Raw genomic sequence first — 72089 nt, 5'->3', positions numbered from 1 at the left:
AAAACTTCTGATCTGTCTCTCCCTGGTGGAAGGGGGAATCAAATCAGGACTGGTGAAGAGCAGCGTCAGGAAGAAGACTCAGACCTCTCAACAATCAAGAGTATGCCTGAGGTTAGGGATAGCATAGGGCCCCCTAGCTTGAGAGGCTGCCTAGGAGCCCAGGTCTCATACTATCCCATAGTCATCATGACAGTCTGACAGAGTTCATTAATTTTTCCTTCTTTACAAACCCAAGTGTTTTGTCTTGTGCTTCGTTTTTGTGTGCTCCCATCCTCCCAGTCATTTGGTACTGGAATTCATGCCTGTATGTTTGGATAAACAGGAGAGGGGCCTAGGGATACTTGTGGAGCATTAGGCGCTAGTGTTGGAGAATAATTCCTACCCCTCTCTTTTCTTTTGTACTCGTCAAGATCTCCTTCCTCCTCCTCCTGCATTTCATGAGCCACTTCTTCCCAGGCTTCTACATCAGATTCAAAAAATCTTTCTTATTTATTTTAAGGCAACATTACCCATTTTACCATCCACTATACCTATCACTGTCCTCGACTCATTCTTACTATTCAAAGTCCCCATGGGTAGTCCCCTGTCTGATCGTTTCAGATACATTGGAATTCCACAAGCTCTCAGTATCCAGACCTCTCCTATGAAACTAATTACAAAATATTATAAAACAATTCATCAGTCTGTAGTAAAACTGATTCTTAATTACCCCAAAATAATTTTCAGTGTCACTCACCTAACTCTATAAAATGTATTTAATTTTCTAGATTCATGAACTTTAAATATCAAGGTGTGAGTACATTGTACATTCCATCTGTCCTTTGTCTAAAACTTCCATTCCCTTCTTAACCCATAACTAGAAGCAGACCATAAATCACAGGAAGAAGGAGGGGGGGGGGAGTAATACCCATGGCCAGATTTCCAAATAATCACTTACCTGTCTGGAAGAAAGAGACCAGATTTTATAAAAAAAAAAAAAGAAAATTACAGTCAGCTACTTTCTACTAGTCAAGTCAATTATTAAACTCTATGTGTAATATTGTAAGATACTGATTTAAAAGATTTTCTACAGCTGCAAATATATCACCTTACTTAATATATTACAGTAGACTTACATTTAACACTGCCCTGTGCCACTTCTCACTTTAGATTCAGACAACAATCAGCAACCTAAAATCTCTGAGAGACAGTGATGCCTGAGGAATTACAGCAAGACACTAGTGTTCTCATCAAGTTGGTCTCCACTCACAGTATCAAAATGGACAATATAATTGTTCTAATTTCAGCCTATCTCAAATCACTCTCTCAATCATATGCCTAAATAGAGTTGAAGCACATATAACATATAATATGCAATATGCAATAGCTGAAGAAAAAGACATGATAGCGGACATCCAAAAATCTTTTCTGCTCTCAGTTCACATATTGGGAGCTTGTGGAAGGTGAGTTATCCAAAACCTTTCACAGAGTGCTGGTGCTTTGTGGCAGCCATTGCTGAGGTGGTTTTCTGGCAGTGGGGCCTGGAACCATGGGGGCTGTGCCTTGCACAATGGTGTTGTAAGGTATCAGGTTACCCGCCCTGCTGGTGCACTTTCGCTCATGGCAGTGATTGGTTGGCACAAAGCACCACAACTTTAGGGCTTTTGTGATGCCCTGGCCTATCAGGTCGTCACAGGGTATTGTGAAATCTGCCCTTATGCACAGTAGCCGCATCCTCCTTGGTTACGGATCCCTGGTGTTGCTAAGATCAGAGCCAGTCAAAACCCTAGGAACACTTTGCACCACACCCACCAGACACACCATTGGGGGGGCCTGAAGGGAATAGGGCCACCCACTTGGAGGGTTGGAAAGGGGAAGTGAGAAGTGTCAGTAGTGAAGAGTGGAGAGAAGTGTGAAGAGTGGAGAGAAGTATGAGGTGAGAAGAGAGGAGGTCAGGAGCAGGGCTCCTTGTAGAATACTAGGTGGCAGATGATGGTCTGGGCCTGGTAGGAGCTGGAACCCCGGTGCAGGGGATCGTGTCAAGGGGCACGGATCTGCCAAGGAGGGCAGCCGGCGGCCTTGAGCCATCTCCAGGCAGGGGCCAGGGCACAACGGGTACGTGGACCCTAGGTTCGGGAAGTAGCTTCAAGCGTCCTGGTAATTTACCCGACGGGGGAGAAGTCTTCAAGATTCAAGCCTCACCCACTCCAAAATCAGGGTACTAGTGCACCGATGGGATAGGACTTTCCCAAAACACAGTCCAGAAAATCTCACACGTGAACCCTGAGAGCAAGCTCACTCCATTAGCCATAGGGAAGAAGGTGCCATGGAAAAGGTTACAGGCTAACAAGCAACACCAAGAGCATGGATCCAAGCATGCTCCCTCCTTGCTGCAGTGGTGCTTAGAATTCTGGTTTACAAGCTGTCGGTGTCAGTATTTTTGGACTGAGTGAGTATGCAGAGACCTTTCCCTCCCCAACGGCACCCTTTCACCACCATCCCCAGGCTCCCGGGGCAAAACCCCCTACCCACGGAGGGGTTAAACACCTTGCTGCCATACCACCGCCACCGGGTGCTCCCAACAGCAGCGGTGGTACTCCATATTACCACGCACCATGGGTGTCATCACAAACTTCCAATTCCCCCTGTACATATCTTCCCCCTTTTCAATTCGAGTGTCCGCGCGACCCCCCAACACCTGGGTCCGGAGACCCCCTCGAGCCACCGTGGTTCCAGATCCAAGTGTCTCGGCCGCTGACACGGGGGCGGTACACTGCCAAAAACCTGGCATCATGAACAGGATACGAGCAGAACCCACTTACCTGGGTGACGTGCTCCTTTAAAGCCGAAAACCTTGAGTCAAGAGTCCTTTTCCCGCCTATTCCGCCATTGTCTGCCATCTTTTCGTGCCAAAACCCTGTTTTCCCCGAGAAAGCGCGCAAAGTCTAAGCCCCGCCCTTCGTCTTGCATGTGAGGCTGGAACCGGAAGTTCCCAGAGGGCCACAGCGCACGAAAGAGTGTTGAGAAAAAACTGAGAGGGCGTGCCGGAATGTAATACCAGCAGAAGTGGAGCAGGGATGCCAGGATTCTGCCATAACGTTCCTGGATGACGCAGTGGCAAGATGGCGGAGCGAGACTGGTCCCCAGAACGTTCTGTCCCTGGGACCGTGACATGGATAGAGAATGAAACAGAGCAGCTGTGCAGGAGAATGCGGACGCAATTCCTGTTTTTCTGAACCACTGGAGGTAAGAGATGAGGAGCCTGACGATGGCGGTGCAAGCCTGTGAGATCGAAATCCCACGTGAAAAGAGGGTAAGCGGTTAGCCAGTCCCTACTGATTGCCCAAATCCGGCCACGGCAGCTGAGGGATCCGGACCGCCCCCGCTCATGGTGAGCAGTCCACCATCACCTACCCCGTCCTCGGCAGACGCCGAGCTGCCCACACCAACCCTGGCAGCGGAACCTTTGGTGCCTCTACAAGAAGCTCCAGCTGCGTAGATCCCGACTATGACCCTCACTCCAGTCACGGCAGCGGTCATCCAGACACCGGCCAGACCAGAACCGGCCACATCACCGGGCCCGTCCTCAGAGTCGGAGCACCCGGACCCTGCAACCCTGGCTGTGGAGCAGTCAGTCTTTCTACTTACAGCTACGGAAGTGGAGCCTGCAGAACCACCGATTCCACTACTACGCCGTATTCCGACGGCTGTTGGGGCTGAAAGAGTCCAGATAAAGCCAGAACCAGCTAGGGAGCTGAGGCCGGATGCTGATGCTCCCTACTGGGAATGACACCAGTATCAGCTACAAGCGGAGATCATAACCCAAGGCTGGCGATGACGGGAGCTCGCCGCCCGTGACAAAGCAGAAAAGGAGAAAGTGAGGAGCGCTGCTTCTCAAGTTAAAGGGCCATGGTGCCGTGGCCTTGTGGAGCAGTTTAACCCCAAGCAGGTTCATCCTTGAAGCAGGCCTCACAGCTGGGGTGTATGTGTCCCGACGGGACGTAGTGCAGCACCTACCTTGGGGCCATCCTGAGAGCAATTTTCAGCGTGAGGAGATGGTTGCCTACACCCGACATTGTGGGGAGAGGGGCTGGTATGCCCTAAAGGTAACCAAACATTTGATGTTTGAGGAAGGGTTTGTGTCGGCGTCAGTAGCACGTAGTTGCAAAGAAGCATGGCTATGGGACCCGACGATTTACTATTGAAAAATGTTATAATGACTGGTTTTACGATGTCATAGATTTTTTTTAGGTATTGGTGTTTTCTTTTATTGTTTTTCACAGTTTGTTGTTTTTCATATAGATATCAGCAAATGAAAGTTTGAGTAAATAATTGAAAATGAACGAAGAAGTTACCTAATTAACAACTAAATTCCTTTTCAGAGTGTACAGTACTACCGGTACATGGACTCCGTTATATTTTATAGGTATATATAAGTAAAAATGGACCACGGTCACAGGACTGGTGTGACCAACATAAACTTGTGTATTATAAATAGTTGCACCTCCTGTGCCAACCACAGTCGTCTAAAGACAACACCTGAGACCCTAACCTGGTCATGGACCCGCGGATAGGTTTCCAGGGGGTAAGGTTGTTTGGGTGGTGGGTTGTTGTGTTCGAGACGTTGGGACTGGACTTTCGCATTAACGGGAGGCAACGGAGTAGGTTGAGCCTCCGTTACCATTAAAACCGGTAGTGTCCCACTGTTGGACGATGGACTCTTAAAAGTTAGTAACGTTTAAGAAAAAGTACCTCCCCTGTGTGGGATGAACTTGTTAATAAATGTTTACAATTTTTACTTTTCCCTTTTTCTGCAGTTGAAACAAAATAAACCTCTGGTGTCCTGTAACTTGGGACGAGCTACGTTTAACCAAGGGGGAATGTGACGCCCTGACCTATCAGGTTGTCACAGAGTATTGTGCAATTTGCCCTTCTGCACAGTATCCGCATCCTCCTTGGTTATGGATCCCTGTCCTATGGTGTTGCTAAGATCAGAGCCAGTCAAAACCCTAGGAACACTTTGCACCACACCCACCAGACACACCATTGGGGAGCCTGAAGGGAATAGGGCCACCCACTTAGGGGGTTGGAAAGGGGAAGTGAGAAGTGTCAGTAGTGAAGAGTGGAGAGAAGTGTGGGGAGAGGAGAGAGGAGGTCAGGAACAGTGCTCCTTGTAGAATACTAGGTGGCAGGGCCTGGTAGCAGCTGGAACCCCGGTCAGAGGGAATCATGTCAAGGGGCACGGATCTGCCAAGGAGGGCAGCCGGCGGCCTTGAGCCATCTCCAGGCAGGGGCCAGGGCACGACGGGGTACGTGGACCCTAGGTTCAGGAAGTAGCTGCAAGCGTCCTGGTAATTTACCCGACGGGGGAGAAGTCCTCAAGATTCATCCCTCACCCGCTCCAAAATCAGGGTACTAGTGCACCGATGGGATAAGACTTTCCCAAAACACAGTCCAGAAAATCCCACACGTAAGCCCTGAGAGCAAGCTCACTCCGTTAGCCATACGGGTGAGAGGGACCCGACTAGTTCCACACTACAGGGTCCAAATAGTGAAGAAGATGCCATGGAAAAGGTCACAGGCTAACAAGCAACACCAAGGGCACGGATCCAAGCGTGCTCCCTCCTTGCTGCAGTGGTGCTCAGAATTCTGGTTTACAAACTGTCGGTGTCAGTATTCTTGGACTGAGTGAGTACGCAGAGACCCTTTCCTCCCCAACGGCACCCCTTCACCATCATCCCTGGGCTCCCGGGGCAAAACCCCCTACCCACGAAGCGGTTAAACACCTTGCTACCATACCACCGCCACCGGGTGCTCCCAACAGGAGCGGTGGTACTCCATCTTACCACGCACCGTGGGTGGCGTCACGAACTTCCAATTCCCCCTGTACATATCTTCCCCCTTTTTAATTAGAGTGTCCGTGCGACCCCCAACACCCAGGTCCGGAGACCCCTCGAGCCACCGCGGCTCTGGATCCAAGCAGCTCAGCCGCTGACATGGGGGCGGTACACTTACAAAATGTTAGGGACCCACTCAAGAAGTTTGCCATGACGTGGCAGTGGGCTTCATACTCTCTGATCAGAATGTTAAACCAAGAACCTCATGTTCAGGTATTTAAATTTTTGACTACCGGCATTAGATGAAAGTACTCGTATGACTTTTGAATTTGCGGTTTTATGTCTTTTTCTTCAGCTATTACATATACTATACATGCATAGCACAGAATCCTGAATGTTCTCTACGAAATACCATACTAATCTACCGAGTCTGAATGAGATAGATCTCTGAAGAAAAAGAAAGATTATATAAGCCAGAAAGCTTACTTACAATGATTGGTTTTGTCTTTCTTTGTCCAAAAATGCCTCTATTTTAGTTTCTGGAAGGTTTTGTGGCCTGATGACATTAACATCTTCCTTACCTTAACATGGCCATTCACAGAACAAATGCCACATGTACTTTACTCACTTGTTGAAGATACCTTATGCTTTTCCCTAATAGTATGATTGTGGTACATGTGCCACTCATATAATGGAAATAAGCTGTACATGCACCACTCATACATAATGCACAGAATGCTCACACATTAGGTGCAGCACAAGTGTATAAACCTCATACACACCATTTACCCACAGGACATATGAGAGAACTATCTCCTGTTGACATCAAACCATGCCAGCTTGCTGTTGTAGGCCACAACCACCTGGTGCTGGTAAACCATACCTCTTTCAAACCATAATCAAAGACCTCCTTGCTACCTGAAAAAATGGGCAACTTTAAAGTTGCCAGATCATAGACTACAGCAGTTTAAACATCATCGGCATTGCATAATGTATAAAGGGAGATTAACTTTTTAATTATCTGTAGAAGTATGTACATTTGACTTGGATCTGTAACGCCTGCCTGGATCCACAGACTCAGATGGGCTGTAACGGGGAGGCTAGAGGGAAGCCACTCACCAAGTAGGACCCCCAGAACCCTGAAACCCTTTAACCCCTATACAGGGATTTGGAATTACACAGGGAACTGGAGATCAGTACCTGTGGAAGGCTGCAGTCCGATGAGAGTAGTAGTCAGGCACGGTCAAACCAGGAATAGCGGAACAGGGACAGAATCGGCAGGCAGTGACGTAGTCAGCAAACGTAGCAGAGGTCAGATCCGGGTCGGGCAGCAAGGTACAAAAACAGTAGGCAGAAGAGTAGTCAAAACACGCAGAAGTCAACACCGGAATCACCAACAGAATAGGACGTACCAGGAGCCAGGAAAATCAGAACTATATCTGGCAGTAATCATGTGGCAGGAGGGGAAATAAGAAGGGTGTGGTGTCTTCCCATTGGCTGTAGCTGAACGCTGGCAACTTCAGCTGGAAGACACATGCCACCCACAGTCAGCCAGCGGTACTACAGATCCCAAGCTAACCCAGCCCAGTGGATGATGGCGTTGACTTCTCTCCCATCACCAGCACCATCCACGGCAGGAACACGGCGTCGCCTGGCGATCGGAGCAGAAGTCGCTGGAGCAGACTCCGGCGGTGACGTAACAGGATCTTTCTTATACTGTCTATCCAGCTTTTTATTCAACAGGTATATACCTCCCTTTCTTGAAATGCATTATTTTCTCTGGCTATATATTTCATAAAAAATTAAATTAATCAGTTCTATTGAACCTTATAGATCAAAGATTATATCCCGATATGTAGTAGGCATAATAATATTATTAAAAAATACCTCCAATTAGAAATTAAGTATGGTTTTCCTAATGAGCTATGTCATCTCATGTGCAAGGTATTACAGTAGCTTAGGTATCCATCGTTATGACCATGTATAACTAACTGTCACTATATGAGTGGTCATACTGTAACCTAAGCTGCAATGCCCTTCACATGAGGTAATTGATATAGCTAATTTGGAGAATAATACTACATTTCTTACACGGTTGAAAAAGCAGGTAAAAAGCAGGTAAAAAGCAACGTGGACACATAGCCTTACATAGTTATTTGGGTTAAAAAAGGCCTAGGTCCCTCTAGTTCAACCTTCCATCCCCAGTTCTACATTTGGTCACTAAGTCATTTATAACCAACAATGTTATGTGTATGTTTATGGAAATAATCCAGCCCTTTTTTAAAAGCCGTTATAGTATCTGCCATTACTACCTCTTGTGGTAGGGCATTCCACAGTCTGACTGCTCTAACTGTAAAGAACCCTTTCCTATTTAGCTGTCTGAATCGCTTTTCTTCCACTTGCAGTGTAAGCGCCCTGGTCCTTAGTATTGTCTTTGGAAGGAATAAGTCATGTCCCAGTCCTTTATATTGACCACACATGTATTTATACATATAAATGAGATCTCCTCTGAGACGTCTTTTTTCTAAGCTAAACATATCTAATTTTTTCAACCTTTCATCATATATGAGGTCTTCCATTCCTTGTAGTAGTCTAGTTGCCCGCCTTTGAACTGAATCTAACTTCTGAATGTCCTTTTTAAAATGTGAAGCCCAAAACTGAATCCCATATTCTAGATGTGGCCTAACAAGTGATTTATAGAAGGGTAACAATACGTTGGGATCACAGGATCTAATCTCTCTTTTTAACACCCTAGAATCTTGTTTGCTTTTGCAGCTGATGCCTGACATTGAGTGCTGCTGCTCAGCTTATTTGTAATGAAAATACCCAAGTCCTTCTCCTGTTCTGTAGTCCCGAGTTTACTTCCATTTCATGTATATGCAGTTATAGGATTACTCCGTCCTAGGTGCATTACTTTACATTTATCAACATTAAATCTCATTTGCCAAGTATCTGCCCATTCTGACATCTTATCCATATCTTTTTGTAATATTGTACTATCAAGGTCATTTTTTAATATCCTAAATAGTTTGGTGTCATCAGCAAAGACTGACACTTTACTATCAATCGCATCCACAAGGTCATTAATAAAGAGATTAAAAAGAATCGGTCCTAGCACAGATCCCTGTGGCACCCCACTGCTGACTATAGCCCATTTAGGGAATGTACCATTTATGACTACTCTTTGTTTCCTATCTTTTAGCCAATTCCTTACCCAGTTGCATATAGTTTCCCCTAGTCCTTGCTTCTGGAGCTTTAGTATAAGGCTATTATGCGGTACAGTATCAAATGCCTTTGAAAGTCCAAATAAATCAAATCAGCTGCATTACCAAGATCCAGGTTTGCACTTATCTCCTCATAGAACCCCAACAGGTTGGTTAGACACAACTTATCTTTCATGAATCCATGATGTCTGTCAGTTATTATATTATTTTCTGCAATATATTTTTGCATGTCATCTCTTACAATGCCCTCAAAAACATTGCATACTACTGATGTCAGGCTTACTGGACGGTAGTTGCCTGGATCCACCTTCTTACCTTTCTTAAATATTGGAACCACATAGCAATCTTCAAATCCTGAGGCACCAACCCTGTTACAAGCGAGTCTAAGAAGATCAGATACAGTGGGCTGTCGATTATGGAGCCCAATTCCCTCAATATTCGTGGATGAATGCCATCAGGCAGATATTTGCTACTATTATTATTATTACATCTGCTTTGGGTTTGGGATAGGATTTTGGAGTTGGGAATACCCTCTTTAGTTAACTGTTTATGCTTTAGCAATAACTGCAAGATTCATCCTGCACTTATTTCTCTGTAGTTGAGCAAATCAACTTTCCATGAATCAGAAAAGGAAGTTCCAATTTAAAGCCAAGTTTAGCCCACTCCTCATTTCTGTTACCATTATCAATATCTTCTTGCATCTTATCCTGCTGTTACCTAGTCATTGCTTATTCCACATTTGAGTTGGATTGTTTGAGATTATTTTGGCATACTTTTGTGCCTTAAGTAGATCACTGAACTTCTCTGTGTCCTGCCTTCATCTACACTACTTTTGCGCCTCATTGTTTATCTATTGTACTTCTCAATTGCAACCCATTGTGTTGTTTGTTTTTTTTTACTATGGTTTTGGTTGTTTTGCCTGACTTTTAGCTGTTAGCAGAAATCGATCAGTCTACTAGACCATACTACCCTAATTTCACCAGAATTACCTAGTCGCTCAGTTGCTGGAGAACTTCATCACCTTCACATTTTGGGAAAAGAAAAGTATTACAATCTCAAGGAAATCAAAGGGAAAGGTGAGGTGTATGGTTCAGTTTGGGAATAGTTACTTACGCCCCCTTCACACATCATTTTGTTGCTATCAGCCACAACCCGTTTTCTCGACAGATCGATAGATCTATCGCAGATTTTGGCAAAACTAATGCGACGGATCCGTTTTTCGTCAGATCCGACTAGCTGGGGGCTAAATAATACTTGGAGCATGCTCAGGTTAAAAAAACGGAATCCTTCGCAGGATTCCGTCATTTGAAGGACGACAACAGTTCCTGCGGCAATAGACTTCCATTCTTCCAAACAACGGACGGCGAAGCATCCGTCACTGTCCGTTTTTTCGACGTACACAAAAAAAGTTACCGTGGACGTCGTCTGCGTCCAACAGACAAACATTTTTTGATGGATCCATCGAACGATAGATGAAACGGGAGGCCATCCGTCGCTAATACAAGTCAATGAGAAAAAATGGATCCAGCAGTATCAGTTGCTGGATACTTTTTTTTAATCAAAATTCGATGGATTGAAACTGATGGCAAAAAACTAATGTGTGAAAGGGGCCTTAGCCTGTTACCCTAAAAGAATGTAACACTTTTATATTTCCCATTGAAAGGTGAGCAGGTATACAGGATCTCACCAACTAATAGGAAGGTATTGAGAACCAGCTGTAATGATTTTCCTCCCTCCAGGGATATCTGCCTTGTGTGTGACCTTTGTAGTATACTTTGATTGTATTTCATACATACTACAAAGTTAAAGTAATTTATTCGTCACAAGATTATAGAATCTAAATTCAACCTTTTATTCAAAATGCAAACAATCAAAAAAACTCCTTTCTAAATATCAATCACTGGAAACATGTAGTTCAACTACATAATTTATATCATGAAAGAAAATGCAATTGACCTTTAGCCTACTATAACTGTATTTTGAAGTCTATAGTTTTATTCTATGCATATTGCCCTCGATCGCTGTGCCCATAAACATATAAAGCGAACACATTTTTTTTTGCAAAAAAAATGAAAATTTAACTGCACGCATTCATTCAACCAGAAGGCTACATAATGCTGACTGCATATAAATTATGCCATCTCAGTTTACATGTCTGAATATGTTTATTAGTTGTCGAAAAGAATCAACAAGAATCACATAAATAAAACATTTATTCATATGCTCACAAGATAGATACTAGATAATCAAAACATTTGCATCCATAAGACACCTATTTTCCTCTTACATCTTTCATATGGATATATTTGCAGTTTGTGTTTACTGTGAAATTGCTGGGCTTAGTACCAAATCAGTGAAATTGCGGTAATGCAAATTTAATGGCTAAATAAAAGCCCCTTAAGTGAACAATCTGCATTTTTTATTTTTACATTGTGAGATGTCAAAGTTTTGTGCTAACTATATGCAGTATAACATATTTTTTTTTAACTCTCAAGAATATTGCAGCAGTTAAACTGGATACTTTACGCAAATACATTTTTGGATTGTTGTTTCTGAAAGTTTAGTTTTAAGCTGCTGTAGTAGAGACATTAGTATGATTATTTTTTAGTAATTGCTTTTATTTTTATATTTGATTACATTAGTTATGGGCTGTAGTGTAACATAATTAAGTGATATAGACCGATTTAAACAAATATCCACATGTAAAGGCCCTGTCACACACACAGATAGATCTGCGGCAGATCTGTGGTTGCAGTGAAATCAACCCTTTAATTTGATTACTTTCTGATCAGTGGTCATATCACTATTGTAACCCCAACTAATCTCAAGAACAGTAACATAAAATTCCCTTTTTGAATAGAGTACCACTGCTCAGGCCAATGTCTATAGGACTGAGCAAGACAATCAAAGGTCAGAAAAAAAATGGGTCTCAAAGTCTTGCTCTGCACGTCAAGAGTAAACCAGAAAAATACATAAAAAATAAGTTATTTATTAGAAGACTAGAAAACATATAACAGCACTACGAATTAGGGGCGGTCTGCCTCCTTCCTCAAATACACCTGAGTTAGGAGGCGGACCTGCATCTGAGGAAGACGATGGACCGCCCCTAATTCGTAGTGCTGTTATATGTTTTTTTAGTGTTCTAATAAATAACTTTTATTGTTTATGAGTTTTTCTGATTTACTCCTGATCTGCAACGCAAAACTTTGAGACCCATTTTTTTCTCTGACCTTTGTGTATTCATTCAGCATCCAGTGTTGGTTTGAGCGGATGGTCTCGCAGCAGCGATCAGGTGTGCCAGCTTTCTGGCAATTGCCAAGTAGAATGAGTGATTTTTCAGTGACTCGTAGGCAGCAAATGAGGAGCTGAGACCACTTCTTTGTGGAGGTGATATGATACTCAGTGAGACACTGGAGATGAGCGAGTACCTAACTATTCGTACTCGCTATACTCATAACGAACACTGTCTATTACTCGCATATTCATTCCGAATAGCATGTGCAATGCAAATCAATGGGGAAAAACTCACAATGTAACGAGTAACCCAAATTCTGTACTATTCCCTACTCGCACGAATAGTACGGCATTTGGGTTACTCGTTACATTTTGAGTTTTTCCCCATTAACTTTCATTGCACATGCTATCTGGAATGAATACGCAAGTATGAGACAGTAATTGTTATGAGTATAGTGAGTAGGAATAGTTAGGTACTCGCTCAACTCTATGACACACCTCTTATTCTATTATGCTCCTCTGTTGATCTCCCTGGTTTTGCTCTGCACCCTGAGTGGGATAATGATCCATTGTTGCACCCAGAGAGGTATAGGACTGAGGGCTGAAGATCCGGAGTATTACTGAACAGAGGTGAGGAGAGCCTACTACGTCTCTGTGAGTTAAGGAGGTGGACACTATCAGGCTTTTACTCAGTGTTGTGCCTGTTCAGCACAATGTGAATAGGTGACTGAGTATTTTACCTGACCATTTTTATTCACTTGTTAGCTACGAATCACACACAGGGAGCACTTTCCCTTTTCTTTTATTAGCAAGATGATCGAGAACTCTGCTTCCACCACCAATCCCATAGAGAATGAATGGAGCAGTGGGGCATTTCAGAGCTCAATTCTTTGAATCAGTTGAGATCTATGTGGTTGGAGCCTCACTGTCTACAAAGTTATTAAGTATTTGTTAGACGTGTGGTATCTTCCAATTTTCTGATTAACTTTTGAAGACAGTTTAAATTTATGATAAACTTGTCCCATTGTTCTGATTAATTATGGCTTCACTAGTCAACGTCCATTACTATGCTGTATTACCATGTTTCTGTGGAGACCAGCAGTTACATGTACTGAATTTCTGTAATTGCTTTAACAACCCCTGATCAATAATTCTACAACAAGGTTAGCATTCTTTTAAATACATAAAAAGAGTAAATGGGTTCTAATAATATTTGCAATTAAATAATGAAGTAGTACGTATATGGAGATGATATCATTTACATTCTGAGTCAATTATATCAGAGCCACATGAACTCAACAGAAAACAGGCAAATGTGAATAGAACATAAGAAAAAAAAACTGTGATATTCACCCATGGCTAGTAAGATATTCCTTTATTGCATACCGGATGGAGGATATAGAAAGATGTAAAAATTAGTGACCGCTGTTGCACTCTGCCAAGTGCTACATCCAGTCCCTCATTTTTCAGGAGGGATTTTTTCTAGAATAAACAGTAAGCAGACAAGTGAAAATAAAATCCTATTTGCTTAAAGCATTAAACAATATTTGCATTTTTTTATCTTTTTATTTATTTATTTTTAAGTATAGACAATTTCAACAACTGCATTTACAGATCCCGTGTCTGGTAACAATTAAATTAAGTATGGCAAAACACCAAGAAATGACAATGTGAAAACTTGCAGATTACAATAAGGACTTTTATGGTGTTTTTTCATTATAGCTGTTACAATATAAGCCTCAGATAGAAAAAAAGGAAACATCCCCATGGTCAGTGCAGTATACTTTAATAATGCATTCACCAAACATAAAAGAAAAGTAGTTTATGGCAAGTACCATATTAATTCAGCAGCAGGTGTGATTATCATGCTAACTACACCACTGGCTGCTTCGAGTCATATTACTACATCTGGTGCATAGTAACATCTCTTGGGTGATTATATTGCTGTAATAAACACATCTCTCTAATGACCTATTTCCTAATTAAGTATTATAATGCCTTCTATTAACAGATGCATGAACTCCAAGCATATTTCTTTAGAGTAAAATTCTCACAAATAAACATATTCTGAGTCTTTCTCTCCATGCAGCTCATTGTATTTCTCATTGTTTCCACTTTCTACGCCAGCTGTTTTGTTTCCATTAATAAAGGGGGACATGGAAAGAAATGGAAAGCGTGAGAAGACTTTGTCCACAGCTCAAAGTTGCTGTGTGGGAAAAAGTGGGCAACTACAAAACTTTTAATTTATGCCTATACTAAAGATGAGCCGATTTTTTGACATTCAAATATGATGGCTTTGCTGAATTTTCCCATGAAATTAAATTTGTGGCAAATTAATTTGTTGGATTGCCAATACTGGAAATTCTGTATTTGCCCAGATAATCCACATAGGGAGAGGAGAGAGAGAGAGAAATAAAGTCCTGCTAACCATAGGAGGTTATGCAACACAAATAAGAGAGAGTGAACCTAGTTGACCATAAAAGTTTACACACTCCAGAATAATGTGGCATTTGCCCGAGGACCACAGCCTCAGGATGGCTGTCATGGCAGACTAGAAGCTAGCCGCTCACTCAGCAGGATCACACAACCCCGAAACTCTTTAACCCCTATACAGGAATCTGGAATTACAACATGGTCCAGAAGATCACTGCCTATGGAAGGCTACAATCTACTAAAGAATAGTCATCAGGCAGGGTCCAAACTAGGAGGTACAAAAAGGGACAAAATTGGCAGGCAAGAGGGTGGTCAGGAAATTAGGCTAAGGTCAAACTGGAGATGACAGCAAAGTACAAAACATGGCAGATAGGAGAGTAGTTAGAACAAGCAGAGGTCTAAACACAGGGATCAAAAGTTCAGGAACAGGGTGTGAACCAGAAACCAGCAGTAAACTACTGGACTATATCTGGCACCAATCAGCAAACAGGAGGGGGAAATAAGAAGGATGTGGTGCCTTCTTATTGGCTGTAGCTGAAAGGTGGTAACTTCAGCTTGAAGACACACGCCCCCACAGTCAGCCAGTGGTACTGCAGGTACCAGGGAAACCCAACTTAGTGGATGGGCGGAGCCTGCGCCCACCAGAGCCACTGGCACTGACTCCTCCCCTATCACCAGCATTGCTCATGGTGGAAATACGGTGACACCTGGTGATCAAAGCAGAAGTCGCAGGAACGGACTCTGGTGGAGACATGACAGAGAGAGAGTGAGGACCCCACTAATCATAAATGCTAACATTCTACAGAAGGCAGATGTAGCCAGTGACTTTGGAGATGGAAAATGACTGTGCTGTAAAAACTGTGCTCCACTGAGAGCCGCTGATCTGTGACATCCCATGTACTGACCACCACTGTACAAGGTATGATAATCCGCTAGATGTCATAGCTGTAGGGCATTATGGGAAAGCCTGCACAGATATGCAAAACTTTTCTCCCATTCTCTGATGCTTCAGCAGTGTGGAAATAGTGTTGGGCAAGATTTTTATTTGTGTGAACTGCAATTCAAATTTCAACATCTTTGAATTAGTGTAAAACTGCTAATTACAGGAAATTTGACTCAAACTCAATCCTCAGCATATTGATCTTCTGAAATCTAGTCCATACTAATTCAGCAAAGATCATGCCAAAGCACAAAAAAGGGAATCTACTTAACCCCTTCACGACCGGCCGATTTTGCGCTTATCGGTTTTTTTTTCGCCATTCTTTCTTCCGAGAGACGTAACTTTTATATTTTTCAGTCAATATGGTCATATGAGGGCTCGCTTTTTGAAGAACGAAATGTACTTTTAAATGAAACCATATGTTTTTCCATATAGTGTACTGGAAAATGTCAAAAGAAAACTAAATGCGGGAAGAATTGCAAAAAATGTGAGATAGCACTATTGTTTTTGATATATTTTATTCACTGTGTTCACTATATGGTAACACTAATGTTACTGTGTGATGCCTGAGGACGGTGCGAGTTTGTAGACACCAAACTTGAATAGGTTTACTTTTATCTAAGGGGTTAAAAAAATCTGAATTTTGTCCGAAAAAAGTGGCGTACGCTTTACACCATATTCCGTAACCCATAGCATTCTCATTTTTTGGGACCTATGGCTCAGTGATGGCTTATTTTTTACGTCTCAAGCCACTGTTTTTAAAGGTACTATTTTTGCGCAGATACTATGTTTTGATCGGCTGTTATTGCATTTAACGCAAAATTTGTGGTAACCAAAAAACTTAATTTTGGCATTTGGAAATTTCTTGTCGCTACGCCGTTTACCAATCAGATTAATTGATTTTATATTTTGATATATCAGGCATTTCTGAACATGGCAATATCAAATGTGTGTGTATTTTTTTAACCCTTTAATTTTCAATGGGACGAAAGGGGGGTGATTTGAACTTTTCGGTTTCTTTATTTTTTTAAACATTTTTAAAACTTTTTTTTACTTTTTTTTATTTTACTAGGTCCCTTAGGGGACTATATGGATCAGCTGTTTGATCGCTTTTCCATATCTGCTGATCACAGCTACACAGCTGTGAACAGCAGATATGCTGCTAATCTGTCTCACCCAGCTCTCGGTTCTGTGAGGCAGGAAGTGAGTCATGTGAGCTACAGGAGTCATCACATAACTCAGTGCTACCATGACAACTACCGGAAGTCACGTGATCACGTCACACGACTTCCGGCATCGGCCGGTGAGTAACATTATAGCGCGATCGCTATTATAATGGTGCTGCCACATATTGACAGCGCCATTTAGGGGTTAAAAGGCACGGATGGATAATGATTCCGCTCTTGCCTGGCAGATACACATCTTAGCTGTAAAAATCAGCTGAGATGTGAGCCAATCACTGCAAACTGCTTGCAGCAGACCGCGGCTAGTAACACTATGACCTCTAGGACGTAAGATTACTGCCCACAGTCGTGAAGGAGTTTAAAGGAAATTTGTCACCAGGATTTTGCTACATAAAAGTAGAGTCTGTAATGTGTCATTTACCGGGCTGTGTTTTGCTGTTTCAATACAATATAGTATTTTATCAGCAGGTGATTATTAATAGAATAAAACTGGCCTTGTGCATACTAGTCCAACCATGCCCCCAGCAATGAGTAGCAGCTCTCTGTCACTATATAATGTACACAAAGCTATGGTGTGAGCAAGGATATATACAGATCAGCCAATGAGCTCTGCTAGTTCTGCAATAGTTCTGCCAACAAAACTGTGACTCTGCTGACACGCCTCACTGGGGCCTGGGGGAACTTGTTACCAGGCCGCGGTCCTGGTCTGGGTTGGAGGATGTCACAGCGACAGGGCCTGGCTCCGTGACCCCGGCGGTGTCATAAATTAAATGACGTGGGGAGATATTATTTACAAGGGGAGATGAGTTTGTGACGCCACCTGTGTATGCATCAAGATACGTGCCGCCGCTGCTATTCAGTTCCCTTGGGGTCGGTGGTGATGCAGCTGAGTTGGTATAGCTCCCCACAGGTAGAGCTAGGCCACAGGGCTGTCGATGGGAGATAGTCTATGGTATTGAGATGCAATGGCAGGGTGCAGGGCCAGAGGTGCAAGCAATAACTGTCCAAGGCAGGAATGCAGTCACAAGGTCTTTACTCACAGTTAAGAGTTCCAGGTTAGCACGGCCGGTCATGTACTGCCCTTGGACTGCTGAGTCCTGCTGGGATGGGCCCCAGCCGATCCCCGGACAATTTGGAGACACAACCTGGTACACCCTTCTGTGTTCCTTCCCTGGTCGTCTTCCTACGCTGGCCTCTCCCACCTGCCCCACACCTCACACACATAGCCCCGAGCCAGTGTCCGCGGATCCTTTGTGTGGGTGGCTTTCTTGCCTTGTTCCTTGGTACTATTTGGTCACCTTTTCACTGGATGTTACTTGCAGTAACCTCAGCCTCCGGTTAGCTAGCTGAGCCTTGTAGTTCTCCAGTAGTTGAGGGGCCAGTCCCCTTTGCAGCCAAGTCCCTCCACATTGGTATAGCGGCTGTGGATTTGAGCCCATGGGTGTATGGCCCACTTCATGTGGTTCTGAGACTCCTTCTTCCTGATCCTGGGACGGGCTGCTCCAGCTCCAGACCACATGACCTTTCTCCTCCGCGTCCACTTTCTGACTGACTCATGTTCTACAGTTTCCTCCCGCTAACTAAACTCCACCTCCAAACTGGCTTTGGGATGGTGCTTTCCCTAAGGCAACTGCTTACGTCGCAACTCGCTCTAACCATGGCCTAATGGAGTGTCTCTAAATTAAGAATCTGTGTTAGTGTGTATTCCAACTTGTGACCTCCTCCTTCCCCGGGAATGGAATACCACACCTCTGACTGAGGTGCAGTACCTCTGTGGTGACTGGAGCCTCAGGGGCGCCACACTGTAATAACTGCTGAACCTAGTAAAGTAAGTGATACATCAATGGAATCAGGATCTCTGTCTCTACCTCATAGTGTTGTCAGAATACAAGGCAAAAAACCTGCAAACAGATCACTTTAAAACATATTAATAGAAAATGAAGTATGTGACAGTCTCTCAATACACAATGAAAAAGAAAGGAAACTTTTTTCCCTGTATCATTATATAAAAAAAACTGTATCATTTCCTCCTACACAGAAGATTTTGTCAATATATCTAATAGGCTAGAGTTCTTGGAAAAGTGTTCTTCTTCTGTATACTAGGATCCTTTTACTTCATTATAGAGAGTTAGATAACTAGCATATCAGTAGTTAAATAATATACATAAGACTATCTTATCTTATTACATATAATATTTAGTCCGCACTATACTTGGATATTGAATGCATGTCACGGTATGTACAGGGAAGTATCAAGTGAGCAGCGAAAAAGAAGGAATGGGAAACTCTGTGTCTAGGGAAGGGGGACATGGTGACCCCTGACCAAGTCTACCGCTGGGCCCTGGGTTCCCTTACTGTCCTAGATATGTTCCGCACCTATTCGCCAAGCCAGATACTTGACCCTAGGCTGAACTTGATCTGGGCTCTAGGTAGGGAGCAGATGGGATGAGCTGTTCATCAAAGCCACCAGGCACTAAAGGACACGCAAAGATAGCAAACAAGGGAAAACAGCAAAGAACTTATCTGCCCAGTTGACTCAGGGAGAGAAACTAAAACAACCACCAGATTTTCCAGATAAATGCAAACCGACTGCTAGCACTGAAAACTTGATAAAGATATGTGAAATATCACCAGCACCAAGTAATAGGAAGTAAAATTATATAAAGACAAAGGAAGTAATCCTGAACAGCATCTGACAGGCTGAGGAAATCCACAGGGTCCTAAATGGAAAGGGATGAAAACCAAGCAGAAATAATAGAAGGTCAGGTAGCAGTTTGTGAAGCTGTGACCTTCTAAAGCTGGACACCACAGGACTGTCACCCATGACATACCTGTGGCAATGCAGTTTTTTTTTATTCTGTATGTACTGTATAAGAGCAGGATTGCCCTATACAACAATACAAATAAAAGCAGCGCTGGACAAAGGCATCCAGTCCTACTCTTGAGCCTTTGGTCAGTTATCAGTAGAGAGAAGAATACTAGTGAGATTTCTGGTTTTTTAGCCACATCGACTGATCCTTTATAGCATACGACAGGGTGCAGTACATTACTGAAGCTATTGTCATAGTCATCAATACACTAAGAAATCATCTTTCATCTCTTAGTGCAATATGAAATTTACATATTTTTTAAGAAGTATTCTCCATAAGCATTTTCAATTCTTTAGAACATTCATGGGTTTTGATACATAAAATGAAAGAACTGAATAGGTTCTATTTTCTGATACGCTATTCAAATTCACAGCAACAGCTTACATTTTTTTGTAATCGCATTCTCAAAGATTGATATGAAATGAAAAAGGTGTGAAGTATTAGAGCGCTCACATAGCTCAGGAACTGTTGACAGTTTGGCATACCTAATACGCTGATTAGGAACAAGCCAAACCATTTTTAAATATTGATTTCACATTATAATCCCAAAGCACTATAAATGAAACATATCAAATAAATGTGCAGGTTACATTGTTTGTCATAGTCCAGCCAACCAAGTAGCTTGGAAATTTTAATGCTTTAATAGTGTAGTATATATAACAAAGGAAAAAAATAATGCATTTCAAGTCAAAATGTATTTCAGTTTTTATTTATTTTTATACATGCCTATATCTACAATATGTTCTTGTTTTCTTGATTTAATAACATCACATCGATATAGCTACCATATGTAAGATAGCAAGACCATATATGATGAAAGAAAACAAAACAGTTCTAAAACAGCAATAAACATCTTAAAAATAAACTGACTTTCCAGTTAGAAAAAAATATGTCTGAGTTACATACAACTGGAATAAGCAATTTTAAAAGTAACCTGCCACTTATTGTTAACTGTAAATGTCGGCAGACACCAAAGTCATGCAGTCATACATAATAGTCATAATAGACATTCATAATAGAAGAACTGGGGGTAATTATTAAGACTGGAATTCTTTACTCTGTTACTAATAAAAAGTGTGTGGGTGTAAGATATGTCAAAGTAATTAAGAGGCACGTGCCTCTTAACACTAGAAGTCACAGAAATGTCGAGCTCCCCCCTGAAGTCCCGAAAGAGGGTCAAATGACCCTTAGTCCAAACTGTAATTAAGGTCATTACTGTTGCACCACAGGAGGTTGGAAACCAACAACCTCCTGTGGTGCGACAGTAATGGCCTTAATTGCAGAACAAAAGACGGTGATTATAGGATGTTAGCTAAAATCCTTCAGGTCATTCAACCCAAAGGTAGAAATGTTAAATGACCCCTCTCTGGGACTTCTAGTGTTAATAAATGAGGCACATCACATGTGCATGCAACAGAGCTCTAAATCTTTGCCAACGTACAGTTGCACTACTGTGCCCCCTTCTGTTTTAAACTATAGCAAATTGGTCTGCCTCATTGTGGCTAAGTAGTTTTTGAAAAGTCTTCTGTGCTGCAGAAAATGCGTAAAACGTCCCAATTCGTGATGTACAATTGAGATAAGATTTACATAATTTGTAACTTTCTACCACCTTTCTGTCGGTGTAGTCACATTGATAAAGAGAACCTGTCAGCATGATTAGGTCATTTAAAGTAAAGAAATGGCTGCAATGAGGCTGTAATACTGAGTAATTGACACCTTTGGTGAAAAAATTGGCTTTGTGGTTCTTCTGTATTCACCTTTAAAAATTTTCTAACAATGTCTTCTTCTCCCTGGCTGTGATTCCCCGACCCCTCTGTCTGCCTCCACTCATTGAACGACAGGTTACTGCTGAGATTTTAAACAGAGGAGGCAGGTCATTCATACACTGGAGGCAGGCAGAGGTCAGCGGGGGAATCACAGACAGGGAGGTGAAAAATAATTAGCAGAAAACACCAAGTGGTGTTTAAAGAAAAACCACAAAGAAGAGGTCTTCATCAAAGGTATCAATGTAATCAGTGTTAAAGCGCCATTACAGCCATGTCTTCACTTTATTTTGCAAAAGCATGCTGACAGGTTCTCTTTGAATGTTGCCACTATTTGAATCAGTTTTCTCATCACTATTGCTTATGGCTATCAGAAGGAAGTACTGTAGGTGAGAGTTAATATTTTTAAAACACAATTACATGCATCTACTAGCTATTTTGTTTACCACATACTATACACATTCATAATTTTCAAAATGCAAGTACAAAATGTTTTTAATTTTCAGTAATTTACACAAGAAAACCCACTAAAGAACATGTTCTGACATCAGACAACCCAATTAGTTATACAGATAAACATTATTCCAATGTCTAACATACTTTGTACAGTACTTTGCATATCAAATTTTTGCAGTTTTCATGATGTCTGCCTGTGTCCATTACTTCCTTCTTGACAGCCCATTGACTTTAAACATCAGGGCATTTTGCATCATGCTCTGCAATAACTAGGCTAACTAGGAATAAGGTACAATAGTCCATACCTCCTATGTTTCAAAATGCTCCATAGGCCCGTTTCTTATAGGAGACAATGGCTGCCTGGGAGAAGCAAATGAAAGCTTCCACCCTCTTTGTTAAAAGAGCAATAAAGGATGAAGTCCCCTATTGTTTCCAATAAGGCTGCTTTCACACATCCGGTTTTTGCTGTGCGGCACAATCCGGCTCTTTGCAGAAAAAACGCAATCGATTTTTTTTTGCCGCTGGTTGCATTTTTTCCGCATAGACTTTCATTAGTGCCGGATTGTGCCGCATGGCCTTGCGTTCGGTCCGGTTTTTGCCGGATGCGGCATATTTAGCCCATGCGCCAGCCGGATGGAACGTTACCTGGCATCTTTTTTGTCCGGCAAATAAAACCGCATCGCGCCGCATGCAGCGCTTTTTCCAATGCATGCCTATAGACGCCAAATGCGGCGTGATGTGGCAAAAATTGCACCCGGCCGCCGCATGCGTTTTTTTGCGCTGCACATGCTCAGTAGCGTGCCACAACCGTCAAAAACTGGACGGGCCGCATGTAAAAACTTATGCAAAGGATGTGGTTTTTTCGACGCATCCGTTGCATAGGTTTTAGAGCTGGATTTAGCCCCACTGCGTGTGAAAGCAGCCTTAGTTGCAAACAAAGATAGGCAAATTTGTTTAAGTGGAATTGAATTCTACATACAATTAAGACAGAAGAACAGCCATTACCAACCAAGGTCAGATTACCAATGCACTGGCAGAATGTAGCAGGCCCCCAATATTAAGGTTGGAGCATCACAGGTGTAAACTACTGATGTAATAACCGCTCACAACCTACCAATTAATGAAGAAAGTGGTTGCTAGTATTAAAGGAAATTTGTCATCAGGTTTTTACCACATGATCAGAAAGAAGCATAACATAGGGGCAGAGATCCTGATTCCAGTGATGTTTCACTTACTGGGCTGCTTAGTGTAGTTTTGATAAGATCAGTATTTAATCAGCAGTGTGGATTATCATTAGAGGACTACTTGGTGTGTTTCCAGGTAGTCCAGCATATTCATGACATCTGTATAACTGCTAAATCTGCAGCAGAGAATACAATGATTTTATCAAAATTACAGCAAACAGCTCAGTAAGTGACACATTGCTGGAATCAGGGTCTCTGTCTCTAAATTATGCTGATTTCAGATGAGGGATCAAAAACTTGGTGACAGATTCCCTTTAAACATGCGCTGCGAGCAGGGTGATCATGCCCGCAACCCCGGGTACTGTGTGCCATGAAACTTTCCATCTGGTGGCACAAACCGGAGTTTAATGTTTTATGATTGATAGACTGTGCAGGAACTGTTTGCCTGCCATTGACCATCTTGGCACGGAAAAAAGGAGGGGCATGCCATCGTGGGCGGAGAGCCCCACTGCCAGAATGTCTAATGACTTGTTTTTTTAAAATGGCTTGAGTTATGCCAATGTTTCTTTTTCCTTTCTTTTCTTCTCCTTTTTATTTTCCCTCCTGCTTCTTCCTCTCCTTTATTGTGTCCCGGTAAAAGGGACGTGTTAATTTGTTGATCTATGAAAAAAATTGGGGTGTAATTTCTTCTTGCAGCCTCGGAGTGCTGAGTTTCACTCTGGGGGAATGTAGTACCCCTGAGACTGGTCGCTACAGGGTATATCATTATATCCTTCTCAGACACAAAGAAGTCAACTCGGTAAGTTTACACACACCTCACATCACCATACAGCAGCCTTGCCCTCCCCAATGGGGACTGTGTTCAGGTTTGGGTCATTATGGGCACCCCCCTTAACGTGCTGGGTAGATTGTGGGTAATAGGATGCCAGTCAGCCTAGGGGAAGGGAGAAGCAGTCACTAGGAAAGAGTTAATAATTTCTCTCACATAGCTCATTTAAACACAGTCAGGAAGTTACTCAGCCAGTTCCTAGCAGACACAGGCACTGGGGGAACTCCAGGTCACCATAACAACAAACTGGATCTTTGCAAAGGTGGGGGGGCAGGAATAGGAGTAAGTTACAAGGCAGACAGGAAGTCGAGGTCAGTTCCAGTCAGACAGAGACAGAGCAGACAGGCTGTGGAGCAGCTCTCTAAGGGGTTGCTGCCAGGCACCCCTCAAGGAGGTAGAACAGAACCATCTGGGATGTAGCACCACACCGACCTCCGCAGGAGTCTCCTGCAGAGGGGAGCCAGCCAGATCGGGGCTAGTAATACCTGGAGGCATGGGACTTGGTACCAGTAATTGTGGGCTCAAGGCAGATGGTCGCCAGGCTAAGTACGGTGTGAGTATTCACAGGACCGAGCACAGGCGGGGTGCAGAGCCCTAGTTCAGAAAGATGCTACAGGCTCACCTGATAAATCTGCCCGCTAAGGGGACCATCAAGGACCTCACCGACAGCACAGCAGCAAAGAGGGAACCCGGGAAATGGGGACAGAGGTCCAGCCCAATAGAGGTTCAAGCTGCCTGCCATACGGAAAAAGACAGAGAGGGAGAGAGAGAGAGAGCAGGAGGGGATCCCCAGAATGGTTAAGGCCACGGGGACCCACCAAGTACAGAGTTGTGCATGGAGGAGAAAACGAACCGATTACCAGACCGGACTGGACCTCAGACTTGCCCGGGATTGACCGGAGTTTCTGACAGTGAGGACCAGCACCTGGGTCATGATACTATCTTAACCAGAGAATAAAAGTATCTGGAACCCACACCCGGTGACTCTGTGAGTAAATGTTACCGCCCTGCGCTCCGGCGCTCCTGTCGACTACCGCCCTGTTCTCGCCAACCTCCCGGGGTCTCTCTCTGCCTGTGGGGAGTGATACCATCCTGGCTGCACCCAACACCTGCCCCAGAGAGAGAATCTGCAGCGGCGGTAATTCCTGGCCGCGCACCACGGGTGGCTCTGCAAAGCATCCCCCATTCTCATCTAACACCGGCTCCTGGAAGAGGAAAAGTAACAGGAATGGTCAGCGGAAGAGGAGGCAGAGACCCAGTCGCCATCGGAACCGGCGATATTTATCCCTGGGACCCTTCGCCCTCCTTCCATCCCCTCTCGCACTTGTTTGTCTTTTCATGTAGCTGAGGGGGCCACAAAACCGGGTCAGGCCAGACACAGCAACCCCAAGAAACCACTGGCCCTGTGACGAGAACCCTAAGGCACCGTTGGGTGCTACAATTGCACACAAGTAAGGCTTGCATAGGGTGTAAGTCAAACAGGTACGTATCATGGACAGTGTCTTGGTTACAGCCTATTAATGTCAAGCAAACTATTAGATCAGGTGGGATGCCCAGTATTATTCAAGCGCACTTCACGAACAGACACCAAATGAACACTAAAAGGCCTGGCTGCTTCCTACATACAAATGTAAAAATGTGCAATAAAAAAATTAAAAAATGATAAATAAAATATATGAGGCATTGGTCCATATTTTGACCAATAATTTGGAAGATTGCAATCCACGTCAAGGGTCCCCATACTTGCAAGTTTCTACACTAAATTAAAGAAAGGACTTACAAAGGACATATCTTCAAAAAACATCACAGGAAAAAAACAGCTATTACTAACACAAGGTCAGCTCTCCCTACACTGAATGTAGCAAACAGCGATATTAATAGGGAATAGAATAAATGTAGCCCTGACAAGGGACTTTTGGTATTAGGGTGCAGACTTCAATGCCTGCTTATACAGTATCTCTTAAATCTAAACCTATTCCTCCTTCAGCAATTATCCCTACAGTGAATTCAGTTAACAGTTGTATTAGTATGGAGTAGAATATATGTAGCCTTGACAAGTACATTTGGTTTTAAATTTCAGCAGCAAGGACTGCAAAACAATAATCCCTGCCTTTATACCTCTAATCGAAACCTATCCATTCTTCAGCAGCTATCAAGAAACTTTTTCCGGGGTAGAGTGTGCCGAGCATCGTGATACTGGGTCTTATAAAGACTCAATGCCACGTTACAGCCGGCCAATAATACTAATGCCAGTAGCCAACATGGCTAAGGCCAATTCTGTGATTGGAAGGCAATCCCTGCATGTTTTGTACCATCCCCGTGGAAGCAGCCGAGCTGCTCGGATCTGGGTTAACTGTGGCTCGACGGTCTCTGGACCCGGGGGTCATGCAGCCACTCGAATGAAAGAGGGGGTATTTACAGGGGAGTTATAGTTTGTGATGCCACCCGTAGTGTGTGGTAATTAGGAGTACCACTGCTGCTGTTGGGAGTACCCCGGAGTGATGGAACGGGGCAGCAAGGTGTTGGAACCCTCCACGAGTAGGGGATGCCTCGGGACTCGGTGGGGAGTGCCATGGGGATGAAGGGGTCACTCTCGTACTCACTCAGTTCATAAGCAGACACCGACAACCGGGTAAACCAGGTCTCTGGGTACCACTGCCACTGAGGGGAGCTCGTCCAGATCTCGTCCCCAGATGGGGCTGCCTTGTGGTCCATGACCTGCCTCCTGGCACTTAGTTTAGACTTCAACTTGATGGCCTGGTAGCTTGGAACTAGCCGGGCCCCGCTCCCTACCATGTCTAAGTAAGGGAGCTTGCTCTCAGGGTTCACGCTTGGGATTTTCTGGACCGTTTTGGTAGGAAAGTCCTATCCCCCTCGTTGCGCTAATGCCCTGATTTTGGAGCAGGTGGGAACGGATCGTGAAGGCTCCATTCTCCTCAGGTGAATTGTCGGGTTGCCTGAAGCTACTCCCCAACCTAAGGTCCGGGTACCCCGTCGTGCCTTCGGTCCCAGACTGGTGATAGGGCCAGGCTGCCGGTCGTCCTCCTCGATGGGTCTGAGCACCTTGCCACGATCCCCTGCGACTGGGCGTCTGACTCCTCTAGGCCCAGACCACCGTCTGCAACCTAGGCAGTTACTTTGGGAGTCCCCACTCCAAACTTCCTCTAAGCTCCTTTCAACTCAACTCCACTCACTCAACTCAACTCAACTCAAATGATTACACTTCCTCACCTACCCTCCCTGACCCCCCAGATAGGCGACTTTATTCCTCTCAAGCCGTCTACTGGTGTGTCAGGTGGGTGTGGTGCAGGGTGTCTCTAGGATTTGATTTGCTGGTAGAGGCAATACCATTTAAGTAAGGACCCAGAACCAAGAGGGAGGCGGAATACTGCATGGAAGGGCAGCTTGTGCAGTACCCTGTGATGACCGGTTAGTCCAGGGGCGTTTCAGCTTAGTGGCAGAAAAACAGCCGCAAAACATGTAGGGCGGGAACGTGAGCATGGCGCACAAATACCAGAATACTAGATTGAGTATTGAGCATGCTCAAGCACTCTGATGCTGGAACGAGTATCGAGCAGTGGTGAGAATGCTCTCCCATTACTAGTTCATACACAATGAATAGGGCTGCACAGTGCAGCTTTGTTCAATATTTTTACATCTGGTCTTTATATCAAAGCTAATAGAGGGCAGATCCTCAATATATTTGGAACAGCACCCCTTCAAAAATTAAAAAAAAAATTAAAAAATATGAAATAAAGCCCAAAGTTAGAGGCAATTGCTTTCCAGATTGTGTAATTTTTTTCCCCTTCTTACACTTTAATTTAAAGTTAAACTAACTTATTAAATAGATTATATTTTCAAAATTAAGAAGAAAAAATGCATATATGTACATGCTTGGTTAAACGATTAAAATAAACACTTGTGATACAATGTTATTGGAGCCATCTGACAAGAGTCTGCATATTTGCAGTCAGTGAACCATGAAACAATATGCATTGCTAATTCATCATTCTGTTCTTTTTGTTAGTTGCATGTCTTGTGGGATTTAATATAATTTAGCATTGGGAATTGGAATTATTTTTATCTGATATACCTGTATTAGAATTAAATTAACTGTACATCCAGTTATCACTGACACTTGATATGTAGCAGAAAGAGACAAAAAATAAAAACAAAGAACCTGTATATTTTTAATATTATTTTTATTTTTTATTCTTATGACACCATTTATTCCATAGCGCTTTACATGTGAAAAGGGGTACATAATAAAAAAGAATTGCAATACTCATGGAAAATACAAGTCACAGACTGGAACAGGAGGAAATAGGATGATGCCTACGAGGGCTCACAGTCTACAAGGGATGGGTGAGGATACAATAGAGGAGGGTAGAGCTGGTCATGCAGTGGTATAGTAAAACAAGGGTTACTGCAGGGCAGGCCCGGATTAAGGGGGGGGCCCAAGGGGCCCGGGCCCTGGACCACCCACCAAGCGGGTGCCTCCCACCAATATTGGAATAAATATCTCAAAACATTTAACAAAAGAGAAACTATTGAAAGTGTAGGGACCTAGCTACGGTCCTATATCTTAGTGGATGGCGCAGAGTCATTTCACCTGCGTCAGCATCCACTAACCTGGCTAGCCAGACTTCCTTAGTACCTGGACCTAATGCTTCGCTTATGGCATGAGGCAGCCTACTCCGATCCCAACAGAAGCTTCTAGGTCATTGACGGCGAACCTATGGCACGCGTGCCAGACAGGGCACGCAGAGCCCTTTCTGTTGGCACGCGCACTGTCGCCTCATTCAGCCACTTTGAACTGCTGGTGGGATCACGCTGGCAGTTCAAAGTTGTGTTGGCGCAGAGGAGACATTTCTCACACTCCTCCTCTCCTAGGCCGCAGGCCTGTTTCCTAGGAGACGGCGGGAGTGTCAGTAAGCAGTGCCGGTGTAATAACGACTGGTGGCAGCACGGTAACTGAGGACCCGACCCAGCGGCGCGCAGCAGTGGAACGGGGGCCGGAAGGTGAGGTCTATTTTTTTTAGTTTTTTTTAAACTGTGTGCGGCAGCGGCTGTGTCAAGGTGGGGGGGAAACATGGAAGCATGGGGGAAAACATTGAAGGATGGGGGAAAACATAGAAGGATGCGGTAAACATTCCAGGATGTGGGAAACATGCCAGGATGTGGGAAACATGCCAGGATGCAGTAAACGTGCCAGGATGGGGGAAACATGGGATTGGTTGGCACTTCGGAAAAAAAATTGGGTTTAGGGCTACAGTTTGGGCACTCGGCCTGTGAAAGCTTCCCCATGACTGTTCTAGGTGCTACCTATTCAGCTATATCGCTCCCTTCGGATTAGATCAGATGAGAATTTGTTCATATACCTTTGAGTTCATTGCTTATCATGGAAAAGGGTGTGCAGGACACTTTCCCAAATACTGTGATAGCTCTAGGGATATATCTAATTTTGATGGTAACAAACTACAGTGGTGAGCGTTCCTTCTCAAAACTCAAATTAATTAAAAACCGATTAGGACATCCATGAAGCAGGAATGACTTGTAAATTTAGCTATTATAAGCATCGAGACAGATATACTGCATGAATTGGACTTTAGTGACATCATTAGTGATTTTGCAGCATGAAAATCAAGGAAAGTGCCTGGATTCTAAAAAATGAATGATTTTACCTGAATTACTCTGCGTAAATGATTTTTGTAAATAAACGCGCGTACGTTTCATTTTATGTTACAAATTGCAACACCTTGAAAAATGGGCCTCCCTCCAAAATCGGCCCAGAGCCACCCACTTCATCCGGCCCTGCTGCAGGGCTTGTCAGACGAGGTAGGTCTTCTGGTTTCTTTTGAAATTTTTTCAGTAGATGAAAGTCTGATAGGTTGGGGTATAGAGTTCCAGAGTATGAGAGATACATAGGAGAAATCTTGCATGTAATTGTGAGAAGAGGATATAAGAGGATAGAAGATAAGGAGCTCTCAAAAGGATTGGAGGTTGCCTACAGGCAAATACCCAGAGACTAGATCGCAGATGTGTGGCGCAGAATGTTTGCTGATGGCTTTGTATGTCATCTTTAAGGTTTTGATCTGGAGTCTCTGGGCAATGAGGAGTCAGTTAAGGGATTGGCAGAGAGAATAGGCAGGGCAGTAATGGGGGCACAAGTAGATTAGTCAGACAGCAGACTTTAGGATATATTAGAGGGTATGCAAGAATGTTAGAAGGTTGGCCACAGAGCAAAAGGTTACAGTAGTCGAGGAGGGAGATGATGAACCTGTTTTTAGCAGATTCTTGGTTAAGGAATGTACAGACCAGGAAATATTGTTGAGTTGGAGTCGACAGGAGGTGGAAAGGGCTTGGATATCTGGTTTGAGGGAGAGAGCAGAGTCAAGAGTTACCCTGAGGCAGTGAGCATGTGGAAGTGGGGAAAGTGTGCAGCCATTGATTTTGATGGAAAGGTCTCTTGGAAGGGTTGAGTGAGATTGGGGAAAGATGGTGAATTCTGTTTTGTCTTTGTTTGGTTTTAGAAGTCGAGCAGAGAAGAAGGATGAAATAGCAGATAGATATTGTGCGATTTTGGTTAGTAAGGAGATGATATCGAGTCCAGAGAGGTAGACCTGTGTGTCATCAGCATAGAGATTATACAGAATGTCGCGCAACGCTATGACCCGTTACAGGCTGAAGGTGTAGATTTAGAAGAGCCTGGGTCCTCGAACTGATCCTTGGAGGACACTGACAGATAGGGGGGAAATGGAGAGGTTGTATGTGAGTGGGAGATGCTGAATATCATACAGTCTATTAATAGATCCAAGATAGGACCAAGTCTGTGATTCCAAGAGATGAGAGAAGTGTTGCTTGTCTTTGGCAGTTAGTAGGTTATTGGTGACTTTAGATTGAGCAGCTTTAATTGAAAACAGTCAGAAACCAGATTGTAAATTGTCAAAAAGGGAGCAGGAGAAAAGGTGGAAGGACAGTTCAGAATGGACATGCTGCTCTTGTCATTTTGAGAGAGCACAAGAGAGTGGTGTTTTAATGCCGCGCCAATAGATCACTTCAGATGATGTTCAGACCAGTGTTACTTTATTGTTTTCCAGGTCAACGCGTTTCTGGGGCATCTGCCCCCTTCATCAGGACCACCAAAGAAACAGATAACATCCCTAATGGATACTACTTGTTTTGTTTTTCCAATTTAAACACACCAACTAGCACTTCTATATATATATTTTTTTTATCTTGTCATGATAGACAATTGTTTGCACCAGAACAAACCGCTTTGTTTAGGGAAGGAAGATCTATCTCTTCATAACCTTGCTGTTGAGATCGGCCACCCACACTGATGTAATGTATTCTCCAATGGCTCACAGGTTTGAATGTTATTACTTAATGAAAAAGTTAGGCACATATAGTGACTTGTGACATCCAATATACGATAGAATCCATGGTCTCCTATTCCCTTTTTTAAATTGAATAAAAAGGTGTGTAGATCAATCACAGCATAGGGTTCAAGGTAATTGACAGTGGTTCTGGTGCTTCAGTGGACCTGTAAATTAACCATTTACTACACATATTTAACCAGCAGGGATGCCTTACCCTCATGTTACGGTTTTTTGTTTTTTTTTAATTTTTTTTTCTTTCCTAGTTCTCTGTACTCCGAAGTTCATATGGCTTTTTTGCGCTTCTTTAGAATAATGTATAATGAAAAAAGATCGAAGAAACTATGAATTATTGTGAATTTTTCTACGAGCTGAGCTGGCGGGAGTTAAATTACTCCTGTCAACTCAGAAAATATTGAAGGAAATTGTATGTTTCTGCTATGCAATTAAAAAAAAAAAAAAAAAAAAAAAAAAAAAAAAAATCTCAAAGATGTTACAATGCCTGTATATAAAATGCGTGCATACCACTTTTTTGTTTTTGTTGTTTTTCCTTATTTTGTTTTCTTTTCCTTTTTATTTTCTGTTTATGTTTGTAAATTTAACTTTTTTAAGCTTTACTTTTTGTATAAAAAAAGAAAACCTGAACGTTTCTTAAGGATACCTTTGTACTCATACCTTTTTTGAGCCTTGAACTTTGTAACATCTGCAGCAATAAAGCGCATTTCTACAGTACTCACCACAAGAACATTTTGAAGCGAAATGCACAAAAATTGCTATCTTTATAAATGCTGAGCATAAATCCTCAGAATTTTCTAGTTTGATTCTTATCTTTAAAGTATCCCTGCTGCAATTTGTGAAAAGGATGCTGTATAATGTGCCCTAAAATGTATTTTTTTACTAATAGACGATTTATTATGGCACATTCGCACGGTTTCAGTAGAAGATACAGCACTGCATTCTCCTAATCAATTATTAGTCTTCACGTGTGGCTGATTTCATTTTCTTTTCTTTCTTTTTTTTTTTTTTATTTCTTTCCTTTGCAGTTATTAAAATTACACATTTCTAAATATACAAAATAAAACTGGTTTTAAAATAAATGAAATTAAAACCTTAAAAAAAAAAAAAAAAAAAAAAAAAAAAGGGATGTTATCTGTTTCTTTGGTGGTCCTGATGAAGGGGGCAGATGCCCCAGAAACGCGTTGACCTGGAAAACAATAAAGTAACACTGGTCTGAACATCATCTGAAGTGATCTATTGGCGCGGCATTAAAACACCACTCTCTTGTGCTCTCTGTTATCTACCGTTTTGGTGGCTGCAGCCTTGGATTGTGTGATACATGCGATTACAGTAGTTGTGGCTTCTCACAACTACATCTGGTGAGTAGTTTCACTCCCCCACCCCCACCCCTCACATATTGGGGTAAGACCCTATGCGCTTGTTTTTCCACAGCTTTTTCTCCGTCTTGTCATTTTGAGGTATGATCAAGAAATTATATAGGGTGATAGCTAGACAAAGAGGATGGGTTGAGAGGGGGCTTTTTGAGGATGAATGTAATTGAGACATGCATGAGGGGAACACACAAGTTGTTATTGATAGGATGAAGAGATGGGTTAGGGTTGGGATGAATACTGGGGTGCGGTTTGGGATGAGCTGAGCATAGGGTCAAGTGCACAGGTGGGGAAATATGATCTGGAGAGGAGAAGGAAAGTTTATCTTCTGTAATGGCAGAGAAGCTATTTTAGGTGGAAGAGGGCTGAGAGAATTATGAGGAGGGGCTGTGGGGACTGTACGTTAAAGCTTTTTCTAATGTTGTTAATCTTCTGCTTGAAGAATGAGGCAAAGTCTTCAGCTGAGATGAGAGGAGTGGGTGGAGATGCTGGGAATGGAGCAAAGATTTAAAAGTTTTTAAAAGTCTTGATTAGCTGTTAAGAGATGAGAAGTAAGTTTGTTTTGCAGCAGTGAGCTTGGACTTAAGATTGGGGAGGGCTGTTTATATGTGATGATGTGCTGGTTGGAATGCTATTTTTTCAAACTCAGCTCAGCAAGCCTGGAGGCCTGCCTCAGTTCTTTACTCAGGCTGGTGGGCAAGGGTTGCCTGTTGATTAAGCGATTTATTTGTATATGTGAGAGGGATCGATTTGAGAGCTGCAGCTATTATAGTGCTATATAAAGTGGCAGCTGCATCTGCATAACCTATGTATGCAAGAGGGACTCAGATAGTTTGTGTAAATCAAGGTGATTGATATCTTTGCGAGATTATGTAAGTTTCAGAAGTGTTGATTGGGCACTTAGAGCGGAGAGGGAAAAGAATGTGAGTAGGTTGTGGTCAGATGAGTAAAGTTGAGTTAGAGAGATTATACAGAGAACAAAGGCGGGTGAATGTAAGTTCCAGTGTGTGGCCATTCTTGTGAATGGCTGTGGAGGACCATTAAGTGAGACCAAAGGAGGAAGTGAGTGTTAGAACTTATAAATGACTGAGAATCAATGGGGATATTGAAGTCAACCATGATGATAGTGGAGATATTATCGGAAAGTAAATGAAGAAGTCAGGTGATGAAGTGGTCAAAAATGGTGGTAGCTGCCACTGGGAGACAGTAAATTACAGCCAGTTGCAGGCTGTGGGTGAGTAGATGCAGACAGAGTGCACCTCAAAAGAATGGGGAGTAACAGGGGATAGCAATGAAACTGGGGTGCAGGAGCAGTTATCTGACATGAGAAAACAAACTCCTTCATCATGCTTGTTCTGGGACAAGGGGTGTGAGAAAGATGGAATCCACCATAAGAAGGTGCAGCTGGAGAGGCTGTGTCAGGGTGGGTAAGTCAGTTTTCCGTGATGCTGAGGACGTAAAGTTTGTTAGAGATGAAAAGATCATGAATGTATGAAAGTTTGTTGCTAGCGCAGAGAGCGTTCCATAGAGCTCCTGTCAGAAGGATTGGGGAAGTGGGGACTGGATGAATATGTAAAAGTTTAGAAGGTTGTGTAAATCCGTGATTGATCATGGATGGAATGTGTAAGTGACTTTGGGGATATGGTGCAGAGGGCCAGAATTTGAAGAGAAATCACCAGCAGTGAGAAGGAGCAGAGAGTGTGTTAGTAATTGGGAACAGGAGAGGGCATGAGATGGCTGCGTGTGTTTGGAGACAAAGGACTTTATGTTGAGGAACAGATCTGAGGAGAAGGTAATGGATGGAGAGGATGCATAAGAGAGATGACCAGTTTATTAGTAAGGATTAAGGGAGGGTTATAGGAAGAAAAGGACTGTAGAAGTTGTAGTGGAAAGCAACACAAACATTGTTTACAGTTACTATGTATCCAGTATGAAATGAATGCACAGGTGCACAAATATGCTGAGGACAATACACAACCTGAATGTGTCAGCACTCTGCAAAGAATGAATCCACAAATGCTACTATTGCTATACGCGGTAAGGAAACATAAGGTACTTAGTTAACATTTTTTGATCAAGAATTGATAAGACCATCAAATACACCAAAATTGAGCCTTAATTTTAAATCACTACAAGGGACTTGCCTCTCTATGTACTTTCCAGGTATTAACTGAACTGTGGAAGAAACAGGAACTAGGTTTAGCTTAAAGCACTACCCCAGCGTTTTTTTTTAAATTTCAGTACTGAAGTGGTGCTGCCTATATTATACTTACCGTCTAGAGGTTTTAACTTTTTTCAGCTTCCTCTCCTGTCCCTTGTGCTCATAATTTCTAACTGGTCAGAAGTAAGATGTTACACCACACTCACCCTATGTAACTGTATGAGAGCCAGTACGAGGCTCTCATAGAGTTGTATTGATTTTGGACCTCTGCCATGCTCCTCAAAATACTGGAACTCCCAACAGGTCACAAAACGCTGGAAACCGACATGACCCATGCTTGAAACAGATGACGACGTCACAGATGAGTATAAGGGGACTTACATTTAAGCACCACTCAAGTACTGACATTAAAAAAGAGGCTGGAGTGGTACTTTAACTAAAACATTTCTAGGAAAAATGGATTTATAAAGTTGCATGGTCCAGAAGGGGACACCCCCAATAGATAGAACAAAGAAAAATGAGTGGGGGCTTACACACTTTTAGTATAAAATTCATGTGAAGGTGTACCTTAATTTTGGATGTTCTCTACCTAGATTTTTAATTTCTTGAATTTCTGCAAGAATACATTTGCTGGGCGTCTGCTGGTAATGCCCTAGGCGTCTATCATCTGCTGACCTTGCCACCTGACGTCCAGAGCACATATCTATGCAGCCGGATCTGCAAGAAGGCGATAATCATCCCCTGCATTACCAGCAGACGCCCAGCAAATGTATTCTTGCAGGCTCTATTGGCTATGATTAAGAAATCCCTCATTGAAGGACTAAAAGTATTTCTTGATGTAAGAAATGAAATTATATCCTGTTATTGACCCCATTGTGGACAGCCCCTGAGGAACCTCCGTTTGATTGGAAGTCCTGGAGGGGAAACGCGTTGGGCGGAGAGCCGCGTTGTGCGGCAGAGGACAGGCTATTGAGCTGATTCATTACAGATGATATATCCAGGATGAGGATGCATAGGAGCTTAGACTGTGCCCTGGACTAGTCCCCCTATCTGAATAACTGTATTTTGTTTCTGCAGTGCCCAGTGTATATGTGCATGTGTGTATGTGTGTTCACATGTATATACATATATACATACTGGTGCATATAATAGAAGGATTTGGAAACTATATTTGTCAGTACCTCTGATCTATACGAATCATATTGTGAGTGGCATGTGTGTGAATCACCATACATTATGTAAGTCCCCTCACCTGAGCATAGCAGCACAAATTTATTTGCAGTGAAGGGACATTCAGGGCAAGTCTTCGTTGAGTGGGGGCACCAAGGCGTCCACACTAGGGTGTCGACCTCCACAGACAGGTAGGAGGAAACTAGGGAATGAGCCCAGGGACCCACTCTTGAATTATAATCCATGCACCCAATTTTTAACTTGCACCTTTGTTTATGAAAAATTATAAAACATTAATAAAAGTTTATACATTTTATGAGGGGCTCCTATGGTTTATACTTGCTGTAGGGTAGGCCTGGATTAAGGGGGGGGCCCAAGGGGCCCAGGCCCTGGACCACCCACCAAGCGGGTGCCTCCCACCAATATTGGAATAAATATCTCAAAACATTTAACAAAAGAGAAACTATTGAAAGTGTAGGGACCTAGCTACGGTCCTATATCTTAGTGGATGGCGCAGAGTCATTTCACCTGCGTCAGCATCCACTAACCTGGCTAGCCAGACTTCCTTAGTACCTGGACCTAATGCTTCGCTTATGGCATGCGGCAGCATACTCCGATCCCAACAGAAGCTTCTAGGTCATTGACGATGAACCTATGGCACGCGTGCCAGACAGGGCACGCAGAGCCCTTTCTGTTGGCACGCGCACTGTCGCCTCATTCAGCCACTTTGAACTGCCGGTGGGATCAAGCTGGCAGTTCAAAGTTGTGTTGGAGCAGAGGAGACATTTCTCCTCGCTCTCACACTCCTCCTCTCCTAGGCCGCAGGCCTGTTTCCTAGGAGACGGCGGGAGCATCAGTAAGCGGCGCCGGTGTAATAACGACTGGTGGCAGCACGGGAACTGAGGACCCGACCCAGCGGCGCGCAGCAGTGGAGCGGGTGCCGGAAGGTGAGTTTTTTTTTTTTTTAGTTTTTTTAAACTGTGTGCGGCAGCGGCTGTGTCAAGGTTGGGGGGAAACATGGAAGCATGGGGGAAAACATTGAAGGATGGGGAAAAACATAGAAGGATGCGGGAAACATTCCAGGATGTGGGAAACATGCCAGGATGTGGGAAACATGCCAGGATGCAGTAAACGTGCCAGGATGGGGGAAACATGGGATTGGTTGGCACTTCGGAAAAAAATTGGGTTTAGGGCTACAGTTTGGGCACTCGGCCTGTGAAAGCTTCCCCATGACTGTGCTAGGTGCTACCTATTCAGCTATATCGCTTCCTTTCGGATTAGATCAGATGACAATTTGTTCATCTACCTTTGAGTTCATTGCTTATCATGGAAAAGGGTGTGCAGGACACTTTCCCAAATACTGTGATAGCTCTAGGGATATATCTAATTTTGATGGTAACAAACTACAGTGGTGAGCGTTCCTTCTCAAAACTCAAATAAATTAAAAACCGATTAGGATCCATGAAGCAGGAATGACTTGTAAATTTAGCTATCATAAGCATCGAGACAGATATACTGCGTGAATTGGACTTTAGTGACATCATTAGTGATTTTGCAGCACGAAAATCAAGGAAAGTGCCTGGATTCTAAAAAATGAATGATTTTACTTGAATTACTCTGCGTAAATGATTTTTGTAAATAAACTTGCGTACATTTCATTTTGTGTTACAAATTGCAACACCTTAAAAAATGGGCCTCCCTCCAAAATCGGCCCAGAGCCACCCACTTCATCCGGCCCTGCTGCAGTGCTTGTCAGAAGAGGTAGGTCTTCTGGTTTCTTTTTAAATTTCTTCAGTAGATGAAAGTCTGATAGGTTGGGGTATAGAGTTCCAGAGTATGAGAGATACATAGGAGAAATCTTGCATGTAATTATGAGAAGAGGATATAAGAGGATAGAAGATAAGGAGCTCTCAAGAGGATTGGAGGTTGCCTACAGGCAAATACCCAGAGACTAGATCGCAGATGTGTGGCGCAGAATGTTTGCTTATGGCTTTGTATGTCATCTTTAAGGCTTTGATCTGGAGTCTCTGGGCAATGAGGAGTCAGTCAAGGGATTGGCAGAGAGAATAGGCAGGGCAGTAATGGGGGCACAAGTAGATTAGTCAGACAGCAGACTTTAGGATATATTAGAGGGTATGCAAGAATGTTAGAAGGGAGGCCACAGAGCAAAAGATTACAGTAGTCGAGGAGGGAGATGATGAACCTGTTTTTAGCAGATTCTTGGTTAAGGAATGTACAGACCAGGAAATATTGTTGAGTTGGAGTCGACAGGAGGTGGAAAGGGCTTGGATATGTGGTTTTAGGGAGAGAGCAGAGTCAAGAGTTACCCTGAGGCAGTGAGCATGTGGAAGTGGGGAAAGTGTGCAGCCATTGATTTTGATGGAAAGGTCTCTTGGAAGGGTTGAGTGAGATTGGGGAAAGATGATGAATTCTGTTTTGTCCTTGTTTGGTTTTAGAAGTCGAGCAGAGAAGAAGGATGAAATAGCAGATAGATATTGTGCGATTTTGGTTAGTAAGGAGGTGATATTGAGTCCAGAGAGGTAGACCTGTGTGTCATCAGCATAGAGATTATACAGAATGTTGCGCAACTCTATGACCTGTTACAGGCTGAAGGTGTAGATTTAGAAGAGCTGGGGTCCTAGAACTGATCCTTGGGGGACACTGACAGATAGGGGGGAAATGGAGAGGTTGTATGTGAGTGGGAGATGCTGAATATCATACAGTCTATTAATAGATCCAAGATAGGACCAAGTCTGTGATTCCAAGAGATGAGAGAAGTGTCGCTTGTCTTTGGCAGTTAGTAGGTTATTGGTGACTTTAGATTGAGCAGCTTTAATTGAAAACAGTCAGAAACCAGATTGTAAATTGTCAAAAAGGGAGCAGGAGAAAAGGTGGAAGGACAGTTCAGAATGGACATGCTGCTCTTGTCATTTTGAGGTATGATCAAGAAATTATATAGGGTGATAGCTAGACAAAGAGGATGGGTTGAGAGGGGGCTTTTTGAGGATGAATGTAATTGAGACATGCATGAGGGGAACACACAAGTTGTTATTGATAGGATGAAGAGATGGGTTAGGGTTGGGATGAATACTGGGGTGCGGTTTGGGATGAGGTGAGCATAGGGTCAAGTGCACAGGTGGGGAAATATGATCTGGAGAGGAGAAGGAAAGTTTATCTTCTGTAATGGCAGAGAAGCTATTTTAGGTGGAAGAGGGCTGAGAGAGTTATGAGGAGGGGCTGTGGGGACTGTACGTTAAAGCTTTTTCTAATGTTGTTAATCTTCTGCTTGAAGAATGAGGCAAAGTCTTCAGCTGAGATGAGAGGAGTGGGTGGAGATGCTGGGAATGGAGCAAAGATTTAAAAGTTTTTAAAAGTCTTGATTAGCTGTTAAGAGATGAGAAGTAAGTTTGTTTTGCAGCAGTGAGTTTGGACTTAAGATTGGGGAGGGCTGTTTATATGTGATGATGTGCTGGTTGGAATGCTATTTTTTCAAACTCAGCTCAGCAAGCCTGGAGGCCTGCCTCAGTTCTTTACTCAGGCTGGTGGGCAAGGGTTGCCTGTTGATTAAGCGATTTATTTGTATATGTGAGAGGGATCGATTTGAGAGCTGCAGCTATTATAGTGTTATATAAAGTGGCAGCTGCATCTGCATAACCTATGTATGCAAGAGGGACTCAGATAGTTTGTGTAAATCAAGGTGATTGATATCTTTGCGAGATTATGTAAGTTTCAGAAGTGTTGATTGGGCACTTAGAGCGGAGAGGGAAAAGAATGTGAGTAGGTTGTGGTCAGATGAGTAAAGTTGAGTTAGAGAGATTATACAGAGAACAAAGGCGGGTGAATGTAAGTTCCAGTGTGTGGCCATTCTTGTGAATGGCTGTGGAGGACCATTAAGTGAGACCGAAGGAGGAAGTGAGTGTTAGAACTTATAAATGACTGAGAATCAATGGGGATATTGAAGTCAACCATGATGATAGTGGAGATATTATCGGAAAGTAAATGAAGAAGTCAGGTGATGAAGTGGTCAAAAATGGTGGTAGCTGCCACTGGGAGACAGTAAATTACAGCCAGTTGCAGGCTGTGGGGTGAGTAGATGCAGACAGAGTGCACCTCAAAAGAATGGGGAGTAACAGGGGATAGCAATGAAACTGGGGTGCAGGAGCAGTTATCTGACATGAGAAAACAAAAACTCCTCCATCATGCTTGTTCTGGGACAAGGGGTGTGAGAAAGATGGAATCCACCATAAGAAGGTGCAGCTGGAGAGGCTGTGTCAGGGTGGGTAAGTCAGTTTTCCGTGATGCTGAGGACGTAAAGTTTGTTAGAGATGAAAAGATCATGAATGTATGAAAGTTTGTTGCTAGCGCAGAGAGCGTTCCATAGAGCTCCTGTCAGAAGGATTGGGGAAGTGGGGACTGGATGAATATGTAAAAGTTTAGAAGGTTGTGTAAATCCGTGATTGATCATGGATGGAATGTGTAAGTGACTTTGGGGATATGGTGCAGAGGGCCAGAATTTGAAGAGAAATCACCAGCAGTGAGAAGGAGCAGAGAGTGTATTAGTAATTGGGAACAGGAGAGGGCATGAGATGGCTGCGTGTGTTTGGAGACAAAGGACTTTATGTTGAGGAACAGATCTGAGGAGAAGGTAATGGATGGAGAGGATGCATAAGAGAGATGACCAGTTTATTAGTAAGGATTAAGGGAGGGTTATAGGAAGAAAAGGACTGTAGAAGTTGTAGTGGAAAGCAACACAAACATTGTTTACAGTTACTATGTATCCAGTATGAAATGAATGCACAGGTGCACAAATATGCTGAGGACAATACACAACCTGAATGTGTCAGCACTCTGCAAAGAATGAATCCACAAATGCTACTATTGCTATACGCGGTAAGGAAACATAAGGTACTTAGTTAACATTTTTTGATCAAGAATTGATAAGACCATCAAATACACCAAAATTGAGCCTTAATTTTAAATCACTACAAGGGACTTGCCTCTCTATGTACTTTCCAGGTATTAACTGAACTGTGGAAGAAACAGGAACTAGGTTTAGCTTAAAGCACTACCCCAGCGTTTTTTTTTAAATTTCAGTACTGAAGTGGTGCTGCCTATATTATACTTACCGTCTAGAGGTTTTAACTTTTTTCAGCTTCCTCTCCTGTCCCTTGTGCTCATAATTTCTAACTGGTCAGAAGTAAGATGTTACACCACACTCACCCTATGTAACTGTATGAGAGCCAGTACGAGGCTCTCATAGAGTTGTATTGATTTTGGACCTCTGCCATGCTCCTCAAAATACTGGAACTCCCAACAGGTCACAAAACGCTGGAAACCGACATGACCCATGCTTGAAACAGATGACGACGTCACAGATGAGTATAAGGGGACTTACATTTAAGCACCACTCAAGTACTGACATTAAAAAAGAGGCTGGAGTGGTACTTTAACTAAAACATTTCTAGGAAAAATGGATTTATAAAGTTGCATAGTCCAGAAGGGGACACCCCCAATAGATAGAACAAAGAAAAATGAGTGGGGGCTTACACACTTTTAGTATAAAATTTATGTGAAGGTGTACCTTAATTTTGGATGTTCTCTACCTAGATTTTTAATTTCTTGATAATAAAAATGTTAACTAAGTACCTTACATTTCTTTACGTGTATACCTGACACATAGTATACATGTATTTAAAATATTGGTGTTCCAGTGTATTTGTGTACCAGTACACTAATTCTATACTAGAGTCCTTTTTGCATTTTTTTGTATCTATTGGGGAATTTTCCCATATCTACGTTGTGCACCCTTATGTACCCATCTTTCAAAGAAAAGCTTTAATTAAGAGCTAGGTTTGGTTCCTGCATGGCCGCCCACGTGTTGCGTGATGATCTGCACTCCTTCATTGCCGCCCACATGTCGTACAAAATCCAGTACCCTTCTGCTGCTGCCAACGTGTATTTTGGCGACAGATCCCTAGGCCCCAGGCCCTGTGCATGCTGCTTGAGGTTTCCTGGCTTCCAGACTAGTGCAAGTGCTTCTTGCCCCTATAAAGCAAAGCATATGCACCTTGAAAAGATATCCCTAGCCTATCGCTAGACGGCACCAGGTATATAAGACTCCTTCTTCTGTTCGGAGGGGATCAAGAACCCATTAGGTTTCTTGCCTATTTTCCATGTGCTGGTTCAGCTTGTTTCTCTGGTCTGCCTGTATCTAGTACCAGCCTTGCCTGTAACCAGTTTTGGGTGTTCTGGTGTTCCTGAAACTGTCTAGCCTGTGTTCTTATCTTTTTTTCCTTGATCCAACCAGCCTGTATTTCAGTCTGTGTTCTTGGACCAATCAGCCTGTGTTCTGTACCTGGCCTGTCCACATTCCTGGATACAACCAGCCTGTGTTTCTGTATGTCTTCTGAACCCATCCACCCTGTGTTCTGTACCTGACCTGTCCATGTTCCTGTATCGCACCAGCCTGTGTTCCTGACCGATCTCCTGGACCAATTCTGCCTGTGTCATGGTACCAACCTGAATCCTGCATCCCTGCCTGTTCCCTGCCTGAGGTCTATTGTCCTGCTTGAAGTTCAGTGTCCTGCCTGAAGTCTGGTGCCCTGCCTGAGTTTTAGTTCTTGCCTGCATCTGGTGTATCCTGCATTCAGCATATCCAGGGAGCTGCATATCTAGGGATCGACGTATCCAGAGACCGGCATTTAGATTCCGGCATATCCTGAGTCCTATGTTACCTGCCTTGCCTGTATTCCTGTATAAACCTGTATCTGATGTCCTGTGCCTGATTTCCAGTGTCATTCCTGATGATGACCTGTGCCTGATGACCTGTGCTTGATGAACTGTGCCTGATGTCCTTTGCCTGATGTCCTGTGCCTGATGTCCTGTACCTGATGACCTGTGCCTGATGTCCTATGCTTCATACCCTGTGCCTGATGACATGTGCTTCATGACCAGTGCATGATGTCCAGTGTCCTTCCTGATGTCATGTGCCTGGTGACTTGTGCCTGATGTGTCCTTTCTGATGTCCCATCAAGTACCCATCCTGTATGTACCCGTGTGACTGTTCCAGTCCTGTGCACTTCCTGTGTTTGACCTATCAGACTCCTAGTACCAATCCAGTCCATAGCTCCACTCCTATTCTGCTCTCACCCAGCTCTGCTCAGCTGCCACAGTCCTGGACTCTGTGATGGGAGTGGCACTTGGTAGAGGCTCTAGTGAATATGTTATAGGAGCTTAGTTAAACTCCTCCCACATCAGGGTAAGCCTGAGTCCCCCCTGTGGTCCAGTGGGTCCACTCCCTCCCACACCCATCAGTGTTATAATTTTGTTTTAGGCTTTTTTTAACGTATCTATTTATTTTAGGCTAGCTGTAGTACCCGGCGTAACCCGGGATACTAACTGTCTCTCTATCTCTCTCCCAGTCTTTGTCTGTCTGTCTCTGTCCATCTGTCTCTTTCCCTGTCTGTCTCCGTGTCTGTCTGTGTCTATCTTGTTGCCTGTCTCTGTATCAGTCTCTCTGTCTCTATCTATCTCTGTATCTCTGTGTCTGTCTGTCTTTCTCTATCTCTTTGTCTCTGTGTCTGTCTGTCTCTCTGTGTCTGTCTCTCTCTCTATCTCTGTTTCTGTCTGTCTCTTTCCCCACCTGTCTCTTTCCCCATCTGTCTCTTTCCCTGTCTGTCTCTTTCCCCATCTGTCTCTTTCCAGGTCTGTCTCTTTCCGCGTCTGTCTCTTTCCATGTCTGTCTCTTTTCCTGGTCTGTCTCTTTCTCTGGTCTGTCTCTTCCCCTGGTCTGTCTCTTCCCCCGGTCTGTGTCTTTCCCTTTTTGTCTCTGTCTCTTTCCCCATATGTCTCTTTCCAGGTCTGTCCCTTTCCAGGTCTATCTCTTTCCCGTCTGTCTTTGTCCATCTCTCTGTCTGTCTCTTTTGCTGTCTGTCTCTTTTCCTGTTTGCATGTCTCTGTCTGTCTCTTTCCTTGTCTGTCTCCATCTCTGTCTCTTTTACCATCTGTCTGTTTCCCTGTCTAGCTCTTTCCCCGTATCTTTCCCTGTCTGTCCCTTTCCCTGTCTGTCTCTTTTGCTGTCTGTTTCTTTCCCCGTCTGGCTCTTTCTCCATCTGTCTCTCTCTGTCTATTTCCCTGTCTGTCTCTCTCTGTCTCTGTCCCTGTCTGTCTCTTTCCCCGTCTGACTCTTTCTCCGTCTGTCTCTTTCCCCATCTCTTTCCCTGTCTGTCTTTGTCTGTCTCTCTGTCTGTCTCTTTTGCTGTCTGACTCGTTCCCTTTCTGCCTGTCTCTGTCTGTCTCTTTCCAGGTCTGTCTCTTTCCCCGTCTGTCTCTTTCCCCCTGTTTCTGTCTGTCTTTTTCTGTCAGTCTGTCTGTCTTTTTTTTCCCATCTGTCTCTGTCTGTCTCTGTCTCTGTCTCTCTCCCTGTGTGCCTCTTTCTTTGTCTGTGTCTGGCTGTCTGTCTCTGTCTGTTTGTCTCTCAGTCTGTCTTTGTCTCTATCCGTCTCTCCACCGACATCATATTACTTCACTCATAAGCTTCTTATACTATGAATGTCCTTTGTTCCTATAGCAACCAATCGAAGGCTGCTATTAATATCCTGTAGTTCCCAGCTCCATTCACTTTAATGGAGGCAGGGTTTTTGGAGAGTAACTGTAAAGCACGGGGTTACATTTTTTTCTCAAAACATAGTCTATGACATTCTCTGAGTCACATGGAGTGGCTGTGCAAAATTTTGTAATTGTAAATGCGACGGTGCGGATTCCTTTAGCTGACATACACACACACATACATACACACACACACATCCATTCAGCCTTATATATTAGACTAGCATATACTGTATACTGTGTCCTGCTAGCTCATTTTGGCAAGCTTTATATAATTGTTGTTGAAAAGATTGCCATGAGTATTGTACACAATGCATAATAAAAGAAGTCACAATGGAAGTAGTAGTGTAAAAGTATAGTGTAAAATACATGCATATCATGGCCTGGAAGGTGTGAACTGCTCTACAGCAGCAACAACACCACAATTGGTACCAGCAGTTTAAGCAGCTGTACTACCAAATACATATTACAATTTGCCTCTGCCATGCATAATAGTGGAGAGTAAATAAACAGCATTACAGAATATATGGCACATTACTCATCTGAGTTACAGGTGAATTATGTTAACTTTGAAAGTGACACTATCAATTTGAGTCAATGTTCAGAATAGACATAATAGTTTATCTTTATTGCAGGATTTCCATTTCATCATTGACACTTTTATGTGTTCGTTTGGGGTTAAGGAAGATCCTTCACAATAAATTCTTAGTTTGGATTTACTGGATGAGAAGTGCAGTCAGAAAGGGGTACTTTGCACGTTGCGACATCACTACCGAAATATCGTTGGGGTCACGGTTGTTGTGACGCACATCCGGCGCCGGTAGCGACATCGCAATGTGTAAATCCTAGGAGCGACGATGAACGAGCGTGAAACAGTCAAAAATCGATGATCTGTGTCACGTCATTCATTTTCATAATGTCGCTCCTGCTGCAGGTACGATGTTGTTTGTCGCTCCAGCGGCGTCACACATAGCTGTGTGTGAAGCCGCTGGAACGACAAACATCCCCTTACCTGCGTCCCGACGGCAATGCGGAAGGAAGAAGGTGGGCGGGATGTTACGTTCCGCTCATCTCTGCCCCTCCGCTTCTATTGGCCGGCCGATTAGTGGCGTCGTGGTGACGTCACGGTGACGCTGAACGCACCTCCTCCTTGAAGGAGGGATTGTTCGGCAGTCACTGCGATGTCGCCAACCAGGTATGTGCGTGTGATACTGCCATAGCGATAATGTTCGCTACGACAGCAATCACAAGATATCGCATGTGTGACGGGGGCGGGAGCTTTCGCGCTGGACATCGCTAGCCGATACTAGCGATGTCGCAACGTGCAAAGTACCCCTAAGATTCATCCTGGTTAGAGCTCATGCTCCGTGAAGCCCGTCTTTCTGGTTAAAACTGACCATGTGACCCCGGTCACATGCACAAAGGTCCTGGCTTGTTCATTGCAGTACTCCCCTTGACAAAGAGAGCAATGGCAATACGCAAAATGCACGTCGGGGGCAAATTATTAAGAAACCCTCTGTGCCACCAAAATAGCACTATGCAGGAAATTGATTTCTAAGTTCGACTACTACATGCATTGAGAGCAAATAGCAGACACTTTTCCATATTTGGGTTGATTTAATTTCTCTTCGGGCTATTATATTCTTACCTGGTGGCATAAGCGATACTTTCCCATAACTACTTTGCAACTTACCTAAGTAACAAATACATGTACAGTATATATGCTACTGACTGTTCTAATCTATATTATAAATGTGTATTAATAGTGAGCTTTTGGCATCTGATTCAATCATGTGACTAGTACCTATGCCATCAGAATAGTGTGTGTCCCATTTCTTTTGTGTGAATTTTTAAACTGTTTATATATACAGTAGTTGTATTTTTATATGGTACGCTATGTCCATGATTTTCTTTTTAAGCTATGTTCACATTTCCGTTGTTTAGGATCAGTCACAATCCGCCGCTCTGATAAAGAATCTAATCTGTTTGGCGGATTCCGTTGTTTCCCATAGACTTGTATGAGTGGCGGATTGCGACTGATGCCCTTGCATTGCATCTGCCGCTCGACTGATCAGTTGGGGAACGACTGACCATCGGGCGGCAGGAACGCAGCATGTAACATTTTTGAGCAGCGGAATCCTTTTGTTTTCACTGTGCATGCTCAGATCTTGTGTTTAATCATTCAAATCAATGTCTGTCTCTCTCTCGGCGGACGAACGATCAGCTGATCGCCCGGCGGCCGGCTTCCGTGAACGATCAGCTGATCGCTCTCATAAAAGCCGACTGCCGGGAGATCAGCTGATTGCTCTAAAAAGCTAGCCGCCGGGAGATCAGCTGATCGATCTCAAAAGCCAGCCGTCGGCTATTGAGAGTGATCAGCTGAAAGCTCTCTCTCTCGTTTTTATACTGAAAGCATTTCACCAACGGAATCCACTTTCTCATGACAATTCTTGTCACCTGTTGTACAACACATCAGTCACAAGCGTCAAGCAATGCAGGTGACTGATGTGAAAAAACGGAAATGTGAACATAGCCTTAGTCCACAATTTGTATATGTGGATATGTGTCTTATTAGGATATTGGGATATTTTTACATTTATTCCTCTCTGGTAATTCTTTATTTACTTTAACTGATGAAGTAGGCTTATCTTGGAATACATGGGACAGGTAGAGGAGACCGAAGGCACAAATGAAAAGTCTAGATGTGTTGGTGGCTCATTCAGCCTTGGTGGTAGGGGAGCTTTGAGTCAGGGTAAATTTAGAGGCTGAATCAATCAAGAAGAGGGAGCTAATGAGATTTATCTACCTGTGACACCCTGGTAAAACCAGGTAGTCACAGAAAGAGTTAATCCTCCTTGGCAGCTACACAATCTCCACACAGATGTACAGCAGCCAATCAGGCCCTACTCACCCCCCTCCCAAGGAAAAGGGAGGGGGCGAGGGGAGTTAAGGAAGTGACAGAGCATAATTTAGGTCAGTTGTGCTGTAGTCAGTGGAAAGCTGACAGGGGAGGCTTGCAGCTCCCCAAAGAAAGTGGTAGCCAGGGTTGGAGCCCTGGACTACCGGACTAGGTGGCTGTGAGGGACACAGGCGACGGAGATCCAGCAGCAGGTTACCTGATGCGATTGGGACAGGGTTGTAGCCCCCCGATGCCGGGAGAGGGACCCAATCCGGAGGCCGTTCAAACGGACTTGTCCACACAAGAGAGAGACAGACGGAGAGTGTGGAAGGAAGGGCCCCTGACTCTACATCTGAGTGTGGGACCTGAAAACACCTGACAACGGTGACCAGCCATTTGGCAAGTTGGTTTACAAAGGACTCTGTGTTTTCTGACCACACACATCAGCCTAGCTTCACCCAACACCAAGACAACCGAATTGTGAGTTTCCTGCTCCCTGCAATCCCTGCCACCATCACAACTCCCAATTGGGCTCCGGGACTACAACTCCCCTACCCATGGAGCGGATCCCACCTTGCTGCCCTACACCATCAGTCCCGGGCACGGTCCCCAGAGGCAGCGGCGGTGCCACCATCTCATCACCGCAACCCACGGGTGGCGTCACAGACAATCCCCCTTTACATATTCCCCTTTTTGTTGTGGAGCCTGGGATCACAGACCGGGTCACGCCACCGTGATACCTCTAGAAGCGACCCCATTGGCCCGGCCCTGAGTACCCCCTATCCCTGGGTGACACATACCCCCTCCGACACCTTCTGTGCCTCCCCCTGAATGAACATGACACCATACTCATCAGCAACAGCAGGGGACAGTGATTCCTCCATTCTTAACCCATCTATTAGTTTTAGTAAGATAAAGCACATTTTTTGTAACCTCAGCAATCATATGAACATCCTCTCTATTTGTCTCTTTATATTCACTAAACAAACACCCTATCAGGTATTTACATATATTATATGTTACTAATATCAATTTTTATACTGTCCCTTATTTTCATGGGGTTATTTCATGTGATTATATCATTTTCATTCATGCTCTTTTAATATCTTATACTATTTTTAACCAGGTGATACTCTAATCTTTATCCTATCTAGTTGATGAAACCAGCACTACATACTACTGTATATCCTGTAGACACGCTTCATCTCATCAGGTATTTTTTATCACCACCGGTAACATTCGTATTCCTGTAGTTCATCTATTAATACTAATTTCAATTTACTAATTATTTTAGGACATTTTCCTAAATATCACTAATCTATCAGGCCTCCAAAAGCAAATACACAGGCACTCAAAAGACCAGTACTGGTAGGTTTCCCCCTCTCCCCTCCCTCCCTTTTAGGAAGCACCAAAACTGTGGAGCTTACTGTCAGCACAGACTAATCTACTTACTTTGGTTTACAGGTTCCTACATAAAGGTGAAACATTTGTTTTCTCCTCCTCTTGTCATTTTCTACATTTTCATCCTCATTGTGTTCATAACCACCAGGTAATTAGCATTTAACCCAGATCCTTCATATTCCTATTATCATTTTACCTTTATTCATTCCTTTCATTTTGTATTCCTACCAGGTCCCAAGCCTCCCCTTCTGTCCCTAAGTTCCTCACCTGGACCCTCTCAACAATACCTCCATACAGAGGATTTTTGTTTTGTTTTTAGCTATAATTTTTAAACCTTGTGTTTTATCTTACATTATTATACAATAAATCAGTTTATATTTTACTAATTCCCTGCTGTGTCTTCATATTTGTATTACTAAATTTAGGTCTACCCATTCACTCCCTTTTCCCATTCATCCAGTTAGCGTGGTAGTTTTTCAATCAATTCTTCTTTTAGACAGGTTTACGTGGACCCTGCCAACTGCCTGCAGCTTTCATTTCCTTCCCCCCCTTTTTTATACTTCACAGATATTATCAGTAGTGATGAGCGAGTACTAAAAAGCTCGGGTGCTCGAAGCTCGGGCCGAGCCTCCCAAGATACTCGTGTACTCGGCCCGAGCAACGAGCCCAATGTTATCCTATGGGAGACCCGAGTATTTTTGTGAAATGACCTCCCGGCAGCATGGAGAAACCCTAAAAATGGCACAAAAGTCTCAGAAGAGTGCTCAAATGACATGGCAACAGCATGGGGAAGACCCCTTGAAGCATTTATCACTCAAAAGTCACAGCTGTGAACAATTTTGTCCGCGTTTTACGCCATTTTTACGGACTCACCAGAAAACCTTCCAAAATGACCCCAAAATGATTGTTCATGGCAGAAATGTTAAGGGCACATACCCAATAGTGAGATAGAGCTGGTGTATGTTACTTTTTGAGATTAATACATGAAAGATTTTACGTGAAAACATTGTGTGGCACTCCGATGTCCCTGAGAAGAGACGTACATGAAGGCCTCTTGAGTCTAATGTGCCCATTTTGAGGAAGTGAGTCTTTGTAGTATTTTCCTTTGCCAGGGCAGTCCAAAATTGTGAGGTTCACCAATGTCCCTGGATAGAGACGTGCATGATGGCCTGTAAACCTGAAGTGCCCATTGTAAGGAAGTGGGTCTATTTTAGTATAGCCCTTTGCCAGGGCAGCCAAAAATTGGGAGGCTCCACATTGTCCCTGGATAGAGACGTGCATGATGGCCTGTAAACCTGAAGTGCCCATTGTAAGGAAGTGGGTCTATTTCAGTATAGCCCTTTGCCAGGGCAGCCAAAAATTGGGAGGCTCCACATTGTCCCTGGATAGAGACGTGCATGATGGCCTGTAAACCTGAAGTGCCCATTGTAAGGAAGTGGGTCTATTTCAGTATAGCCCTTTGCCAGGGCAGCCAAAAATTGGGAGGCTCCACATTGTCCCTGGATAGAGACGTGCATGATGGCCTGTAAACCTGAAGTGCCCATTGTAAGGAAGTGGGTCTATTTTAGTATAGCCCTTTGCCAGGGCAGCCAAAAATTGGGAGGCTCCACATTGTCCCTGGATAGAGACGTGCATGATGGCCTGTAAACCTGAAGTGCCCATTGTAAGGAAGTGGGTCTATTTCAGTATAGCCCTTTGCCAGGGCAGCCAAAAATTGGGAGGCTCCACATTGTCCCTGGATAGAGACGTGCATGATGGCCTGTAAACCTGAAGTGCCCATTGTAAGGAAGTGGGTCTATTTCAGTATAGCCCTTTGCCAGGGCAGCCAAAAATTGGGAGGCTCCACATTGTCCCTGGATAGAGACGTGCATGATGGCCTGTAAACCTGAAGTGCCCATTGTAAGGAAGTGGGTCTATTTTAGTATAGCCCTTTGCCAGGGCAGCCAAAAATTGGGAGGCTCCACATTGTCCCTGGATAGAGACGTGCATGATGGCCTGTAAACCTGAAGTGCCCATTGTAAGGAAGTGGGTCTATTTCAGTATAGCCCTTTGCCAGGGCAGCCAAAAATTGGGAGGCTCCACATTGTCCCTGGATAGAGACGTGCATGATGGCCTGTAAACCTGAAGTGCCCATTGTAAGGAAGTGGGTCTATTTCAGTATAGCCCTTTGCCAGGGCAGCCAAAAATTGGGAGGCTCCACATTGTCCCTGGATAGAGACGTGCATGATGGCCTGTAAACCTGAAGTGCCCATTGTAAGGAAGTGGGTCTATTTCAGTATAGCCCTTTGCCAGGGCAGCCAAAAATTGGGAGGCTCCACATTGTCCCTGGATAGAGACGTGCATGATGGCCTGTAAACCTGAAGTGCCCATTGTAAGGAAGTGGGTCTATTTTAGTATAGCCCTTTGCCAGGGCAGCCAAAAATTGGGAGGCTCCACATTGTCCCTGGATAGAGACGTGCATGATGGCCTGTAAACCTGAAGTGCCCATTGTAAGGAAGTGGGTCTATTTCAGTATAGCCCTTTGCCAGGGCAGCCAAAAATTGGGAGGCTCCACATTGTCCCTGGATAGAGACGTGCATGATGGCCTGTAAACCTGAAGTGCCCATTGTAAGGAAGTGGGTCTATTTCAGTATAGCCCTTTGCCAGGGCAGCCAAAAATTGGGAGGCTCCACATTGTCCCTGGATAGAGACGTGCATGATGGCCTGTAAACCTGAAGTGCCCATTGTAAGGAAGTGGGTCTATTTCAGTATAGCCCTTTGCCAGGGCAGCCAAAAATTGGGAGGCTCCACATTGTCCCTGGATAGAGACGTGCATGATGGCCTGTAAACCTGAAGTGCCCATTGTAAGGAAGTGGGTCTATTTTAGTATAGCCCTTTGCCAGGGCAGCCAAAAATTGGGAGGCTCCACATTGTCCCTGGATAGAGACGTGCATGATGGCCTGTAAACCTGAAGTGCCCATTGTAAGGAAGTGGGTCTATTTCAGTATAGCCCTTTGCCAGGGCAGCCAAAAATTGGGAGGCTCCACATTGTCCCTGGATAGAGACGTGCATGATGGCCTGTAAACCTGAAGTGCCCATTGTAAGGAAGTGGGTCTATTTCAGTATAGCCCTTTGCCAGGGCAGCCAAAAATTGGGAGGCTCCACATTGTCCCTGGGTAGAGACGTGCATGAGGGCCTCAAAACATTAAGTGTCCATTTTAAGGAAGTGGGTGTATTTCAGTATAGCCCTTAGGCAGGGCAGCCAAAAATTGGGAGGCTCCACGTTGTCCCTGGGTAGAGACGTGCATGAGGGCCTCAAAACATTGTTCCCATTGCAAAGGAGCGGGTCTCCTGTCGTTGTAATGTCCATTCTGCAAAGAATGGGCGAAAAAATTTACCACTGGGGGTATACCTGAAACAAAGACCTAACTATTGTAACGGTCATCATGATGGCGCATGAGGAGAAGGAGGAGCAGTCCAGCGATTATCCAAAGTCGAGAAGTGTACCCATGGGTGAGTGGAGGTACATGGCAAACTTTAAATTCCGCTCTCATTTGCTGGTGGTGTGGTGAAGTCTGGCCCAATCCAACCCTTGTTCATCTTTATCAGAGTCAGCCTGTCAGCATTTTCAGTTGACAGGCGGGTGCGTTTATCTGTAATGATTCCACCTGCGGCACTAAAAACACGCTCTGACAAAACGCTAGCAGCAGGGCAGGCCAGGACTTCCAAGGCGTAGAGAGCCAATTCATGCCACGTGTCCAGCTTGGATACCCAATAATTGTAAGGCACAGAGGAATGTCGGAGTACAGTTGTTCGATCTGCAAGGTACTCCTTCAGCATCTGGGCAAACTTAGGATTTCTTGTGGCACTACCCCGCACCTCAGGGGCTGTGGTACGTGAGGGGCTGAGAAAACTGTCCCACATCTTAAAGACTGTTCCCCTACCTCTGGCGGATTGGACTTGTGCCTCTCTCGGCTGTACGCCTCGGTTGTCCACTGATTCCTGACCTATGCCGCTAGCGTTTTGTGAGGGGAATGCTTTGCCTACTTCCGTGAGTATGGCCTTCCGAAACTGCTGCATTTTGGTTGACCTCTCCTCCACGGGAATAAGAGACAAAAAGTTCTCCTTGTAGCGTGGGTCTAACAGTGTTACCAACCAGTAATGATTGTCGGCCAAGATGTTCTTAACGCGAGGGTCACGAGACAGGCAGCTTACCATAAAGTCAGCCATGTGCGCCAGACTCTTAACAGCCAGGACTTCAGTAGCCTGACCAACAAGATGACTGAACATGCTGTCCTCCTCCTCCTCCTCCTCCTCCTCCTCCTCCTCATCTACCCTGTCCTCTGGCCAGCCACGCTGAATCGAGGATATGACTGGTGTGCATGTCATATCCTCAATTTGGCCGGAGAGTTGCTCCATGTCTTCATCCTCCTCCTCGTCATAGTCCTCCACTGCACGTTGTGATGAGACGAGGCTGGGCTGTGTGTTATCACCCACACCCACTACTGTTTCTTGCTGCAACTCATCGCGCTCCGCCTGCAATGCATCATGTTTGTTTTTCAGCAGGGACCGTTTTAGAAGGCAGAGTAGCGGTATGGTGACGCTAATAATGGCGTCATCACCACTCACCATCTTGGTGGAGTCCTCAAAGTTTTGGAGGATGGTACATAGGTCTGACATCCATCTCCACTCCTCAGGTGTTATGTGTGGAGTTTGACCCATTTCCCGACGGCTTAGGTGATGCAGGTACTCAACAACTGCCCTCTTCTGCTCACATATCCTGACCAACATGTGCAGAGTTGAATTCCAACGCGTGGGGACATCACACACCAGTCTGTGAGCCGGAAGATGCAAACGGCGCTGAAAGCCGGCAAGGCCGGCTGAAGCAGTAGGTGACTTTCGAAAATGTGCAGACAGGCGGCGAACTTTTACCAGCAGATCAGACAGCTCTGGGTATGACTTTATAAACCGCTGAACCACGAGGTTGAGCACATGGGCCACGCATGGAACATGTGTCAGCTGGCCTCGCCTCAAAGCCGCCACCAGGTTCCGGCCATTGTCACAAACGACCTTTCCTGGCTTTAGGTTCAGAGGTGTGAGCCAGTGATCTGCCTGCTGTTTCAGAGCTGTCCACAGCTCTTCTGCATTGTGGGGTTTGTCACCTATGCAGATTAGCTTCAGCACAGCCTGTTGCCGCTTCGCCGAGGCAGTGCTGCAGTGCTTCCAGCTTGTGACTGGTGTGGAGGGCACAGTGGATGAGGATGCGCAGGAGGAGGAGGAGGCTGAAGAGCATGACATTCCGGAGCTGTAGAGTGTGGGTGAAACACTGACTGAGGTAGGGCCTGCAAACCTTGGTGTGGGAAGGACGTGTTCCGTCCCTCGCTCAGACTGGGTCCCAGCTTCCACAATATTAACCCAGTGTGCCGTCAACGAGATGTAGCGGCCTTGCCCACAAGCACTTGTCCACGTGTCTGTGGTTAGGTGGACCTTGGGTGAAACAGCGTTGTTCAGGGCACGTGTGATGTTTTGTGACACGTGGTTATGCAACGCGGGGACGGCACACCGGGAGAAATAGTGGCGGCTGGGGACCGAGTAACGTGGGACAGCTGCCGCCATCAGGTCACGGAATGCTTCTGTCTCCACCAGCCTAAAAGGCAACATTTCCAGCGCAAGCAGTCGCGAAATGTTAGCATTTAGAACTGTGGCATGTGGGGTGTTGGCAGTGTATTTGCGCCTGCGTTCAAAGGTTTGCTGAATGGATAACTGAACGCTGCGCTGGGACAAGGACGTGCTTGATGATGGTGTTCTTTCTGCGTAGGCAACTGCAGGTGCAGGAGTGGAGGAGGCTTGTTCGCAGGCAGCATGGACAGAGGATTGGCTCGCATGCACAACCAGCGAAGACGTAGCAGTGACATCAGCAAGCACTGCTCCTCGACTCTGTTGTACTTCCCACAAAGTCGGGTGCTTGGCTGACATGTGCCTGATCATGCTGGTGGTGGTCAGGCTGCTAGTTTTGGTACCCCTGCTGATGCTGGCACGGCAGGTGTTGCAAATGGCCTTTTTTGAATCATCTGGATCCAACTTAAAAAACTGCCAGACTCGTGAAGACCTAACATTTGTACAGGCACCTTGTGTCGTCGTGTTGTTCCGGGGAACGGTTGCCTGACTTCTGCCTGGGGCCACCACCCTGCTTCTTACTGCCTGTTGTGATGCTACGCCTCCCTCCCCCTGTGCACTGCTGTCCTCGCTCTGCATATCCTCCTGCCAGGTTGGGTCAGTTACTGGATCATCCACCACGTCGTCTTCCTCTTCCGCACCCTGCTCCTCCTCCTGACTTGCTGACAATTGTGTCTCATCATCGTCCACCACTTGTTGAGACACGTTGCCAACTTCGTGAGAACGTGGCTGCTCAAATATTTGGCCATCTGTACAGACGATCTCCTCATGACCCACTTCAATATGAGCTGGCGAGAGGCCAGAATGTGTGAATGGAAACGTGAACAGCTCTTCCGAGTGTCCAAGTGTGGGATCATTAATGTCCGAGGAGGACGTGTACTCAGCCTGGTGGTAGGAAGGAGGATCAGGTTCAGAAATGTGCGGTGCAGTATCACGGCTACTGACACTTGACCGTGTGGAAGACAGAGTGTTTGTGGTGGTGCCAATCTGACTGGAAGCATTATCCGCTATCCAACTAACAACCTGTTGACACTGGTCTTGGTTCAAGAGCGGTGTACTGCTGCGGTCCCCAAGAATTTGGGACAGGACGTGCGAGCGACTAGATGTGGCCCTTTGTTGTGGCGAAATTAGAGCTTGCCCACGACCTCGGCCTCTGCCTGCACCACCATCACGTCCACTTCCTTGTTCCTTGCCAATGCCCTTGCGCATTTTGCAATGCTGTGCACTGCTGACGTGTATATTCACTACTTGTGCGTTATATCAAAGTTTCTGGAAATTGCACACAAGTGCACCTGTACGCTGCCACCGACAGGCACACACGTGCGGTTTTAAAAACCAAGCACGGACGCAATAATAACCTAACACAGGTTTTAGGAGCAAAAATTAAGAACTCTGACACTATCAGCCACTGCTGACTGACGTGTATTATACACTACACTTGTGCGTTATATAATAGTTTGGTAAAAACGCACACCAGTGCACCTGTACGCTGCCACCAACAGGCACACACGTGCGGTTTTAAAAACCAAGCACGGACACAATAATAACCTAACACAGGTTTTAGGAGCAAAAATTAAGAACTCTGACACTATCAGCCACTGCTGACTGACGTGTATTATACACTACACTTGTGCGTTATATAATAGTTTGGTAAAAACGCACACCAGTGCACCTGTACGCTGCCACCAACAGGCACACACGTGCGGTTTTAAAAACCAAGCACGGACGCAATAAGAACCTAACACAGGTTTTAGGAGCAAAAATTAAGAACTCTGACACTATCAGCCACTGCTGACTGACGTGTATTATACACTACACTTGTGCGTTATATAATAGTTTGGTAAAAACGCACACCAGTGCACCTGTACGCTGCCACCAACAGGCACACACGTGCGGTTTTAAAAACCAAGCACGGACGCAATAAGAACCTAACACAGGTTTTAGGAGCAAAAATTAAGAACTCTGACACTATCAGCCACTGCTGACTGACGTGTATTATACACTACACTTGTGCGTTATATAATAGTTTGGTAAAAACGCACACCAGTGCACCTGTACGCTGCCACCAACAGGCACACACGTGCGGTTTTAAAAACCAAGCACGGACGCAATAAGAACCTAACACAGGTTTTAGGAGCAAAAATTAAGAACTCTGACACTATCAGCCACTGCTGACTGACGTGTATTATACACTACACTTGTGCGTTATATAATAGTTTGGTAAAAACGCACACCAGTGCACCTGTACGCTGCCACCAACAGGCACACACGTGCGGTTTTAAAAACCAAGCACGGACGCAATAAGAACCTAACACAGGTTTTAGGAGCAAAAATTAAGAACTCTGACACTATCAGCCACTGCTGACTGACGTGTATTATACACTACACTTGTGCGTTATATAATAGTTTGGTAAAAACGCACACCAGTGCACCTGTACGCTGCCACCAACAGGCACACACGTGCGGTTTTAAAAACCAAGCACGGACGCAATAAGAACCTAACACAGGTTTTAGGAGCAAAAATTAAGAACTCTGACACTATCAGCCACTGCTGACTGACGTGTATTATACACTACACTTGTGCGTTATATAATAGTTTGGTAAAAACGCACACCAGTGCACCTGTACGCTGCCACCAACAGGCACACACGTGCGGTTTTAAAAACCAAGCACGGACGCAATAAGAACCTAACACAGGTTTTAGGAGCAAAAATTAAGAACTCTGACACTATCAGCCACTGCTGACTGACGTGTATTATACACTACACTTGTGCGTTATATAATAGTTTGGTAAAAACGCACACCAGTGCACCTGTACGCTGCCACCAACAGGCACACACGTGCGGTTTTAAAAACCAAGCACGGACGCAATAAGAACCTAACACAGGTTTTAGGAGCAAAAATTAAGAATTCTGACACTATCAGCCACTGCTGACTGACGTGTATTATACACTACACTTGTGCGTTATATAATAGTTTGGTAAAAACGCACACCAGTGCACCTGTACGCTGCCACCAACAGGCACACACGTGCGGTTTTAAAAACCAAGCACGGACGCAATAAGAACCTAACACAGGTTTTAGGAGCAAAAATTAAGAACTCTGACACTATCAGCCACTGCTGACTGACGTGTATTATACACTACACTTGTGCGTTATATAATAGTTTGGTAAAAACGCACACCAGTGCACCTGTACGCTGCCACCAACAGGCACACACGTGCGGTTTTAAAAACCAAGCACGGACGCAATAAGAACCTAACACAGGTTTTAGGAGCAAAAATTAAGAACTCTGACACTATCAGCCACTGCTGACTGACGTGTATTATACACTACACTTGTGCGTTATATAATAGTTTGGTAAAAACGCACACCAGTGCACCTGTACGCTGCCACCAACAGGCACACACGTGCGGTTTTAAAAACCAAGCACGGACGCAATAAGAACCTAACACAGGTTTTAGGAGCAAAAATTAAGAACTCTGACACTATCAGCCACTGCTGACTGACGTGTATTATACACTACACTTGTGCGTTATATAATAGTTTGGTAAAAACGCACACCAGTGCACCTGTACGCTGCCACCAACAGGCACACACGTGCGGTTTTAAAAACCAAGCACGGACGCAATAAGAACCTAACACAGGTTTTAGGAGCAAAAATTAAGAACTCTGACACTATCAGCCACTGCTGACTGACGTGTATTATACACTACACTTGTGCGTTATATAATAGTTTGGTAAAAACGCACACCAGTGCACCTGTACGCTGCCACCAACAGGCACACACGTGCGGTTTTAAAAACCAAGCACGGACGCAATAAGAACCTAACACAGGTTTTAGGAGCAAAAATTAAGAACTCTGACACTATCAGCCACTGCTGACTGACGTGTATTATACACTACACTTGTGCGTTATATAATAGTTTGGTAAAAACGCACACCAGTGCACCTGTACGCTGCCACCAACAGGCACACACGTGCGGTTTTAAAAACCAAGCACGGACGCAATAAGAACCTAACACAGGTTTTAGGAGCAAAAATTAAGAACTCTGACACTATCAGCCACTGCTGACTGACGTGTATTATACACTACACTTGTGCGTTATATAATAGTTTGGTAAAAACGCACACCAGTGCACCTGTACGCTGCCACCAACAGGCACACACGTGCGGTTTTAAAAACCAAGCACGGACGCAATAAGAACCTAACACAGGTTTTAGGAGCAAAAATTAAGAACTCTGACACTATCAGCCACTGCTGACTGACGTGTATTATACACTACACTTGTGCGTTATATAATAGTTTGGTAAAAACGCACACCAGTGCACCTGTACGCTGCCACCAACAGGCACACACGTGCGGTTTTAAAAACCAAGCACGGACGCAATAAGAACCTAACACAGGTTTTAGGAGCAAAAATTAAGAACTCTGACACTATCAGCCACTGCTGACTGACGTGTATTATACACTACACTTGTGCGTTATATAATAGTTTGGTAAAAACGCACACCAGTGCACCTGTACGCTGCCACCAACAGGCACACACGTGCGGTTTTAAAAACCAAGCACGGACGCAATAAGAACCTAACACAGGTTTTAGGAGCAAAAATTAAGAACTCTGACACTATCAGCCACTGCTGACTGACGTGTATTATACACTACACTTGTGCGTTATATAATAGTTTGGTAAAAACGCACACCAGTGCACCTGTACGCTGCCACCAACAGGCACACACGTGCGGTTTTAAAAACCAAGCACGGACGCAATAAGAACCTAACACAGGTTTTAGGAGCAAAAATTAAGAACTCTGACACTATCAGCCACTGCTGACTGACGTGTATTATACACTACACTTGTGCGTTATATAATAGTTTGGTAAAAATGCACACCAGTGCACCTGTACGCTGCCACCAACAGGCACACACGTGCGGTTTTAAAAACCAAGCACGGACGCAATAAGAACCTAACACAGGTTTTAGGAGCAAAAATTAAGAACTCTGACACTATCAGCCACTGCTGACTGACGTGTATTATACACTACACTTGTGCGTTATATAATAGTTTGGTAAAAACGCACACCAGTGCACCTGTACGCTGCCACCAACAGGCACACACGTGCGGTTTTAAAAACCAAGCACGGACGCAATAAGAACCTAACAGGTTTTTTTGGGGAGCGACAATTACAGTACAGACAAGTCAGACACTATCTGGACTGTTTTACACTGTGTACACCAGCCCCAGATATGAAGGCTGGTATACGGTCACCACTACCCTGCCTGCCTGCCTGCCTGTATACTGCTACAATAGTCCTGACAAGGACTCTTTTGGTCACTAGCCTGTATTCAGACCTGGCTATACCCTGCCTGTATATAGCAACAATAGTCCTGAGAAGGACTCTGCTACTGTACGCCGACCTGGCTATACCCTGCCTGCCTGTATACAACTAGAATAGTCCTGAGAAGGACTTTTGGTCACACTGTTTGCAGCCCTGCAACTGAAAAAGCTATAAAGGGCCGCAAAGCTTTCCCTGAATCAGCGACACTCTCCCTACACTCACTGTCAGAATAGCTGTGAGCAGAGCACAGCGCGCCGGCCTATATAAAGGCTCGGTGACGCTGTGCAGGCCGGCCAATCACTGCAATTCCACAACTAACAGGGCTGTGGCATTGCAGTGGTCTGCCAGCCAATCCCTGCATGAGGGCTGGCTCTCAAAAGAGCGCCAACATGCAGAAATGAAGACCACGAGTAAAGCACGAGTATCGCGAGATTACTCGGTCCCCGCCGAGCAGCCCGAGTACAGTGATACTCGTGCGAGTACCGAGTAGTGACAAGCATGCTCGCTCATCACTAATTATCAGTCCTGTGTCCCCTCCCTGACATCACCTCCATACCCCCAGAGTTAACTATAGCCCCTTTCCCATTCCATGACCCCATCCTCATCAGCAGCAGGGGACAGTGATTCATCCACTCTTAACCCATCTATTAGTTTTAGTAAGATAAAGTACAGTTTTTGTAACCTACAAAGTTTTATAGTCAGCCATTATGGTTCTAAAAACCTTACAGCAGATCAGTTACTTATCTTCATATAGTGACATTGCTACATGCTGGAATTCAGCGGTGCATACATTAAAGCATCTGTGCAAGCAGCATAAAAAAGTGACTGAGTATGTCATGTGGGGTTATTTTCAGATGATGAGAAGCTTGTGTTGCCTATTAAAAACCTTCAAAAATGCTACAAAATTAAATAGTAGGGGACAATTGTGCATTAACAATGTCATTCCATAAATTGGAAAAAAAATACTCAAAAGGATGAAATAAAGGTTTGGTAGAGGAAAAATAATTTCTACATGTTCATCGCCACCCTGGGGCTGTTTTTGAATCCTCAAGTTCAATGTTACATGCAGCAGAATGTGAAAGAGGGGAAAGAATAAGAGGAGTAGCAGCAGGTTTATGCAGAGGGAGATTAGGCTGTAAAGCAGTGTTAAATTGATGATGACGATGACATGGACAATGATGACTAACCTTCAAAAATGAGTTAAAAAATGAGCTAACGAGGCCATGGGTCCTGCTAGAAGGTATGGCAATATGTCTGCTCAACTGCATTGTGGATGACAGGAAAATCATTAGCATCTGGAAAATGAATGACTATTGAATATCCATGCTTTTAGTCTCTCACTATAAAAGTAAAATTGTACCATTTTATATAGCTTTGAAAAGGGAGTCAAATTTGTTCTATACTCAATATAGGAGTTTTCCTTGCTCATTGAAACTTTTGCTAAGTCCACGCCTGCTGGCTGCACATCTGATAAGGAGATCCACTTCTGCTTCTTACAGAGCAAACACTTAGATACCAGAGTTAGAGCTAGGGCCACAAAAAGTAGCCAAAGTTGGAGCACCAGCAGCGATTACATTACATTTGACACCATGGACCTGATATTTTATCTGTTGCTTCACCAACCTGATGTAATGTTTCCAAAGGTATTCAGTGCAACAGCTGACTTTGTTGGCACCCAAAGGGACTAGATTGTTCTCCATGTTCATTTGTCAAAACTAATCAGGCATTAATCAGTGCCGACTTTCAATGTAAAACTTTCCATTTTTGGGAGTCTTGTTAAAAGCTTTAGCTTCTTCATTTAACAAACATTAAAACTTTTTGTACTTCGCAAAGATTGATAATTTTGGGCCACTATATGCCAAAGCAATAGCTTTTCACATGTACACTGTGTATATATGTGGCACCCCAGGGTTCAGTTGCCACAAATATACCTGTACCTGGGCAGGGAAGGATCTCCACATTAGGTAATCCCACATACAACATTTCCACTCCAAGCCTGGAGGGGGAGCTCTACAAGTCTAGTTCAGGTGAGGTCCCCTTTAAATCCAAGTTTGGAGGCGGAGTCAGAGAGACAGTTGACAGTTGGAGAAAAGGAGACTGTGCGAGCAGAGAGTGAGGGAAGACATCAAAATGGAGAGGGCAGTGCTTAGCACGCACAAGTAACTGTGTGACCGCCTGAGGGATCAAGAGTGAGGCAAAAGAGGAGTGACCGGGGAGGTGGAGCCAGATCGGTTCATCCCCAAGGAACAGCGCTGATTATCGGACACCGGCGTCCGAGATTGTGAGGGATCTAATCTGCCCAGCAATAAAGACCGGGTCCAGGGAGACTGCAGATCTCCTGGCCGCAGCAGCACCTGAAGGCAAAGCCGCTACACAGAGCTTAGGGACCGCAGTGAGTACAGCAGTGCCCCTTAGAGAAGCTCCCGCCGCCTGCCATACAGGTGAAGACAGTGAGAGAGGGACAAGGTATAGCTACAGGCAGCCTAGTACCAAGGAGAAACAGCGTAGCAGGGAGGCCACACAACTGACCTGGTGCAGAGACCCTGAACTGTTCCCAGATTAACCAAAAACTGTATCATCAGAAACTGAACCCATTTTTAATAACACCTGCAAGTAAAATCTGGTCAGAGTTAATGAATTGGTGCGACGCACTTTATTTCTTTCATCTGAGGAGCCATAGGCTGCTGCACTAAAGTGACAGTTGAAAAGGCTGTGAGGAAAAACGGCCGCCATATCTGTGTACTACTAAAACTGCCCTGGGGACCCCGCTTCACCTACGGGAAGCGTAAACAACTGGCTGCCTAACCATCACCCCAGAGGTCTGACCTGCAGCCCCAGTAACCATACTGGAACCGTAGGTGGCGTCACAAAATACTTTTATTTATTTATTTTTTTCTTTATTATTTTTTTTTTATTTTATTTTTTTTTTATTTTTATTATTTATTGACTTTCAGCGACCACCAGGGCCACGGAACCGGGCACAGGCCCCCGTGACATAATCCCATTAACCAACACCCGGAACCGAGTACCCCACGGCCCTGGGGCGGGTCATATACACAAGCAAAATTCATTTGTCTCTACCTCTCTAGCTGAGTAAATGATAAGACTCAAAGAAACATTACAGTGAGTTTTCCATCCGTGTGATCACAGGTGATGGGAGTAACTGTTGGAAGCTGAATTATTGTCTCATTCTTTCTAACAGTGTATGGTGATTATTAAGGATTTTATTGAGGTACGCTTAATGATAAATCTTTTATGCTGATTAACCCAATAATGAACATGCATAATATTTAGGTATACTTGACAAAACATCTTTTATGTTGATTAACCCGATAATAACTATGGAGACATGAGGGTCAGTGGGTGCTGACTGCTGTGTATGCATCACATATGGCCTGCTGGGTACGCCTATATGCTTCCCTGGGTGGGCAACACTTAGATGGTGTCTATGAACACTAGTTCCCCGCAGTTACCTTTGGTCAGCTGGGCTGAGTAATATCCCACTGCAGCCACCAGTTGTTGAGACACGAGAGTCCATGTGTGCTCTTGTCCATTGGCCAGGTCGTGTTTAGAAAGAATGTTCGGGCCGGGGGCATTCCACTGAATGCCTGTACTCTTTTGCCATGGGCAGAACACTACTTAGACAACACAGGGTGAGAGTACCTTACCCCAGTAAGACTATTAGGTTATATCAAACAACAGCCTATAGTACATTCCCAGCAAAGGCAGAAGATGGTGCAAGTGACAGGGTCTCACCCCTTTGCTGGATCACCCGGAATTTGAAGCTCTGTGACAGTGGCCATCCACAGCAAACTGCACCAGCCAGCAGCACCCTGCTTTTGGCGAGCACCCACTGAGAGGAGGTAGCGGCAAGCTTAGGAAGCTGATCGAGCACATAGAGTTATGGGACCGAATTATCCCATCCTGGGTTCTCCAAACCTATTTGTGGTCTCAATGTTGGGCAGTTCTATAAGCCACCAGCTGAAACCATGGCCCAAAGACAAAAGGGTGCATGGGACAGTGCAACTTATATTAATTATTTGTGATATGAAAAAACTAGTTATTTTTTTCTGCTGATCATGTTTCAAAAAAAAGAACCTAATTAAATATTTATTAGGGTTTTTACAGTAGTGTGGATACCTACTTTAAAACCCACATCCAAGAGTAGACAAACATAACTTTTTTTAATTTCTTACAATTTTAATGTCATCGTGTCAATATTTACCACAACGGTTACATTAACCAGTCATAGCTCTCAAAACACAGTGATGGTAAAACAACAAGAGACAAGGCCTAAGGTATATATGTGTGTGCGCGTGTGTGTGTGTGTGTATATATATATATATATATATAGTACAGACCAAAAGTTTGGACACACCTTCTCATCTCTAGAACAGCTATTAAGAGGAGACTTTGTGCAGCAGGCCTTCATGGTAAAATAGCTGCTAGGAAACCACTGCTAAGAACAGGCAACAAGCAGAAGAGACTTGTTTGGGCTAAAGAACACAAGAAATGGACATTAGATCAGTGCAAATCTGTGCTTTGGTCTGATGAGTCCAAATTTGAGATCTTTGGGTCCAACCACCCTGTCTTTGTAGAAAAGGTGAATGGATGGACTCTACATGCCTGGTTCCCATCGTGAAGCATGGAGGAGAAGGTGTGATGGTGTGGGGGTGCTTTGCTGGTGACACTGTGCTGAATTTATTCAAAATTGAAGGCATACTGAACCAGCATGGCTACTACAGCATCTTGCAGCGGCATTCTATTCCATCCGGTTTGTGTTTAGTTGGACCATCATTTATTTTTCAACAGGACAATGACCCCAAACACACCTCCAGGCTGTGTAAGGGCTATTTGACTAAGAAGGAGAGTGATGGGGTGCTACGTTAGATGACCTGCCTCCACAGTCACCAGACCTGAACCCTATCGAGAGGGTTTGGGGTGAGCTGGACCGCAGAGTGAAGACAAAAGGGCCAACAAATGCTAAGCATTTCTGGGAACTCCTTCAAGACTATTGGAAAACCATTTCCGGTGACTACCTCTTGAAGCTCATCAAGAGAATGCCAAGAGTGTGCAAAGCAGTAATCAAAGCAAAAGGTGGCTACTTTGAAGAACCTAGAATATAAGACGTATTTTCAGTTGTTTAACACTCTTTTAAGTAATTCATTCCACATGTTTTCAGTCATAGTTTTGATGTCTTCAATGTGAATCTACAATTTTTAGTCATGAAAATAAAGAAAACTCTCTGAATGAGATGTGTCCAAACTTTTGGTCTGTACTGTATATATATATATATATATATATACAGTTAGGTCCAGAAATATTTGGACAGTGACACAATTTTCGCGAGTTGGGCTCTGCATGCCACCACATTGGATTTGAAATGAAACCTCTACAACAGAATTCAAGTGCAGATTGTAACATTTAATTTGAAGGTTTGAACAAAAATATCTGATAGAAATTGTAGGAATTGTACACATTTCTTTACAAACACGCCACATTTTAGGAGGTCAAAAGTAATTGGACAAATAAACCAAACCCAAACAAAATATTTTTATTTTCAATATTTTGTTGCGAATCCTTTGGAGGCAATCACTGCCTTAAGTCTGGAACCCATGGACATCACCAAACTCTGGGTTTCCTCCTTCTTAATGCTTTTCCAGGCCTTTACAGCCGCAGCCTTCAGGTCTTGCTTGTTTGTGGGTCTTTCCGTCTTAAGTCTGGATTTCAGCAAGTGAAATGCATGCTCAATTGGGTTAAGATCTGGTGATTGACTTGGCCATTGCAGAATGTTCCACTTTTTTGCACTCATGAACTCCTGGGTAGCTTTGGATGTATGCTTGGGGTTATTGTCCATCTGTACTATGAAGCGCCGTCCGATCAACTTTGCGGCATTTGGCTGAATCTGGGCTGAAAGTATATCCCGGTACACTTCAGAATTCATCCAGCTACTCTTGTCTGCTGTTATGTCATCAATAAACACAAGTGACCCAGTGCCATTGAAAGCCATGCATGCCCATGCCATCACGTTGCCTCCACCATGTTTTACAGAGGATGTGGTGTGCCTTGGATCATGTGCCATTCCCTTTCTTCTCCAAACTTTTTTCTTCCCATCATTCTGGTACAGGTTGATCTTGGTCTCATCTGTCCATAGAATACTTTTCCAGAACTGAGCTGGCTTCATGAGGTGCTTTTCAGCAAATTTAACTCTGGCCTGTCTATTTTTGGAATTGATGAATGGTTTGCATCTAGATGTGAACCCTTTGTATTTACTTTCATGGAGTCTTCTCTTTACTGTTGACTTAGAGACAGATACACCTACTTCACTGAGAGTGTTCTGGACTTCAGTTGATGTTGTGAACGGGTTCTTCTTCACCAAAGAAAGTATGCGGCTATCATCCACCACTGTTGTTATCCGTGGACGCCCAGGCCTTTTTGAGTTCCCAAGCTCACCAGTCAATTCCTTTTTTCTCAGAATGTACCCGACTGTTGATTTTGCTACTCCAAGCATGTCTGCTATCTCTCTGATGGATTTTTTCTTTTTTTTCAGCCTCAGGATGTTCTGCTTCACCTCAATTGAGAGTTCCTTAGACCGCATGTTGTCTGGTCACAGCAACAGCTTCCAAATGCAAAACCACACACCTGTAATCAACCCCAGACCTTTTAACTACTTCATTGATTACAGGTTAACGAGGGAGACGCCTTCAGAGTTAATTGCAGCCCTTAGAGTCCCTTGTCCAATTACTTTTGGTCCCTTGAAAAAGAGGAGGCTATGCATTACAGAGCTATGATTCCTAAACCCTTTCTCCGATTTGGATGTGAAAACTCTCATATTGCAGCTTGGAGTGTGCACTTTCAGCCCATATGATATATATAATTGTATTTCTGAACATGTTTTTGTAAACAGCTAAAATAACAAAACTTGTGTCACTGTCCAAATATTTCTGGACCTAACTGTATATATATATAAATAAATTAAATATGTATATATAAAAAATGTATATAGCTAATTTGCAATTTAGCAGGTGTATTTTTTTAAACTTGCATAGTATCTTTCAAAGCAGTGCAGTACTCAGTGTTCTTTCTTTTCTGTGTATTTTCATTTATATTGTGAAATGTGTGCATTTCATAAATGTAATGAATTAGAAATGTCGTTAGTTCACATGTGTGGTGCTTGGTCTTTGAAGTTAAATAGAAAAAATAGTTGAAAAAGTCAGAAACATGATGACTTTTTTTTTTATTCCGCATGCTCTGTACCTACACTGCTTTTTTCATGGTTTATATTTTAATCAAGATTGCATTAATGGACTCATTTTAATATTGCTTGTATGACTTTGTGCAGGTCCTTTTCAATCATTTTTTCTATTTCATAAATGTAGTTCATTCATCACTATAGAACGATCCTAGACAGAAAGAAGACCTGTTCCAGGTTAGACTGATAATCTGATAAATGATAATCAAATTTGCCTCACATGTTCCCAAAAATTGGAATAGCTGAACTTTTTGCACTTTAACGTTTTCAAATTAAACAAAATGGTGACCTTCCATTTTCCAACATTTGGAATGGCCAGAAAGTATTTAAAATAATGAATACTCACCCAGCCCTCTTCTTTCCCACAAGGGCAGCAGGACAAGAGTCAGCATCATTTTATAACTTTTTTAATATATTCATTATGATTTAGGGTCTGTTGAGATCTCAGCAAAAAAATAATGTACATTTGATTCACATCTAGTAAATTAGATGCAAATTATATTCTCTGTCTAAAATGAAGCAAACTACAGAATCTAAATTTTAACACTGGAGAGAAGAAATGGGGTTAATGCCGCACTGCTGCCAAAGTAATACACTGTTGATTTAATCAATTCTTTATTTTAAAGGTCTAAGCCTTTCGGAGATCAAAGCCTCCTTCATTAGGGCAAGGGAACAAATCAACAATAGTGTTGATATTGTTCCTTTGTCCTGATGAAGGAAGCTTTGATCTCGGAAACGCATAGACATGTAAAATAAAGAATTGATTACCATATTTTTTGGATTATAAAATGCACTTTTCGCCCAAAATATTTGGGAGAAAAATGAGAGGTGCATCTTAAAATACAAATATTGCTTACCGGGAAGTGGAGAATTGGCGGGGGGCTGTCTTTGCAGCTATCTGTGTGGGCGGCTGGGTGTCTTTCTGTGCGGGCGGCTGCCTCTCTGTGCCGGCAGCCGGTTGCCTCTCTATGCGGGTGGGTGGGCTGCCTGCTTGCTGCCACTGTGTGTGGATGGCCAGCTGGCTGTGCAGACTGTGGTGGCTGTGCTGGCAGCAGAAGCTGCGGTGGCTGTGCGGCTGGTATCCCAGATGGTCTGTCAGCGGTCTGGGCTTCAAATGATAGATCCAGGAGTCAGCGCATGTGCAGATGGAGCTCTTGCATGAGAGCTCCATCTACACACGTGCTACTCCGGGCGCCATTTCTTTGAAGCCCGGACCGCTGACAGAGTATCTGAGACACTCGCCACAAAAGTTGGCTCCACCACACAACTACCGCAGCTTCTGCTGCCAGCACAGACCCACTGCTGACCACCAGCACTGACCCGCCGCCACTGCCAGCATTTACCCGCTGCCACTGCTGCCAGCACAGCCCCCACCACCACTGCCAGCACAGTCTTTGCCTCCTGTGACCCCACTTCACCCCCGCTGCCAACCCTCTCCTGTAAGACAACACCGGAGTAGAAGACGGATCCCATTTTTATTTTTATTTTTTACCTTTTTTTATCTTTAAATTTGGGGTGCGTCTTATAATCCAGTGCGTCTTATAAAACAAAAAAATACGGTAAATAGAAGAGTCTATTACTTCAGCAGCAGCACAGCATTAACCCTGTTTCTCCTCTCCAGCATTGAAGTTTAACACATGTGGGGCTGCGCCAGCTGCCATTATCTTAGGCTTACATAGGGGTTTTGACTTACAAAACCTCATTAGGTGTCATTGGATGTACATCTCCCAATAATATCTGGTAAGACCCTATTTGTGCTTTTTATTTTCAGCTTTTATCATTGAATCTAAATTTTGACAAATTTACTCATCATTAATGTACACACAGGGACTCTTTGAACAATAAAGGTTGGTTATTGTATTATTTTATGTGCTTGATTCCCATTCTTAGTTGCAGAAGAATTCGTTGACTTTCAAATTTGTCATAAAATGATACTACTTTGGCATTTTTTTATCTTTAAAAAGTTTATTATACAATATTGTTGGGCAAATTTGTTTAAGTCTTTAAATTATGGTAGTAATTGTAGTTGTGACAGTATTTAATTAAAACTTGTTATTCTTAATGTAATTTTAAATTTGATATTCAAATGGTCCATGAAGACTTCACTTAAACTTCTATATTAAACACAGTCAATAAAATTTTGAATTTTTATTGTGCTGATGTAGTGGTAAAAATTATTTTACCTGATAGACTTTTATGAAGTCTGTTGAAGAGAATATTAACCTGCTAAAAATTTGTGTAGCGTTTAAGTAAAATCTTATAGATCCCCTAAACTGATATTCACAGTTCAATGACAATGAATTTATTTTTAATTTAAAACGGCTGATGTTTCACCAGTGCCTCACTGCATCTCTTTAATAAGCCAGATTCCAAGGTTTTCACTGGTCAATGCTAATACAGGCCTATGACTTGTGTGGTGTATCACAATGTAAGAAAAGTATTCATTTGCAACCTCTTATAATATCGTATAATGATATTTTAATGACATACCAAAGCTTTCATTAGTTATTTTTTTATGCACAAATGTAGCTTTTCTTAAAGTGACACACAAGAAAGAGATCACAATACAGAAAGTTAACTTTTAAAATTTAAAAGGTTTATCTCAATAAATTAAAATATCATCAAAAAGTTAATTTATTTCAGTAATTCAACAGAAAAAGGGAAACACATATTATATTATACAAACAGAGTCATCTATTTCAAGTGTTTATTTCTGTTAATGTTGATGATTATGGCTTACAGACAATGAAAACCCAAAAGTCATTATCTCACAAAATTAGAATAACTACCACAAAACACCTGCAAAGGCTTCTTAATTGTCTAAAATGGTCCCTTAGTCTTTTTCAGTAGGCTACAAAATCATGGGGAAAACTGCTGACTTGACATGTCCAGAAAGCAATCATTGACACACTCTACAAAGTCATTGGTAAAGAGGCTGGCTGTTCACAGAGTGCTGTATCCAAGCATATTCATGGAACGTTGAGTGGAAGGAAAAGTGCGGTAAAAAAAAGTACACAAGCAACCGGGATAACTGCAACCTTGATAGGATTGTTAAGATCCTTGTTAGGATTGCCTTTCAAGAATCTGGTGGAGATTCACAAGGAGTGGACTGCTGCTTGAGTCAGTGCTTCAAGAGCCATCCCACACATATGTATCAAGAAAATGGGTTACAACTGTCGCATTCCTTGTGTCAAGTCACTCGTGACCAATAGACAACGCCAGAAGTGTCTTACCTGGGCCAATGAGAAAAAGAACTGGACTGTTGCTCAATGGTCTAAGGTATTGACTTCAAATTAAAGTAAATTTTTATTTTATTTGGAAATCAAGGTCCCAGAGTCTGGAAGAAGAGTAGAGAGACACACAATCCATACTGCTTGGGGTCTAGTGTGAAGTTTCCACAATCAGTAATGGTTTATGGAGCCAAGTCATCTGCTGGTGTAGGTCGGCTGTGTTTTATGAAGACCAAAGTCAGCACAGCTGTATGCCAGGAAATTTTAGAGCACTTCATGCTTCACTCTGCCAACAAGCCTTTTGGAGATGGAAATTTCACTTTCCAGCAGGACTTGACACCTTTCCACACTGCCAAAAATACCAATACCTGGTTTAATATCCACAGTATCATTGTACTTGATTGGCCAACGACTTGCCTGACGTAAACCCCATAGAGAATACATGGGGTATTCTCAAAGAGAAAAATGTGTGACACCAGACCCAACAATGCAGACGAGCTGAAGGCTGCTATCAAAGCAATCTGGGCTTCTATAACACCTCAGCAGTGCCACAGGCTGATCACTTCCATGCCAGGCCGCATTGATGCAGTAATTAACGCAAAAGGAGCCCCGACCAAGTATTGAGTGCAATAACTCTACATACTTTTCAGTAGGCCAACATTTTGGAGTTTAAAATACTTTTTTCAGTTGGTCTTATATAATATTTTTATTTTCTGAGATAATGACTTTTGGGATTTCATTGGCTGTAAGCCATAATCATCAACATTAACAGAAAAAGTCACTTGAAATTTGTAATGACTCTATATAATATATGTATTTCCTTTTTGTATTGAATTACTGAAGTAAATTAACTTTTTGATGACATTCTAATTTATTGAGTTGCACCAGTATTTGTTGCTGAAAAGACTTTTCCCAAAGTTTTTAAACTGGTTGCTGAGGGGAAAATGCTCGTTTTGGACTAGTAGTTCTAGTCAGCAGGCTAGCCCTACTGCAGACCCGGATGTGCAATTTCCTCATGCTGATATACCAGTTTTGTTTGCTTTTTCAGCATCTGAGTAAGTACTGGTCTCATTATTACCAGTCATGGTAAGCTTTTTTGCCAAGATTCTCTGGGTATCCTCCCTCTACCCCAGATAACAACTGCCCTAATTAACTCTGTTTCACTTGATAAATGACAGTTTTCATGATCATATGTTCCATGGACCAGCAAGTGATTTGATAGAGTAGAAGGGAGAGAGAACAAGCACTTCTTCCCCTTAGCAGGATCAAGGTGGGGGAGAAATGCAGACCAGCCATAGATAAGGAGGAAAGAGAGCATTGTGAGGACAACTACTTGATCTCTCTCTGCTACTAGATGGGATGTGGGAGAGCGTTGAGGTTTCACTATCCCTGAGACACCATGGCAAAGCAATGTACTGGACAGTAATATATTCATCCCATTTATAGTACATGTGAGCATTTATTAGTTGACAAAATAGATTATGTTTGTTAGTGTCCTTAATTTCACTAATTGGATGTAATTTGTCTTTACCCTGAGATGTTATGGGCTATTTAATTTCCTCCTGTTTTGTTTTTTTTTCTGCCTCATTAGACGATTACAATATATACATAAGTATATTCTCATAAATATTTTCCCAATAAAATCTATTTAGTTTAATTTAATCTTGGTGGTTT

Source organism: Anomaloglossus baeobatrachus, chromosome 1 (genome assembly GCF_048569485.1).
Source record: "Anomaloglossus baeobatrachus isolate aAnoBae1 chromosome 1, aAnoBae1.hap1, whole genome shotgun sequence".
Taxonomy (NCBI): domain Eukaryota; kingdom Metazoa; phylum Chordata; class Amphibia; order Anura; family Aromobatidae; genus Anomaloglossus; species Anomaloglossus baeobatrachus.
The sequence above is the reverse complement of the archived record's forward strand: the minus strand, read 5'-3'. Positions refer to the sequence as shown.